This window comes from Neoarius graeffei, chromosome 2 (assembly GCF_027579695.1).
Source record: "Neoarius graeffei isolate fNeoGra1 chromosome 2, fNeoGra1.pri, whole genome shotgun sequence".
Classification (NCBI taxonomy): Eukaryota; Metazoa; Chordata; class Actinopteri; order Siluriformes; family Ariidae; genus Neoarius; species Neoarius graeffei.
In genome coordinates, this window is record NC_083570.1 from 116127714 (window position 1) to 116199802 (window position 72089).

The 72089-nt window shown below is 43.3% G+C and overlaps 2 protein-coding genes and 1 long non-coding RNA gene across 4 annotated transcripts; all 3 read left to right on the plus strand.

Moving 5' to 3' along the window:
• The first annotated feature begins 1409 nt into the window (after positions 1 to 1409).
• LOC132875055 (uncharacterized) lies at positions 1410 to 51657 on the plus strand. Of its 2 annotated transcripts, XM_060911646.1 has the most exons (6): positions 1410 to 1482; positions 1573 to 1663; positions 48635 to 48913; positions 49356 to 49634; positions 50034 to 50078; positions 51407 to 51657. In XM_060911646.1, exons 1-6 carry the CDS (start codon positions 1480 to 1482, stop codon positions 51478 to 51480), a joined length of 771 nt encoding a protein of 256 aa, XP_060767629.1. In that variant the 5' UTR covers positions 1410 to 1479; the 3' UTR covers positions 51481 to 51657. The 2 variants fall into 2 exon arrangements, with proteins under 2 accessions (XP_060767629.1, XP_060767638.1); XM_060911655.1 differs by having other exon boundaries at positions 1416 to 1663.
• Positions 9497 to 18275, plus strand: LOC132875050 (uncharacterized). Its single transcript, XR_009651753.1, has 2 exons — positions 9497 to 9585; positions 13951 to 18275. It is a non-coding gene; the product is annotated as an uncharacterized LOC132875050 (long non-coding RNA).
• Positions 12698 to 13727, plus strand: LOC132875041 (uncharacterized; the record flags this gene model as incomplete). Its single annotated transcript, XM_060911631.1, has 1 exon — positions 12698 to 13727. A coding segment is annotated over one exon (897 nt), but the record flags the coding sequence as incomplete, so codon positions are not given.
• Positions 51658 to 72089: the final 20432 nt, after the last annotated feature.

Consider the following 72089-nt stretch of genomic DNA (forward strand, 5'->3'; position numbering starts at 1 on the left):
CTGTGTACAGTTTACCTTCTATGGTTTGTGCACTCACTATTTGCCATTACTTTCTCCAACCGTTGTGACAGATTACAGGGAACGGCCTGGATTTAAGAGACAAATACATGTTCCTCTTGTTTTGAACACTTATTTGTAGGCAGTGCTTAATTTGTAAAGTGGGAGGTCCCGGAGCGCAGAGGATGAGCGGCTCCGGTGCAGAAAAAAAGAGGGGGGGAGGGGGGCGCGGCGCTGCGCTTCTGGGCATGTTTTGTAATAACACTGCAAATTATGTTCATCTGCAGATATTTTGTGGATGTCGTTTCATGAGAGAAATCACCAACAAGACAGATATCAAAATCAGACATTAACACTAAATAAACTTGCATTTTTTTATTTAATTATTTGGTTTTTTTTTTTGTTACATAGTCAAAAGAGGTGTCGGATCACCGGATCCAGTGTAAATAGCTGCCGGAGCCAACGCCCGAGGTTCCGGAGCGTGCTCCGGCTTGCTCCCCCTCAAATTAAGCGCTGTTTGTAGGACACTGCCTCTGATCTGTCCTACAGTCTACCAACAGCAAAGGAACACAACGCTAGCTAATGTCGTTAGCTAATAGCTACTACAGAAGAACAAAGAGGTTACAATGGGTTATTTTAGCCTATTTGGTTACACACTCGCCGCCACAGAATGTTAACAGCAATGTAATGCCTTTTCTGGCTAATTTTATTCGTCTTACCTCCAACAAAGTGGTCACTACACAAGCGCTGGTATGCCGCTATCCATCTTCTCCGTCGGTCAGCATCCGATAAAATGATAAACCTTGCCTTGTTTGTTGATGGTTACTACATCCAGGTGCACAACAATATAGTGGCATGATGGAAGTCTTGTTGAAAATAAACACTTTCTTTGCTGCCGTTCCTCAATGCTGGCTGTGGTAAACTACTGGTAGTGCATGTCCAAAATGGCGGCCGCGTTTGTCGTGACGTCACGTGAAAAGGGTCCATAGGGCATTGTACCTTGATGCAGTGCCCTCCAATGGACACCGGAGGCCATGCACCTCCGGTGCTCGGGCCCTAAAAATGTTACATTATATGCAGTTTAAAAACTTTCTAAATTTCAGGAAGTGCGTTTAATTCACTCATCTGTCAAAACATCTACTGCAAAATGATGTTTCTTCAATTCAATTCAATTCAATTTTATTTGTATAGTGCTTTGAACAAAAAGTGAGATCGTAACTGATTTCTTTTCTGTAACTGAAGACAAAAAGTACAATTGTGCACTTGTTCTGATTTCCAACATCAGATGTGAAACATCTGTCTTTTACAGTTGCAAAAACTATTTCCTGTTTGGTTCACAGAGACTGTATCATGTGTACAGCAGTATCATTATGAAAAAAGGTGCGTCATAGAGAACACACACACACACACACACACACACACACACACACGCACATTTAAGACCATAGCAGCGTCAGTGTTTCCTCTTTTACATCCTTTTTCATGGTGACTTGCTTCTCCTATTTTCCAGTTTTCTTTGGTACGAAATAAATCAGCGTGAGCTTTATTACATTTCAACACATCTATTGTTATCAGTTTCTCCTCGGTGTGAGACAGAAGACGATGATGAAGCTCTGTATTCTTCTCTCTCTCCTGCTCGGGCAGTGTGCGCTTTCTGCTCAGTCTGGTAAGTGAACTGGATTAGAAACGCTGGTGTCTTGTATCGATATAAATGAGGAATTAATCATTAGCTTTCATACAGAAAAGTCAGACAAACTTCACATGTGAAAGCTGCATGTGCATTTTTTTCAACGTGTTTTTTCACACATTTTTACATGTGGACTTGGGTTGGGTATTTAGGTACACCATTTAGGTGTGTGTGTGTGTGTGTGTGTGTGTGTGTGTGTGTGTGTGTGTGAGAGAGAGAGTACTCTGGTTTAGTGTCTTTGTGAGAACACACTCATTTTAAACTTGCTTTAATTTCACATCTATGACCTTTTGACCATTTTAGAAAATATGAAAAAAAAAAACCCCGACCCAACTATTAGCTACCAAATGTTGAAATAAGTTTTTATGCTTGGCTGAGATGGAAAAAATTGGCTAAGAGGATGAATATTAAGTCATATTATTCAGCGCTGTTGAGTTCTGGATCCTAACTGTGGAAGTCATAAAGGTGTTGATTCATTTTCTTTAGTATAAATACGCAGGTGATTACAGGAAATTGTGCACGCTGATTGGTTGAGAGATTCAGACTATTTCTCGATTATCACCTTGAGCAACTCAGCAAAATGGCGGCCAATTGCTTCATCACCGTGAGCGAGGAAGAATTGCAAATGATGAAAGAAAATGTTTTTCCTAAATAAAAGCACTAAAGATGATAGGAAGTTTGGTCTAAACCTATTCAAAGGGAAGGTGGAATTGTGATTTATTTTATCGATTTCAAGATTTTATGTGACTCGGTGTAGATAAGTGACACAAGTCTATGCCGCAAAGTTATTACACTTACATGCTGCTTTTGAAGATTGAAATAAATTATTTTTTGAATATGATTTTTTCAAAAAATCACCTGTGTATTTATACTAAAACAGTTATCCAGCTCAGGCTCAGTGAATATCGGTGAATAATAACCTCGTCTTCGTCTCAGTTATTATTCACCAATATTCACTTCACCTTCAGCGAATAATTATTAAAGCAGATATGCAGAACCTTTATTTTTAAATAAATTTCTGAGTGGATAGTATCTCCATCCTTGACTCTTGTATGCTGCATAAATGGGAATAAAAAATATATTTTTGAGAGTTAAAATCGACCACAAAGTTGGCATTGGAGCTGCCCCGCTGAGCCAGCCAGCTCTGAGCGTGTGATGTCACAGCGGTAACCAGTTTTAAGGCCGAGGCCTTTGACAGCTATAGACCAAAGTCATATAAATAAAAATGTATGGTGAAAGTAAGAAATACCGTTACCGACTTGCTCAACTAAGACTGATTTGACTTCATTGATTGTGGGTTGACTCTCATTAAAAAAGGATAGGTGTTATAACTTATGCAACATACATGTACATGCAGGGGCGCCGCCAGAAAATTTGGGCCCCATGAAAGATTAGAATTTTGGGCCCCCCAACTTTGCCCACCCTCGTCACAATTGCACTATTGTCATTATTTGACTTTTGATAGCCCATGGACCTTGAGTTTGTGACTTTGTTATTACATTTTATGTATTAACCTACCAGGGACTAGATGAAAACTGGTCAGTGACTAATTCTGGTGCATTTACAATCACAAATGAAAATTCAAGATTTTGCCACATGCCTTCTTGTGCCAGGACAATTGGTAGTGAAATGTGTGATGTGACTGCTAATAAATCATAGAAAAAGTTTTCTCCAGCTCCTCAATTTGAAACCAATGGTTTAGAACGTGTGAACATTCCACACACGTAACCATGTCAAACACTTGACTGGTGTCCGTTATTAGCAACACTTTAATCTAGCAAACTGTATATGGCGCTCGCTCATTAAAAACTTCAATCCTAAAGCATTTATGGGTTGTATTGCTGCTTACCTCCTTCTCCAAAGGGGGGTTCAGTGGTTTGGTAGGGCGGAGGTCCCCCTGAGGCTGAATCTGTGCATATTTAGGGCACCCCATTAGTTATGAAACTGGTTATTAGCACTAGTTATTAGCACCAGCATAACGTAATATTTCATCTTGTTTATTATCACACAAGTCAGCTCAGTTATTAAAATGGAAAAAATGTCACTGTACAAACTGTAAAAGTGTTCTCTTGATAGGCTAATCCAACCACGTTCATACTGTTCATTTACCATTCGTTAATATTTTGAACACACATGTGAGCGATAGCTACCTTTCTTTGGGAAAAACTGAGTGACCAGTTGCCTGCCTCTCCGGTCCCTCTCAGCTTTCAGCTGCCTTTCTTTATGTTTTTGACAGCCACTCTTCATATTTAGCGATCATAGACTGTACGCACTCCACTGCTGGCTGGCTGGCTGCTGCACCGCGACACAGCAGCAAGTAGCGTTGCACTGATCAGCACACAGATTTAACGCATCGCGCTTCTACCAGAACTGGACCGTACCATTTCGCAAAAGGGGGAGGGTTAAATGACAATATGTTGAAGAACTCAAGAAATAGACAACCTTGTTCAATTAGCTCATTTTACCAGATGAAATATTGCATTGTTGTTATTTCAAAAGACTTATTAAAATCATTAAAAGCATATTATCAGCCCCTTAAAGGGCCCCATGGCAGTGCTGGGCCCCTAGAATTGTTCTAACCTTTCCCCCCCTGGCGGTGCCCATGTGTACATGCATGCATTTTCACTGATAAAACATAAAAGGCTCATTAAATAATCAGATGAACTGAGACGATCACATTCTGAAGCAAATTAAATAATCTTATACCGGTAACTTCTCATCTCATTATCTCTAGCCGCTTTATCCTTCTACAGGGTCGCAGGCAAGCTGGAGCCTATCCCAGCTGACTACGGGCGAAAGGCGGGGTACACCCTGGACAAGTCGCCAGGTCATCACAGGGCTGACACATAGACAACCATTCACACTCACACCTACGGTCAATTTAGAGTCACCAGTTAACCTAACCTGCATGTCTTTGGACTGTGGGGGAAACCGGAGCACCCGGAGGAAACCCATGCGGACACAGGGAGAACATGCAAACTCCGCACAGAAAGGCCCTCGCCGGCCACGGGGCTCGAACCCAGGACCTTCTTGCTGTGAGGCGACAGCGCTAACCACTACACCACCGTGCTGCCCCTACCGGTAACTTAAACACACAATACAAGTTACATGTATTCATATAAATGCAGGTAAACAATGTGTTTTTGTTGTTTTGTATCCAAATGAGAGTCAGAGCTTACCTGTGTTCTTGCTTCTTGAAGGCCGATCTTGTGGCCGATTGTTTTGAAACAATCTGACTTTCAGTTGTTCGTTCAGTTCTCCGTTCATTCACTTCTTCCACGTAAGGGCGAGATGGCAGCGATGTCTAATTTAGAAATCAGACGGCTGCTCCACTCATTCACTGTTTTCTTCAAACTGTGTATTCTGCCATTACTGCTCGGCTCAGGCAATTACTAAAACCCGGGATGGAATGGGACGTCATCGGTTTTAGCAACAACCGCGGGAAGGTCACTGCCTGAGCGATATGTCATGTCCTGTTCCATCCCAGGTTTTAGCAACAACCCTCGGCTCACACTCCTGGAGAACTGGTGCAACTGAACTTTCCTTTTTTAAATAAATAAATAAATAAATAAATAAAATTCTTTCCTTTTCTTGTTTTCTTTTACTTTAATTGTTGATACTGCACCCTCTTTCACTACGGGCTTATAGTCAACGCTCCTCAACAGATCAGAGGTCTCGTACGAGTCTTCAGTAAAATGTGCAGAGCAGAGGAGAGACCACTTCATCGGGGCCTAATGTGCCCGTAAACTTCTCGCAAAACGGGTCCAAATCTTTGCAGTTTGAACATTCTTGGGCCATGAATGCAACATAAATCCACCTTCTGTCGTGTTGCTGAACCTGCCAGCAACACATCTACGTGGCATGGCGATAAATTAGCTCAAAATGGAGGATCGGAGTTGCAGTCAGCTCTGTTTTAGTATAGCGGAAATGGCGATGAGACTAATGTACTTCCTGCTGTGACGTTACGAACATCAAGGTCATTCACTCGGCCCACTACCTATATGAATCACTTTAATCGTAAAAATTACGATATTAGATTTATTGTTAATGCTTAAAACTATTCCTGTGCCATTCTTGAGGCCTCAAGGCATTTATAAACGAAAGTGAGGCCATGGCTCTGCGTATCTGCTTTAAGTAACAGCAGCTCTGACAGTTGTGCATCTCAAAGTCACAGGTTTTAATCATTATGATATGTATTCATTTCTATAGTAACACTTCATTCATGGGGCATGTACAGTTAGTTACCTTCTCAAGCCCTGGGAAGGACAAAGGGCCACAAGTTCTCTCCATCTTTCTCTGTCAGCTGCAACAGACTCTATTGAACTCCACTGAATATTACGCCTGTTGAGATCTTCTTTAAATGTGGCTCTCCATGTAATTTTTGGATGTCCTCTTGGGCGTTTTCCACCTCTTGGAGTCCAGATGAGTGCAGTGTTCGATGGCCTGCTGTCTGGAAGTCATAAAACATAGCTAGCAAAGCATAGTCTCCGTTTTTTAACAATGTCATACAAATCCCTCGTGTTTGCACACCTAGCAACTGCTTCATCGGTGATGTGGTCTATCCCATGTGTACCTAGAATTTTTCGAAGGCACCTACTTTGAAGCACATTTAACATCTGAACCATTTTCGCTGTCGTTTTCCGAGTTTCACCACCATAGATTTCTGAAGGTACGACTATTAGCATGTACAGTGGACGCTCCATATAAACGGATTAAAAAAAAACTAAACAAAACATGTAATCGTTGATACGGTGAAGACTTCCATAAAGAGACATGTATTCAAGTTCAAACATGTATGAGTACATGTATTGGTAAACAATTTCTACTTGAGTATTTGCTGAGGCAGCATGGTGGTGTAGTGGTTAGCGTTGTCGCCTCACAGCAAGAAGGTCCAGGTTCGAGCCCCGTGGCCGGCGAGGGCCTTTCTGTGCGGAGTTTACATGTTCTCCCCATGTCCGCGTGGGTTTCCTCCAGGTGCTCCGGTTTCCCTCACAGTCCAAAGACATGCAGGCTAGGTTAACTGGTGACTCTAAATTGACCGTGAGTGTGAATGGTTGTCTGTGTCTATGTGTCAGCCCCGTGATGATCTGGCGACTTGTCCAGGGTGTACCCCGCCTTTTGCCCGTAGTCAGCTGGGATAGGCTCCAGCTTGCCTGCGACCCTGTAGAACAGGATAAAGCGGCTACCAATAATGAGATGAGATGAGTATTTTCTGAGATGATGAAAAGTTTTGTGGGTGGTGGAGGTTTCATAGTGGTTGTCAGGTCAGTTCTGCCCTTCTTAGATGTTTGGATGCACAGAAAGCCACACAAACCTAACGCAACCAGAACCATACAGGCCGTCCCAGCAGCATTGTAGTCAAGTCACTAAACCTCAAGTCCGAGTCCAGTCTCGAGTCCCCAGTGTTTAAGTTCGAGTCAAGTCCAAGTCATTAAAGAAGATTTTGAGTCAAGTCCGAGTCGAGTCCACTATTGATCTGAGTCGAGTCCAAGAACAAGACTCCACCTGCACCATTTGACGGTGGCTGTTGCTGTGTTAAGCATTTGATAAATAGTGGCAAAGTCATGTTAAATAGCTTACGCAGTGATGTCATGCTGAACATGAGTGCCTGCGTGCACCGGGATGTATATATTGAGCATGCGCAGAATAAAAGGCCAGTGAGTGAGTGAGTGTCGGAGGCCAAAGAGACAGTGGTGAGTCAGTTATTTTCTCCCATGAATATTAGCCATTAGCTGCTGCTAGTTAGCCACTGTGGTGACTGTACACACGATAGACTGCTGCGGAAATGTCTAACACGACAGGTTATGGGCCCAGTCAGGCAGGCCACAGGTGGCTGAGACTTTTATCCGACGGTGACGAGAAAAGTTACGAACTCTGGGAAACAAGGTTCCTCGCGAACATGGAGTTGCGTGGTCTCAGAGATGTTATCCTGGAGGATCCGGAGATAGATTCAGATGACGAAGGAGCTCTTGCAGAAGAGAACGGAGAGGCTTATGCAGAGCTAGTGCAATGTCTGAACAACAAGAGTTTGTCGTTGGTAATGAGAGATGCGAAACGTGATGGAAGAAAAGCACTGGGGATTCTTCGCGAGCACTAAGCAGGAAAGGACAAACCCTGCATTGTGAGTTTGTACTGTGAACTTTCTTCGCTCTATAAAGCTAGCAGTGAAACAGTTACTGACTATATAATTCGAGCAGAGACTATATTCACGTCATTAAGAAGAGCAGATGAACAAATAAGTGATGAACTTCAGATAACAATGGTAGTAAAAGGGCTACCTGAGTCATACAAGCCGTTCATAGTGCACATCACACAGACAAATGATGTTGTAACGTTCGTCGAGTTTAAAACGAAACTGCGAAGTTATGTGAGTACAGAGAAATATGGGAGAAGTGATGTGAATGTGGAAGACAAGGTAATGAAGACTAGCAGGGCAACGAAAGCACGTGGTAGAGGACGTGGAAAGAAAATGGGGTTGGCTGATGTTGAGTATTATACGTGCGGTAAAAAGGGACACATGGCTAGGGCATGTCCGGACAACACCCAACAGAGAAGAGAAGATCGAAAGTGGGACACACCACGGCGAGGCAGAGGGCATGGTCGAGGACGAGGCTGTGACTACGTGAAGAAAGCTGATGGAGAGGCCAAAGAAGATTCTACAACTTTCTGTTTCTTCCAGATAAGTGACTGTCCAATACAGCAAGGAAACAAGAAGGGTCTCATGGTCAACTGTGGCGCCACTTCACACATGATCAATGATGCCACAAAGTTCAAAACAGTGGACAAGAGCTTCAGACCCGAGGACCACAAGCTCGAGCTTGCCGATGGGACCAAGGTGAGCGGGGTGGCGAAAATGAGAGGAGACGCCAAGATCTACTTGCTGGACAGCGAGGGACGATGAGTGAGAACAAGGCTCAAGCAAGCACTCTACATCCCATCATTTCCACAGAACATTTTTTCAGTCAAAGCGGCGACAGCCAACGGAGCCGAGATTCGCTTCAAGGACGGTGATGACTGGCTGGTCAACAAGGACGGTACAAAGTTCAAAATGGAGGTGTATGGTAGGCTGTATTACCTTAGCACAGTAGAGGATGAAAATGTTGATGAAGTGTATGGTTGTCATGACATTCAAACCTGGCATAGGATATTTGGTCATTGTAATTTTGATGATATTGCAAAATTGGAAAAGGTGGTTGAAGGAATGTCGATAAAAGGGAAAAATGACAAGTCTACTCAAAATTGTGAAATATGCATACAGGGCAAGTTTACACAAAGCAGAAACAGGCAGGCAGATGCCAAAGCTACTGGAGTACTAGAGCTACAGACTTGTGCAGCCCTATAGAACCAGCAGATAAGGATGGATACAGATATGCAATAGCATTTACTGATGATTACAGTGGGATGATTTTTCCATACTTTATCAAAGCAAAAAGTGACACGACAAAAGCTACGGAGAAATTCATAGCAGATGTAGCTCCATATGGAAAGATAAAGTGCATAAGTCAGATAACGGTACAGAGTTTACCAGGCAGGAGTTCCAGTCTTTACTTAGGAGACACTTCATTTTACACTTCCTCTTCCTGTTTACGCACTTCCTGTTTCCTGAGTTGTTCGCGCCGAGTCCTTTTTCCCGCGAGTGCCGGCGTTAATTACTAATCCTTTTTTAACTTTTTTTCTATAAATAAATTTCCAGTATCGTCTTCATTTTTATTATACTGTCGCTTTCATTTTTGTACTTTTCACTTTCGCTTTCCTTTTTCCGGTTTTTTTTTTCCAGTTTTTTCTCTTTCTTTTTTCGGAAGAACGCCGAGACCGGAAGCTTTCTTTTTCTCTCCTCCTGTGTAAAGTCCACAAGCGGAGGCCATCTGATCTGCTTTAATATCAACAGATCTTCATTTAAGGTACGTGAATCTTTTCATCATGGCACACCTTCAGCCTGTTCAGTGTGCTGAGTGCAGGATGTTTAGTCATTCTTCCTCCGTCACTAGCGATAGCTCTATTAGCTTTACTTGTGATAAGTGCAGATTAGTTAGCTCTCTGACGGAGAAGATTTCAGTGCTAGAAGCGCGTGTCCAGGCTTTAGAGCAGGTTAGTGAGTGTGAGAACAGTGTAGTTTCTGTTAGGGAAAGTCTGGACGCCCTAGGTGGAGTTAGCAATCCCCCAACTCCGGCATTAGAGCCCTTACAGCGGGGCGAATGGGTGACGGCTCGGCGGCATAAGCGTAGAGCCAAAGCTACCGCTGAGGCTCGCCCATGGGAGCACCACTCCTCTCCGCGTCACGTGTCGAACAGGTTTGCTCTCCTTAGTGATGCACCCACTGAGAAACCTGAAAGAGCTCTGGTTATAGGGGACTCTATCATACGGCACGTGAAATTAGCTCAGCCTTTAGGGGCACCAGCAGCTTTAGTCAGGTGTATACCGGGAGCCAGGGCGCCGGACATAGCAGGTAATCTTAGGGTCCTAGGCAAGCACAGGTTCTCAAAGATAGTTATCCATGCAGGAGCTAATGATATATGCCTTCGTCAGTCTGAGGTTACTAAGAGTAACTTTGTAGAGGTGTTTAAATTAGCGAAGGCGATGTCCGATGCTGTAGTATGCTCTGGCCCCATCCCAATGCGGCGTGGCGATGTAGCTTACAGCAGGTTATGGTCGCTGAACTGCTGGCTGTCCAGGTGGTGCTCTGAAAACAGTGTGGGCTTTATAGATAATTGGGCTAATTTTGAGGGCACTGCTGGCCTGTTAGGGCGGGACGGTATCCATCCCACTCGGGAAGGTGCTGCTCTCATTTCCTGCAGCATAGGTCATAGTCTCAGAACAGGCCTAGTTAATTTCTGACAATCCAGAGCCAAGGCCAGGGAGCAGACGAACAGGCTAAACCGACTGTCTGCTAGCTGCACAGAGTCATCACTCAGGGCCCACTACATCGAGACTGTGTCTGTTCCCCGAGCTCAACAAAAAGGTAGAAATTTTCAGAGAGTTTGTTCCAGTAACCTAATCAATATAAAATTAGATCAGACTGACTGTACTGCTGCTGCCAGCACCTTTGATCTAAAGGTGGGGCTATTAAATATTAGATCTCTTACATCTAAAGCGCTAATGGTTAATGAACTCATTACTGATCAGGAGTTTAATGTACTGTGTTTAACAGAAACATGGATGAAGCCAAATGAATATATAGCATTAAATGAAGCGAGTCCTCCTGGATACAGTTATATACACCAGCCTCGTCTAACTGGCAGAGGAGGAGGCGTCGCGGTTATTTATAACGATTATCTAGGTGTAACACACAAACCTGGTTATAAATTTAATACATTTGAAGTTCTTCATACTCATATAATGTATGTAGCCTCGAAAAATAAGTCTACCCAGTTAATTCCATTGCTTATTATTTACAGGCCCCCGGGGCCATATTCTGAGTTTCTTTCTGAATTTGCAGATTTTATCTCAGATTTGGTTATTTCCTTAGACAAAGCTTTAGTTGTCGGAGATTTTAATATTCACTTTGATAACCCAGAAGACCCTTTAAAAACAGCGTTTGTGTCCATCTTAGATTCAGTCGGGATTAAGCAGAATGTCATAGGACCGACCCATAATGGTGGTCACACCCTTGATCTAATACTAACATTCAGATTAAACGTAGACAATATAGTCATACTTCCACAGTCTGAAGTTATCTCAGATCATTGTCTCATCTCATTCAAAATATGTCTGAGTAATAATATATGCACCTCACCACGCTACTGTATTAAACGTACTTTCACGTCAACTACTGCACAGAGCTTTATAAATGATCTCCCAGAGCTGTCAACTTTGATTGGGTCACTGTCAGCCCCTGCAGAACTTGATCAGGCAACTGAATGCTTAGAGTCAACATTCCGCCATACTTTAGATAATGTAGCTCCTCTAAAAAGGAAAATGGTCAGAGACAAAAAATTAGCACCCTGGTATAATGATGACACTCACACATTAAAACAGACCACTCGAAAATTGGAACGTAAATGGCGTCAAACAAAATTGGTAGTGTTCAAATTGGCGTGGAAGGAGAGCTTCCTGAAGTATAGAAAAGCTCTTAGTGCTGCGAGATCAACATATTTCTCCTCCCTAATAGAAGATAACAAAAATAATCCTAGATTCCTATTTAATACTGTAGCAAAATTAACCAGGAATAAGTCCACTATCAACACATGCACACCTGCAGTATGTAGTAGCAACGACTTCATGAATTTTTTTAATGACAAAATTGAGAATATCCGACAAAAAATTCAAACTACTAATTTAAGGTTAGACAATGAAAGTGACCTTGTAGTTAACAATATAACTGTATCAGATCATCAGTTAGAATGTTTTACTCCCCTAAAAGAAACTGAATTACTTTCATTAATCTCTACATCAAAAGCCTCAACTTGCGTACTAGATCCCTTACCGACACATCTATTCAAACAGATAATGCCTGGAGTAATTGAACCGCTTCTAAAAATAATAAATTCTTCTCTTATGATTGGCTATGTACCCAAATCCTTTAAACTAGCAGTTATCAAACCCCTGATTAAAAAACCTGACCTTGATCCCTGTCAGCTGTCCAATTATCGGCCAATATCAAACCTCCCCTTTATCTCCAAGATCCTTGAAAAAGCTGTGGCACAGCAGTTATGCTCATATTTACATAGGAATAACATCCATGAAATGTATCAGTCAGGATTTAGACCTCATCATAGCACAGAGACAGCACTGGTTAAAGTAGTAAACGACCTACTGTTGGCGTCTGATCAGGGCTGTGTCTCGCTACTTGTGTTGCTTGACCTTAGTGCAGCATTTGATACCATTGATCATTCCATTCTTCTGGATAGACTAGAAAATGTTGTGGGAGTTAAGGGAATGGCCCTCTCCTGGCTCAGGTCTTATCTAACTGATCGTTATCAGTCTGTTGATATAAATGGTGATATTTCTAGACGTACCGAGGTAAAGTTTGGTGTTCCACAAGGTTCTGTCTTGGGTCCACTGTTTTTTTCTCTATATATGTTACCTCTGGGCGATATTATTCGTAAACATTGTATTAGTTTCCACTGTTATGTTGATGACACACAGTTGTATGTCTCTGCAAAACCTGATGAGACACACCAGCTTAATAAAATTGAGGAATGTGTTAAGGACATTAGACACTGGATGCTTATAAATTTCCTTCTGCTTAACTCTGACAAGACTGAAGTACTTGTGCTAGGACCACATACAGCTAGAAGTAAGTTTTCTGATTACACAGTAACTCTGGATGGCCTTTCTGTTTCTTCACGTGCAGCAGTAAAAGACCTCGGAGTGATTATTGACCCCAGTCTTTCATTCGAAACTCACATTGATAACATCACCCGGATAGCTTTCTTTCATCTCAGAAATATTGCAAAGATAAGAAATTTAATGTCATTGCATGATGCAGAAAAACTAGTCCATGCTTTCGTTACCTCCAGGTTGGATTATTGTAATGCCTTACTGTCTGGATGTTCCAATAAGTGCATAAACAAGCTCCAGTTAGTTCAAAATGCCGCAGCAAGAGTCCTTACTAGAACTAGAAAATATGACCACATCACGCCTGTCTTATCCACACTGCATTGGCTCCCAATCAAATTTCGTATTGATTATAAAATACTACTATTGACCTTTAAAGCACTAAATGGTCTCGCACCACAGTACCTGAGTGAACTTCTGCTCCTCTATGACCCGCCACGCCTACTTAGATCAAAAGGTGCAGGCTATCTGCTGGTACCTCGTATAGTGAAGGCTACATCAGGGGGCAGAGCCTTTTCTTACAAAGCCCCACTGTTATGGAACAGCCTTCCAAGTAATGTTCGGGAATCAGACACAGTCTCAGCATTTAAGTCTAGGCTGAAAACATATCTGTTTAGTCAAGCCTTTTGTTAATGGTGTTTATGAGGTAAAGGAGTAGGTCTGGAGGGTCCTCAGACATAGAGTGTTTTGGTAAACTGGGATGTATGGATGCTGTCAGTCCCCACTCGCTTGCTCACTCGAGTTTGTTGACGGTGCAGTGGCTGGCTGCTTTATGTCCCGGGGCTCCCTCATGCCTGTGTTACCTTCTGGCTCTCTCCTTTTAGTTATGCTGTCATAGTTAGTTGCCGGAGTCCCTGCTTGTACTTGGTGCAATATGTATACTGTTCCTACTTATTCAGGTGACATTGGGCATACCTAACCACCTGTGTTTTCTTTCTCCCCCCCCCCACACTCCAAATCTGTCCCTCTGAGTTACATGGAGTCAACAGGAAATCTTTTGGTGGAGACGGTGGGGACCTCGACTGGCTATCGTAGCCTGCAGGGAATCGGCCGTCAGACATTCTGTCGCATGTCCCAGACCCGGTGAAATGTAACTGAATTGTCTTGGCCAGGCCTAAGGGTCCCATCTGCATCTCATCATTGCTGAGGAGTGTGCTCCCATCACCCAATCTAGCATCCAGCCAGAGCAGGTCATGATATATTCTTTTACCATATTAACATGCCATTGTGTGTCATGCCTGATGTAAAGACTCTCGTCTCTGCGAGCCTACCACACAGATTTAATACTTGTCATTTTTAGGGCATACCTAACAACATGTTTTCTTTCTCTCTCTCTCTTCCCCCCCCCCCCAATCTGTCCCTCTGAGTTACATGTTGATCCTGGGATTGAGATGCTGGCCTCTTCTGCCCCTCGGACCTGCTTGATCCATCCTGGTGCCCTGTGTCTGGTCGGAGTTTTATCGCCCCACTCCTGTGAAGGACGGCCCCATGAGGACAGTTGAGGGTTATACCTGTTAAAACTGTTAATATTATAGTCAGGCTGTCTGTTGTTGCCCAAATGAGGATGGGTTCCCTTTTGAGTCTGGTTCCTCTCGAGGTTTCTTCCTCATGTCGTCTGAGGGAGTTTTTCCTTGCCACCGTCGCCACAGGCTTGCTCATTGGGGATAGATTAGGGATAAAATTAGCTCATGTTTTAAGTCGTTCAAATTCTGTAAAGCTGCTTTGCGACAATGTTTATTGTTAAAAGCGCTGTACAAATAAACTTGATTGATTGATTGATTGATTGAGTAAAGGGATAAGGCACGAGACAAGTGCACCCTACTCACGTCATCAAAATGGAACTGCCGAAAGAGGATGGAGGACCCTATTTAAGATGTCACGATGCATGCTGTTGGAGAGTAACCTCCCAAAGCAATTATGGACCTACAGAGAGCAGCCCAAATTCGTAACAGGTGTTACAGTAAACGCCTAGAGCAGACACCTTACCGTGTTTTCACAGGAAAAAACATCTAACCTATCTCACATGAAGGTATTTGGCTCTGAATGTTACGTATATAAGCAGGAAAAGAAGAAGTTGGATTCTAAATGTGACAAAAGGATCTTTGTCAGCTATGATAAGTATAGCCCAGCATACAATGTGTATTATCCTGAGACAGGGAAAGTCCTAAAACATAGGCTAGTGAAATTTATCACCAAAGGTAGCGCAGATAGCCAAACTCAGACAGATTGTGACATGGGGGACAACATTGAGAGTTATGGAAATACTCCACCAAAGATAGTCAACCAGGGTCAGGGACAGCTTGAAGAGAGTAGAGAGCCTAGTGTGGAGGAGACTACTGAGGCAGATCCAACCCAGGCAGATAGCACTCAGAGAGAACAGGGAGAAAGGAGATATCCTACAAGAGAGAGAAAAGCTCCAGAGTACTTAAAGGAGTATGTAAAGCTGAGTGTGATAATGATGAATGTGAAAACGTGGATTATTTCTACAGGGTGGCCTATGATGTACCTAAAACATTTAGAGAGGCTATGGACTCTGAGAAATCAAAAATATGGACTGATGCAATCAGAGAAGAGATGAACTCTTTAACAGAGAATGAGACTTTCACTCTGACTCCACTGCCGAAGGGCAAACAAGCAGTGGGAGGTCGCTGGGTATATGCAGTGAAAGAGAGCCCAGATGGATCTGAGACTTGTAAAGCCAGATATGTGGTAAAGGGGTATGGTCAAGTGGAAGGGATTGACTATAAAGAGACATTCTCACCCACGGCCAACATGACCTCTGTCCGAGCATTAATGCAGGTTGCTGTACAGGAGGATCTTACACTACACCAAATGGATGTAAAGTCTGCTTACCTCCATGCTCCAATGGACTGCGAGGTATATATGGAGCAGCCGGAAGGTTTTGAGATTAAGTCTGAAACAGGAGAACACTTAGTGTGCAAAATCAATAAGTCATTGTATGGGTTAAAACAGTCCGGTCGTAACTGGAACCTGTTACTGACTGCATGATCACCTTACGGGGAATGGTTTTGTGCAAAATGATGCTGATCATTGTGTCTACAGCAGAGAATCTGACAATGAGAAAGTGATTCTGTTAGTGTGGGTAGATGACTTAATCATAGCAGTGAGTAACAACACATTACTCAGTGATGTAAAGGAGATGCTGAAGAGAAGGTTTAAGATGAAGGATATGGGTCCACTTAGGCTACATCCACACGACAACAGCAATGAGATTTTTTTTTTAAATATCGCGTCCACATGGGCAACGGATCAGTAAAATTTCAGGTACATATGGCAATGCAGCGCTTGCTGAAAATGATGCAATACACATGCCACACCACTACGTGCGCTGTAAGACGGTCCCATCAGAGACACCAGAACAATAGAAGAAGTAGATGCATGCGCATAAACCCCTTCTTCTGTAGCATTAGCCACATAAAGTTTTGATGATTAATCAGTAGCGTAAAATGAAAGACGTGGAAAGAGGAATGAATGGGGATAGATGGAAGCCGGTACGCCAACATTCTGATATCCTCCAGAATTCTTTAATGGTCCGGAATAAATTGAATGCTACACGTTGATGGATTACTTTGTTCTTCTATGCCCTTTTTGAGGAATGTATTGTCGGACTTAAACCAACATCTGAAGAGGTGAGATCGCTCCTTTTTTTTTTCTATTTTTGCTGGCGGGATTGTTTTTGTTTATTTGGTACTGCTTCCACAGTGTTTGGACTAAAGACTCTGCCCTAAGGGCTATTCTCTCTCTCTCTCACTTTGCACCATTACACAATAAATATTCACAGTGAAAATATTTTGTAAGCGCGTTTCATGAACCAAGTTATAGGATTTGTTGACAACTCGCATCGAGTTCGTTACACTTCTACCCGGCGTGAAGCACTGACAGTCATGGTTGTGACGTCATCATAAACAAATCCGTTCTACTCATCCAGACGACTTCGCAATGGGGCCGTTGCCAGATTTTTCCACTCTGGAACCCGTTCTCAAAAGATTTTGTTTTGGGGCACCCAAAACGCCGGTGCCGTGTGGACGCCAGGCCGAAATGATAAACAATTTTATCAGATTCACCTGAATCCGTTGCCGTGTGGACAGGGCCTTAAGCACTTTCTGGGTATTGACTTTAGTCACAGTGAAGGAGAGATCAAAATGACTCAAAAGAGACACATTGTGAAAATGTTAGCAAAATTTGGAATGTCTGAATGTAAACCGAGATCCACCCCATCTGAGCAAAAGTTGAATTTTGACAATGAGGGTGAGGCTATTGCCTCAACAGGATATAGAGAAATAGTAGGTAGCTTGATTTACATTATGACATGTACCAGACCTGACTTGAGCTGGATTGTTAGTAAGCTTTCACAACACTTAGCTGAACCAAAGCAACAGCATTGGGTTGCAGCAAAACACCTACTGAGATACCTAAAGGGTACAATAGATCAAGAATTACACTATCGAAAATGTGAGGAAAGCCTACAACTTGAGGGATATAGTGATGCTGATTGGGCAACTGACAAAAATGATAGGAGGAGCACAACTGGGTACTGTTTCAGCTTAACTGAGAGTGGTCCAGTTATATCATGGAAGAGTAGAAAGCAGCCAACAGTGGCACTATCTACCTGCGAGGCGGAGTATATAGCGCTAGCAGCCACTACTCAAGAGAGTATGTACCTAGTACAACTACTTAAAGGAATGGATGGTAGTAACCAGCATGTACCAGTCAAGATATATGAGGACAATCGGGGGCAGTAGCGTTGTCTAAGAACCCAGTATGCAGACAGAGAAGCAAACATGTGGATATTAAGTATCACTTTGTACGTTCTGCACACACAGAAGGGAAGATATTAATAGAATACTGCCCTACTGCAAACATGGTAGCTGATGTTCTTACGAAGCCATCTCAATTTAGCAAAGGCTAAATTTGAGAAGTTCAAGGGATATTTGTTTGGAGAGGAATGAGAGCTGACAGATGTAAATGTTTCTGGAGAGAAATGCGAACTGTTAAGTTTTGTAATGATAAGTTTTATTTGAAGTTTTCAGAACACTGCCAGTACTGTATGCCAAAGCTTTTATTTTGAGTTTTGGAGTTATGTATTTTTGGTTTTGTTTACCACTAGAGGGAGCTATAAACATGTCTTTGAGTGGGAGTGTTAAGCATTTGATAAATAGTAGCAAAGTCATGTTAAATAGCTTACGCAGTGATGTCATACTGAACGTGAGTGCCTGCGTGCACCGGGATGTATATATTGAGCATGCGCAGAATAAAAGGCCAGTGAGTGAGTGAGTGTCGGAGGCCAAAGAGACAGTGGTGTGTCAGTTATTTTCTCCCATGAATATTAGCCATTAGCTGCTGCTAGTTAGCCACTGTGGTGACTGTACACACGATAGACTGCTGCGGAAATGTCTAACGCTACATGCTGACTTTATGTGAAAGTGTCTCTGCTACTGTGTTTGACTAACGTTACTGCTCGACTGCCCCATTTTAGTTAATAGACTACAGACAAAAAGCTTGTTCATCACTCAGCAAGTCCCACCCACTATCAACAGGGCAAATAACATGAGAGAGGGTTAACACTAGCTAGTTCATGACGTATGAACAGGTGAATGTGCATTCTCTTGCACATAAATGTCTTTTGCCAAATTATTATGGCACGTTACAGAAAAATAAAGAAAAAATCAGAGTCCTTGTCTCCAGTTTACAAGTCTGAACAGGGCCGCTGACAGCTTTGGCTGGGCCCGGGACAAAATGCTCTGAATGGGCCCCCCCCCCGGGCCAACACACACACACACACACACACACACACACCTCTCCAGTGTTGGGCACGTTACTTTCAAAAAGTAATTAGTTATAGTTACTAGGTACTTTTCCCAAAAAGTAACTGAGTTACTTTGTCATAAAAGTAACTAATTACCAGGGAAAGTAATTATTCCGTTACATTTTGTTCCCCCTCAAAAAAATCAAATTCAATTAGTGTAATCATAATAAAAGTGAATGTTAAATGTGTTTAATGACTGAAATGGACACTTAACAGAACCAATTAGTAACGTTATCTACACTATCTTAATATTTTTGTGGGACAATGTGAGATAAGACATCTATCAAATTTAAGATATTTTTGTAGTTATTAAAATTATGTTACTAATTACTGGCCACTGACGAGGACAAACGCTTTGTTCCTCGACATAATGTGCATTGCACGTAGACATTTTTGCCTTTTATTTCAAGTAATGAAAAGCAATGGCTGTATTTCCAATGTGAAAGCGCAGTGCTGGGCTGACCGCTCGCCATCGCTGTGTCTTCTGATTGAAAGAGCGCGCAGTAGTGCAGTAGGCGTGGCCTACCTACAGTACGTATGTTGTCCAAATCTACTCTGATTGGCTTACTGTGCCGTTGTCTCGTGTCTCCCCGCCCCACACGAAAGCAGAGTAAAGAAAGGCTGAACGAGCAGCGTGCCAGATGAGAACAGCTTTAGTAAAGTAACGCATAGTATTTTATTGTAAGTAACGGGAACGGCGTTATAACGATGTAAAAAGTAATTAGTTAGATTACTCGTTACTAAAAAAAGTAACACCGTTAGTAACGCCGTTTATTTCTAATGCCGTTATTCCTATCACTGCTTATCCCAGTCTCTACTCACTCCAACCCTTAAATGACAGGTATTCAAAAACCATTCAACCGGTCAACAACCATTTCATTTTAGCATTTCTACATTTTTACAGTTTTAACATTTTAACATTTCCTTAGTCTGCAACTATTCAGGTGCGAAATGCAATGCGCCGGACTTTTGTTGTGCGGGCGTGCGTACTGTCCAGTGTGAAAAGCAGAGAAGAACACACCGCTTGAGAAACGGCGGGATATGATTGCGGGCTAATGTGAATATTCTTAGCTTCAATCAGATATATGAAACACAATGTTATTAAGCCATTGTGGTTATGAAATGATTCAATGCCCTGTGCGTTTGATATGGTGTTCAGTGTGACTTGCTCTCCCCTCGTTTGTAACATGAATTGCGTGCCGCGCGTGCCTTGGTTGGGGTTACTTTACGGGGCTGGAAAAAGTTGGCTGTCTTACCTGGCTCAGCTGCCCCACTGCCTTTGCTAGTACCTGCTGCATCATCCCAATCTTTTTTAAAATATTTATGCAGTGAGCCCCTGAGTCTCTTGGTTTCTTCCTCTCTTTTTTCTTTTCTGTGCTCCTGACTTGTGCATGTTGGCAAGTGGCACGCACGCTGATTGCTGAAGCGCTATGATCGAACGATGTCGTTTTTTTCCCCTTAATCAAAGAGTCAGACCAAACCATTTTTGCAGTAGGGGTGGTAGGGGGTTCTTGACGCCTTTTTCAAAGACAATAAAGGCAAAAGATCTAGAAATCATTTATTGAATGCAAATATAGCACATTTCTCCCCCAAATCAACACATTTTGAAATGAAATAAAATAATCGCAACTTCATGAGAGCCCAGTTCTGCCCCCCCCCCCCCCCCCCCCCCCCCCCCCATTCCTGGGCCCAGGACAACATACCCATTTGTCCTCCCCTGTCGGCGGGCCTGAGTCTGAATGCAGTTAATGTTTAAGTCTGAGTCCAAGTCAAGTCACGAGTCCTGAAATGAGTCGGACTTGAGTACTAAAAGCCTGCTTCCCAGTGATTAAAGCTGCAGCGAGCCCCACTTTTATTACCACAAGCACACTTTTCAAGCTAAATATTTCTCCCAAAATGTTGTTATTTTTAAAAATATAAACATAATAGAGATACTGTTCAAGGCCTGACAGAAACGTATTTGGAGGCTCAATAGAAGCTTCATTAAAAGGTCACAGTAACAACGTTTACCTTGCCTGCGATGGAGTCAATGGGGCAAGACATTGTAATCAGTGTGGTTTGTTTGTTTGTATGTTTGTTTGTTTGTTTGTGTGTCTGTCTGTTAACAATCTAGCATCTAGATGGTTGCACTTATTGACTTCAAATTTTCAGGGTAGGTGGGCAATGGTCCGTAGATTACCTGATTAAATTTTGGGGGTAATCGGGTTAAGGTCAAAATTCATCATTCGTCACTGGAAAGGTCAAGATTGTTTAGTTGCAATAACTTTCTTCAAATTCATCTTTTTGACTTCAAACCAAACCCAAAATGTGCATCTTTCAATTCTGCTTCCAACCATATGTTGCATGATGGGGTAGCTTGGACAGTCTCCGTAGTGTTTGGGGGTTAAAGGTCAGAGGGTTCGCATTATCGTTCAAAATAAAATATTTTCCATTATAACTCAAAAACAATTGCCGATAGACAGATGTTTACGATTATGAGCATATAGGAACTCCCATATGGCCTTTCATTTGGCACCATCATCTTTGACCTTGAGTGACCTTGAAAGGTCAAACTCAAGGTCAAGGATTTTCAGAGGGCTGTAACTTGAAAATGGTTGATAGTAGACAGATATTTACCATTATCAACTTATAGGAATTCCCATATGGCCTTTCATTTGGCACCATGATCTTTGACCTTGAATGATCTTGAAAGGTCAAACTCAAGGTAATTGGGTTTTCAAATGGCTCTAACTTTAAAATGGTTCATGATAGCCAGATGTTTACCATTATCAACATATAAGAAGTCTCATATGTCATGTCAGCTTCCACCATGACCTTTGACCTTGAATGACTTTGAAATGTCAAACTCAAGGTCATGGATTTTCATAGGACTATAACCTGACAGCTGATAATTGAGAAATATTACCATTATCAACATATAGATATAAAATAAGTGCTGCTGCGTGAGGTTTGTTTTGCCTGGCAACACTTGTTGAGTCTTTAGTTTGCCAGACTTTGTTTTGCAGAATTTCTTGACAAAGTCTGAGAATCAGCAGGTTTTTGTAACAGCTGAGATGGAAGTTTCTGCAAAGTTCCAACCAACAAAACTTTCAGTTCCTCAACACTAGAGCATCACTAATCAACAAGTTCTTCTCCATAGAGCTTCTCTATTGGGATTAGGTAAGGGCTCTGAGAAGTCTTCTTTCAAAAGCCAGCTGGTGTTTTGGATCACTGTCGTGCTGAAAAAATCCACTTCTGTTGCTTGAATAATTTCTTCACTGATTTCTGTGAGTTTGCATCCAAAATGTTCTGGTACACTTCCGAGTTCATGATAGCATCAGTGAACACAAGCTCACCAACAACACTGGAGGAGAAACAGCCCCAGCCTCCTCTGTGCTTTATAGTGTAGCACCCTTAATACAGTTTGGTTGGAATTCTTATCCTGATTTTCTCCACACAAACCCTTTACTATCAAATCCGTCAGATCCATCCACCTTACATTTGCATTCATCTGAAAATGAGTTCTCCAGAAACTGCTTCTTGTCCTCTTGTGGATGTTCTTTTGTTAATATCATTCTTCTTATTCTTGAATCTGATAAACAGTTTCTGCTGCATTACTCTCCCTGTGTATCCAGACCCGTTGCAACAAGGTAGGCAGACTTGGGAATTGCCTAGGGCCCCAGCCCTCGAAGGGCCCCCGCTGCCGAACGACTGGTTATGTATTCAATAGCAATGATAACTTTTTGAGCGCAGCAGCGCAGTGCCTAATGACACTTGTTGAAATACCCTAGTTCCAAGGGGGGCCCCCTAATGCACAACAGCGCCTCCCTACATGCTTTGGCCGAAAAGTGCAATGACAGTCTTTTGTCAACCCCTCAATGCCCATCTCCATCCAGTCAAGTGGTTGCAGAGCTCCGCAGCAAAAAAAACAAAACAAAATCAAATATGAAGCGAAATTACCCCTCAGGGAGCCAGAAGAGAAAGAAGAAAAGGGAAGAGGAAGACAGAAAAAAAACAAGACACTTGTAAGTGAGAATGTACACACTCATTAATACCAAGCGGCCAGCAATTTAAGCATTGCACTACGTTTACTTCTTACACTTCCTGTGTCAGTTGCCTCAAGTGAGAGGAGCTTTTCAGCTCTGAAGCTTATTAAGAACTATATGAGGTCCGCCATGGGCCAAGAGAGGCTCTACGGACTGGCACTGATGTCAATTGAATGTGATGTCTGCAGGTCTTTGGACATGGAGGGTATTGTGGCTGCCTTCGCTGAAGCCAAAGCCTGCAAGCAGCAGTTTTAGACATTTTGCCCATGATTCTAGTTGTGTATTCTTAAATTTTTATGTGTTTTTCTATACCTTTTGCACTTTTCTGTGTGTGCTGGTTCTTATTAAGATTCTTATTCATGTTTGTAATCATTTAATCACCATTTGAAGTTATTTCTACTTGTGTATATACTGTAAATATTTAGTGTTGTGTTATTTGCACATTTTATATTACTTTGTCGTATTTTCATATTTGATTTATATATATATATATATATATATATATATATATATGGCGGCACGGTGGTGTAGTGGTTAGTGCTGTCGCCTCACAGCAAGAAGGTCCTGGGTTCGAGCCCCGTGGCCGGCGAGGGCCTTTCTGTGTGGAGTTTGCATGTTCTCCCCGTGTCCGCGTGGGTTTCCTCCGGGTGCTCCGGTTTCCCCCACAGTCCAAAGACATGCAGGTTAGGTTAACTGGTGACTCTAAATTGAGCGTAGGTGTGAATGTGAGTGTGAATGGTTGTCTGTGTCTATGTGTCAGCCCTGTGATGACCTGGTGACTTGTCCAGGGTGCACCCCGCCTTTCGCCCGTAGTCAGCTGGGATAGGCTCCAGCTTGCCTGCGACCCTGTAGAAGGATAAAGCGGCTAGAGATAATGAGATGAGATATATATATATATATATATATATATATATATATGTGTGTGTGTGTGTGTGTGTGTGTGTGTATTTTGTCTATTTTTGTGTTTAATTGTGTTTGATAATTATTTATAATAATGTAAAGAGTTCATTTATTAAGTAAAAATCGTAAGAATGATTACAATATGTGTGATGTTTATTTATTAAGTCTTCAGTGGGTAGGCGGCCATAAGGCCTTTCGTTGAGGGGGGGATAATTATGGGCCCCAGATCCCCCTTTGCCTAGGGCCCCCAAATAGCTTGAAATGGGCCTGTGTGTATCCATGCTTCTTGATCCTGTTTTGAATAGTTTGTGCTCTAGTTGTATCTGGTAATCCTCATCAATGTCTGAAACAATACTTGCTCCTTTTTTCCTCACCTGTTTTTATTATTATTATTATTATTATTATTATTATTTATTTATTTAATTTATTATTTTTTTTTACTCGGTTATCCCACCCAGACTGCAGGTGGACTTTCTGGCTTTGTCTGTATGTTGTCTTTTTTCATTCACAAGTCCTTCATCATTGAACCTTTTCACAAGTTTTGGTGAATCAAGTGGCTTATTTTCTGCAAAGAGATGGTGTGCCAACTTTACTCAAAACTTACACTCACCAGCCACTTTAACAGGAACTTTTTGTTGATTCTAAGATCCCTGTTCTTGGCTGCAGGAGTGGAACCCAATGTGTTCTGCTGTTGCATGCTCAGATGCCTTTCTGCTCACCACAGTTATTAAGAGTAATTATATGAGTTACTGTATCCTTCCTGGCAGCTCAAACCAATCTGGTAATTTTCTTCTGACCCTCTCTTATCAACAAGGCATTTGTTTCCACCCACAGAACTGTCACTCACTCACCCACTCAATGGTTTTTTTTGTTTGTTTGTTTTTCGCACCATTCTGTGTAAACTCTGGAGACTGTCATGTGTGAAAACCCCAGGAGATCAGCAGTTTCTGAAATACTCAAACCAGTCCATATGGCTCAAACTGACACCCATGCCACAGTGAAAGTCACACTTTGAGATCACAATTTTCCCATTGTATTATTTGTTATTTTATTGTTAATTCTGGTACATCTCAAAGTCTTCTGACCCTGATGAGCAAGCCAGTTACAATAGACCAATGTTGCTGGCAATGATGATAGAAAGGAAAAACTGCCATTTTTTTTAACTTTATTCTTTATAAAGGAAAGAAACCTTGTAAGGACCCCAGCTCATTAGAGGACCCATTCCTTATCTGGGTAATGCCAGACATACAATTACTGTGCTTAGATGCCATATCTACTTATTTGCAATACAACCCCAATTCCAAAAAAGTTGGGACACTGTGTAAACTGTAAATAAAAACAGATTGCAATAATTTGCAAATTATGGAAACCCTATATTTCATTGAAAATAGTACAAAGACAACATATCAAATGTTGAAACTGAGAAATGTTATTATTTTTTGAAACATAGATGCTTGTTTTGAATTTGATGTCAGCAATACGTTTCAAAAAAGTTGGGACAGGGGTGTCTTTACCACTGTGTTGCATCACCTCTCCTTTTAACAACTCTCTGTAAATGTTTGGGAACTGAGGAGATCAGCTGCTGTAGTTTTGAAAGAGAAATGTCCCATTCTTGCCTGATATACAATTTTAGATGCTCAACAGTTTGGGGTCTCCTTTGTTGTATTTTGTGCTTCATAAAGTGCCAAGTGTTTTAAATGGGAGACAGGTCTGGACTGCAGCAGGCCACTTTAGCACCTGGACTCTTTCACTACAGAGCCATGCAGGTTTAATATGTGCAGAAAGCGTTTTGGCATTGTCTCGCTGAAAGAAGGAAGGCCTTCCCTGAAAAAGATTGTGTCTGGATGACAGCATATTGCTCTGAAATGTGTATATATCATTCAGCATTAATGATGCCTTCCCAGATGTACAAGCTTCCCATGTTATGTGCACTAATGCCCCCTCATACCATCATAGATGCTGGCTTTTGAACTGTGCACTGATAACAAGCCGGGTGGTCCGTCTCCTCTTTAGCCTGGAGGACGTGGTGTCCATGATTTCTAAAAAGAATTTCTGCTTTTGATCTGTCAGACCTCGGGACAATGTTCCACTTCGCCTCAGTCCATTGTAAAAGAGCTCGGGCCCAGAGAAGGTGGCAGTGTTTCTGGATATTGTTTATATCTGGTTTTAACTTGCATTTCTGGATGCAGTAATGAAGTGTTTTCACAGACAATGGTTTTCTGAAGTGTTCTTGAGCTCATACAATGATTTCTACTACAGACATGTGTCTGCTTTTAACGCAGTGTTTCCTGAGGTCTTGAAGATCACAGGCATCCAATGTCAGTTTTCAGCCTTGTATCTTGCATACAGAGATTTCTCCAGATTCTCTGAATCTTTTAATGATATCATGGACCACAGATGATGTGATCCCCAAATTATTTGCAGTTTTACATTGAAGAACATTATTCTTAAAGGAGGTACGCAGAACCTTTATTTTTAAATAAATTTCTGAGTGGATAGTATCTCCATCCTTGACTCTTGCATGCTGCATAAATGGGAACATAAATATATATATTTTTGAGAGTTAAAATCGACCGCAAAGTTGGTATTTGAGCTGCCCCACTGAGCCAGCCAGCCCTGAGTACATGACATCACTGTGGCAACTAGTTTTAATGCCGAGGCCTTTTACAGCTATAGACCAAAGTCATATAAATAAAACTTTATGGTGAAAGTAAGAAATACCGTTACTGACTTGCTCAACGAAGACCGATTTGACTTCATCGTTTGTGGGTTGTATCTCATTAAAATAGGATAGGTGTTATAACTTATGCAACACACATGTACATGCATGCATTTTCACTGATAAAACATAAAAGGAGCTTATCCAAATGAGAATCAGAGCTTACCCATCTGCGTTCTCGCTTCTTGAAGGCCGATCTTGTGGCCGATTGTTTTTGAAACAATCTGACTTTCAGTTGTTTGTTCAGTTCTCCGTTCATTCACTTCTTCCATGTAAGGGTGAGATGGCAGCAATATCCAGTTTAGACATAAGACAGCTGCTCCACTCATTCACTTTTCTTCATACTGTGTATTCCGCCATTACTGCTGGGCTCAGGCAATTACTAAAACCTGGGATGGAACAGGATGTCACCGGTTTTAGCAACAACTGCAGGGAGGTGACTGCCCGAGCAATATGTCCCGTCCCGTCCCATCCTGGATTTTAGCAACAACCCTAGGCTCACTCCGCGGAGGACTGGTGCAACTGAACTCACTTTCCTTTTAAAAAATAAATAAATACTTTCTTTTCTTGTAGTTTTCTTTTTCTTTAATTGTTGGTACTGCACCCTCTTTCAATACGGGCTTATATCACAGGTTTTGGAATTTTGAAAAAAAATATTTTATGGTTGCAGAGTGTAATGGAAACTTCTAATAAACACTTCAAAATGCTTAGCAGTCGTCTTTTCAGTTATTTATTATAGTAGATCATATAACAGATAAATAGGAAAGGAAATAGAAGAATAGAAGAAGACACCACTTCTGATGATGCCGAGAGTATGTGCATGCTGAGTTGTGTTTTAGTGGCTGTTATCTATTATACTCTAAAGGCATTCGCTTACTGCTCGCATCTTCACGTGATTGGCTCAAGATTTTCTATGAAGCTTTATTAAAGCGTGCACCTGGCATGCTCTGGTATGTGCAGGCAGATGCGTAGTTATGGAGAACTCGGGCACCCTGCTTATCACCAGCCAAGGCCACAGAAAGGCGATTACAACATGGGAAAAACATCTTTCTCAGTACACTAAGCTACTTTAACTCAACATACAGAAACACAGAGAATAGGAATGTTCATTCACTAAATTTCCCTCACAAGAGATACGGTGATTTTACAACCCTGATTCCAAAAAAGTTGGGACAAAGTACAAATTGTAAATAAAAACGGAATGCAATGACGTGGAAGTTTCAAAATTCCATCTTTTATTCAGAATAGAACATAGATGACATATCAAATGTTTAAACTGAGAAAATGTATCATTTAAAGAGAAAAATTAGGTGATTTTAAATTTCATGACAACAACACATCTCAAAAAAGTTGGGACAAGGCCATGTTTACCACTGTGAGACATCCCCTTTTCTCTTTACAACAGTCTGTAAACGTCTGGGGACTGAGGAGACAAGTTGCTCAAGTTTAGGGATAGGAATGTTAACCCATTCTTGTCTAATGTAGGATTCTAGTTGCTTAACTGTCTTAGGTCTTTTTTGTCGTATCTTCTGTTTTATGATGCGCCAAATGTTTTCTATGGGTGAAAGATCTGGACTGCAGGCTGGCCAGTTCAGTACCCGGACCCTTCTTCTACGCAGCCATGATGCTGTAATTGATGCAGTATGTGGTTTGGCATTGTCATGTTGGAAAATGCAAGGTCTTCCCTGAAAGAGACGTCGTCTGGATGGGAGCATATGTTGCTCTAGAACCTGGATATACCTTTCAGCATTGATGGTGTCTTTCCAGATGTGTAAGCTGCCCATGCTACATGCACTAATGCAACCCCATACCATCAGAGATGCAGGCTTCTGAACTGAGTGCTGATAACAACTTGGGTCGTCCTTCTCCTCTTTAGTCCGAATGACACAGCATCCCTGATTTCCATAAAGAACTTCAAATTTTGATTTGTCTGACCACAGAACAGTTTTCCACTTTGCCACAGTCCATTTTAAATGAGCCTTGGCCCAGAGAAGACGTCTGTGCTTCTGGATCATGTTTAGATACGGTTTCTTCTTTGAACTATAGAGTTTTAGCTGGCAACGGCGGATGGCACGGTGAATTGTGTTCACAGATAATGTTCTCTGGAAATATTCCTGAGCCCATTTTGTGATTTCCAATACAGAAACATGCCTGAATGTGATGCAGTGCCGTCTAAGGGCCCGAAGATCACAGGCACCCAGTATGGTTTTCCGGCCTTGACCCTTACGCACAGAGATTCTTCCAGATTCTCTGAATATTTTGATGATATTATGCACTGTAGGTGATGATATGTTCAAACTCTTTGCAATTTTACACTGTCGAACTCCTTTCTGATATTGCTCCACTATTTGTCAGTGCAGAATTAGGGGGATTGGTGATCCTCTTCCCATCTTTACTTCTGAGAGCCAGTCATACTTTTTATACCCAGTCATGTTAATGACCTATTGCCAGTTGACCTAATGAGTTGCAATTTGGTCCTCCAGCTGTTTCTTTTTTGTATCTTTAACTTTTCCAGCCTCTTATTGCCCGTCCCAACTTTTTTGAGATGTGTTGCTGTCATGAAATTTGGCATGAAATTTCAAAATGCCTCACTTTTGACATTTGATATGTTCTACTGTGAATACAATAACAGTTTTTGAGATTTGTAAATTATTGCATTCCATTTTTATTTACAATTTGTACTTTGTCCCAACTTTTTTTGGAATCGGGGTTGTAGTAAAAATACGTAAATAATGGTAATTGTGCACTGACCCCCCCCCCACACACACACACACACACAAACAACTCTACTTAACATTGTAGCACAAAATAGAAAACTGTTACTGTTAGAACCAGAAAAGGCTGTAGTTTTATGAGAAACTTAGTTTTGGAGGTGAACCCTAACAAATTCCTTGCTGGTGCACACTTGCTGTGCACAATGCATATGGCACAACGCGCCACCCGCTCCTGCCAGCTCCAGCACTGAAAGTGAAAGTATCTAATTACTGCCATTATTTAGCCTTGTATCTATCAAGTGAGGTTACAAAGATAACAGTGACAAAGAGACACTGCTTTATCATAACTGTGAAAGTTGAACAAATCAGTAAAAAAAAAAAAATGAATAAGCAAACTATGATTTGTACCATGTATTAACTTTCTGGGTTCCAGAAAACCACTTGAGCAGTTGTTGCTCTTCTTCTTCACGAGTGACTTGGCTTGTGTATTCGTCCACCTCTTTCTCCGTGGCTATAGGTTCTAAATCGTCCTCAGACAACCAACCAAAGATTGAGGACAAATTTGAAGAGCTTCAGTATCTTTTTCAAAAGAATCAGTATCAAGAACGCATGCCAGTGCAGAGAATAGTATAGAGTCTGTGTGGACACAAAAGAAGGCAGTGGCGCATATGCACATGCAGCGCCGCTGACCTGTAAATCTCATCTCATCTCATTATCTCTGGCCGCTTTATCCTGTTCTACAGGGTCGCAGGCAAGCTGGAGCCTATCCCAGCTGACTATGGGCGAAAGCCGGGGTACACCCTGGACAAGTCGCCAGGTCATCACAGGGCTGACACATAGACACAGACAACCATTCACACTCACGTTCACACCTACGGTCAATTTAGAGTCACCAGTTAACCTAACCTGCATGTCTTTGGACTGTGGGAGAAACCGGAGCACCCGGAGGAAACCCACGCGGACACGGGGAGAACATGCAAACTCCACACAGAAAGGCCCTCGCCGGCCACGGGGCTCGAACCCGGACCTACTTGCTGTGAGGCGACAGTGCTAACCACTACACCACCGTGCCGACCTGTAAATCGCTTCAATGTAATAATGATGGACAAGCTTTTAATGACTTTTGGAACAGAATTCAGATGCAAAAAATAAATTTTTCGAACCCATTTTTTATTTATCGGTGAACTTTACAACCTTTTTGAGCATATCACACACAGCAAACCTGGGATTTTATGATTTTTTTTTGTTAGACTTCTACTTTAAAGGGCTGATGACACGAACATGACTCTATGCAATTTCTTAAATAAACTATACAACATGGCAAACATGTTAGATTTCTGTTATAATTACGTGAAAAGAAGCTGTTGTTATGCGAATATCCAACTTTTAATTGCACAGCGCAAGAAAACTGGGTCCATGGCTCGCGGCCATGTTGTGACGTCAGCGGAAGAACACGCTGCGGTTCACTGGCTGTCTTCTCTGGTTCTACTCAATGGAAATGGCGCATGAAAACGCCGGTGAACTCTCTAGTGCTAGCTCTTCCTCTTCTGGGAGTCTAGAATTGTGTTGATCTCTTCCGAATAGAATCTATGATAGCCTACCCTCTTTACCCTTTGCCTCTCGTTGCTAGGCGGCAGTTACATGAAAGCCGCAAGCTTTCACAAGCAAATACATGACTGATATCACGCCGACTTTATGATTACATTTATGATTATCATGTAGAATCTATAGCTCTACATACCTTTATCTTATGTCGTTTCACAACACATGTTCTGACAGGAGGACTGTCTTTGGATCCGGCATAGCTACTAGTAGATCCCCTCCGGAATACTGGCAGTGTTGCCAGATTGGGAGGTTTCTCGCCCAGTTGGGTGGTTTCAAGTGCATTTTGGTGGGTTTTGAACATATTTTGGGCTGGAAAACGTCAGCAGTATCTGGCAACAGATACTGCTGACGTTTTCCAGCCCAAAATATGTTCAAAACCCACCAAAATGCACTTGAAACCACCCAACTGGGCGGGAAACCTCCCAATCTGGCAATACTGTGTAGGCACTGCTGATGGTAGTAACACACGTTTGTGCTGAACTGAACACCCAAGAGATTCTTTTAAGCTGGGAAGGGTGTCAAAACAATCCAAATCGAAGTGTTCAGAGCACAGGACGGATGTTGGTGAGGGCTCCCACTTGTCACGAGTGCGCCTGACTTGCTTCACCCATTTCGCATGCAGCTCGGGATCTCTGGGAAACTTGAATAAACTTACCCCATCCTTGTGGGTTTTGGAGCAAAAGCCGGCAACACAACGCGAAGGCATAATAACTAATATATATATATATAATAATAATGTATAATAATAATACTAATAATGACAAACTGAACACCTGTCGCATCAACAACAAACTGGTAAGTTAGGAGGAAGGTTCTTTCGCTGACGTCATATAGCTCCTCCTCCTCTTTCATCTCCTGGGTGCTGCAGCCCCGTCAAATTTGCCCAAATAGCCGCGTTTTTTATCATAACTTGTAAAATAGGCGCCTTTGTGAATTAATATATGGATCATCGGGAATTACTTTTTATGTTATAAAACATCGCCAAAGATGTCAAAAACGTGTCATCAGCACTTTAAAATCCCAACCACAGTCATTAACAACATCCACACAATCAGTACAGCCTTCCAATATCCATCAATGTTTTCAGCAACATGATCTAGATAGCATCCGAATGGACAGTAATGGTTCACTATCATTCTATCATTCTATCATAACAAGCAATGCACAATTTTTTTCCTTCCTGTCAAGACAAGTTTGATCGTCCATTAGTTCATTAATGTATTCTTCTTTATTCCTTCCATCAGCCACATCTTTATCCTCGTTAGTCCAATTTCCTGTCTGAGATTTTTCACCTTATTCAGTCTCTGTCCTTCTTTGTAGTCCTCCTTGGCCAGTTGAGATCCATCCTGTAACCCTTTTTGTTCCATTTTCACTGCAGTTGAGGTAGCAAGGATGACTTTGAATGGTCCAGCTCATTCCAACCTAACAACTGGGAGGGCTCTTGATTTGTATCTGCATGATTTTATGCCTTGTGCTGTTGTCAAGGGATAAGTCGATTAGAGAACTGCATCAAACAGCAGGTGGAACTATGGGTGTTCCTAATAAAGTGGCGAGTGAATGACAACCAGGATAATCTTAAGTGTCCAAATACTTTGTGGTGCCGCTGTATATTTCACATGTGACTGTAAGGTTTGTACATGTGATAATGTGAGTAATATGTGATTACCTGTGGAACAACATGTGAAAATTCATCAAGTATGTGAATTGTACCCTGAATTTTGGCACCGAATTATGCCAACCTTTTTATGGGTAAATTTGAGCATGATTTCATCTACTCTAATAATCCTTTTAAGCAACATCTAAAGGAGCGGTATAGGTACATTGATGATGTATTTTTTATATGGCTAGGTTCAAAGGAAGAACTGGTTGCTTTCAGTTAATATGTGAATACCCGATTGCTTTCTATTAAATTCACATTGAATTGTAATGACAAGGTTATGCCATACTTGGATGTTCTAGTGAAAAAGTTGGATAACTCATTGCACACAGAGATCTATGGGGGAAAAAAACGACTGTAACGCTTATTTAGATTATCAAAGTTTCCATCCACCTTCACTTACCGTAAATGCAGCTTGCCTTATAGCTAACTTTTAAGGGTACATTGTATCTGTGATAGTAAAGAAGCATTTGAGAGGCAAGCAGGAGAGTTATGCCAAAGATTTCTTGACAGGAGGTATGCCCCAACCTTATTGCAGGGTTGCCTAGAGCAGTGTTTCCCAACCTTTCTTGAGCCATGGCACATATTTTACATTCGAAAAATCCCACGGCACACCACCAAACAAAAATGTCACAAAAAGTATGTATCATGAAATACAATGATCATCTAGTCTCAACTTACTCACAATTTACTTACTCAGTGTGAAACCTGGGCCTGTTTAGTTGAACACAAAGCTGATATACTCGCAGGAATTGAAGAAAGACACACACGAAGATCTTCCTCAACAGCTCTGAGTCACTCTCCTTTTTTAGTTTTTATAGCAGTCATGCTTGAAAAGCACAGCTCGCATAGATAGGTTGTGGAAAATCACCTTTTTTGCATTCTTCTGACCTCTACTCATACTAGGGCCTTCATCTGGGTCAGAATTTTCTCCAGGACCCAGTTTGGATTGTGTACTTTTTCTTTTCAAATATTTATCCCTTGCTATCATCGCTATCACACCTGAAGCATTACTAAATCTATTGTTTGAATGGCAATAGGCAGATACACAGATTAATTAGCTACCTGCTGCCATGTAGTGTAAGAGTATATAATTGTTCTGCCTGTCACGATACGTCGCTAGCATAGACGAACGAAGACAAATTATTTGCAGTAAATAAATAATTTTTGGAACAATTAAGTGAAATTAGATAATTTCCCATGGTACACCTGATGATCTCTCATGGCACACTAATGTGCCATGGCACAGTGGTTGGGAATCACTGGCCTAGAGCGGGTGTGCGCTATTCAACACTCTGATTTAATGACTGATTGCACACATTTACTCCACTACATTTCTATCAAGGTCCTCGTTACTCGTTACTATGAAGCAGCTTTGAAAGTGGATGTTTTTTCTTTTCTTTTCTAAAACGTGATTGGTTTTATCGCAGGTGACACTGAGACAGTCTATCAGGAAACACGAGGGTCACGTCACATCTGTAGACTGGATAAAATCAAGTTCAATGATTTCTCAACAGTATTATTTGAACACGATCAGTTGATGACAGAATGGAAGGAGGCGGTTCTTCTGGAGAATGTATGCACCCATGACCGATGAACCCATGTTTCAGTTTTCTGAAAGGATTAAAGATTCATTTCATTTTAAATGTTTGCTTTGTTTGCCAAAAACGAACCACATCACGGTCTATAAAAACTCGCCATCCAACCTGCAGAAGCATATTGAGGTCTGGAAACATTTTATTCCAAGAGAAAGTTTGCAACAAAGTTGTCTGTGCTTTTAGAGCTAGCAATAACATTGCAATAGCTATGCAGTCTGGTTAGTCACATGACTTTCTATGGATTTGCCCGCCAAGTTGCCATCGCCTTGTCCATGGCTAATATTTACACATAGCTAGTTAACTTGGACACTGTTAGTTAGCATATAAAAATGGAGTTACGCTAACATGAATAATGTTAACTTCACTGAAGTCCTTTCAGAAATATGTTTTAGCATAATCTTGCCAAATAAACAGCATGTAGGAATCTTTCTTTTCTAGTAGCATTAGCTATCTAATATGATTTTGAGTTTGAAAAGCGTTTGCTAGCATGCCAGGTGGAGTTTCACTGTGTTGACATATGTGAATATTATATGCCCTCAATTGTTTAAATTGCACAGGATACTTTTATTTTGTATTATGAGGGGAGCCAATAATGTGCATTGCTAAGGTCACGTGATATGAAGGTATAAAACTGTGTGTGCGCAGCAATAAATTATCTTTGCCTGGACTCCCACAGCAGTGAGTTATGCATGTTTACTTCGTATAGTTTAATTCCGTTATCCCTGAGTTTGCACGAGTCTCCATGCGATAGGCTACTCTGGTAACAGGTTATGGGCCCAGAAGTGCTCAGTGAGATAATGAAGAACTTTGTCGGAAAGTTTTGCATGCAAGTTGCCAGCTATTAGCCACCTAAGCGAGCCAAGATGGCGAACAGAAACGAGAGGAGGATCATGGACAGATTGAGTAGCAGCCGCTGGTCTCGACTAGTTTTTGATGGAGATGAAAAGAATTAAGAGTTGTGGGAAACGAAATTCTTAGGGCATCTCAGACTTCAAGGGCTAAGAGATACGATTCTCAAGGAACCTGATGAAGAAGCGGATGAGGCAGAAGAAGAGGCGAAAAACGCAGATGCATATGCTGAGTTAATACAGTTTCTGGACGACAAGAGCCTATCGCTGGTTATGCGAGATGCAGCTGACGATGGTCGGGCAGCATTACAGATTTTAAGGGACTATTATGCTGGCACAGCACAGCCGCGAATAGTTAGCCTTTACACAGAGCTGACTTCATTACAGAAGTTGAGCAGCGAAAGCATCACCGAATACATTATTCGCGCAGAGACTGTGATGACTGCTTTGAGGAATGCTGGTGAAGAGTTAAGTGATGGGCTAATTGTGGCGATGGTCTTGAAAGGATTGCCTGAATCGTTCAAACCATTTACCATTCACGTAACCCAGCGAGATGACACCATGCCTTTTGCCGAGTTTAAAACAAAGTTGAGAAGCTACGAGGATACCAAGAAAATGCACACTACAGCCACCGAGGACAACGTGATGAAGGCGCGAGTACAGCCAGGCGGGAGATCCAGAGCATATGCAAGTAATCGGGGAGCTGAAGTGAATGCGGATATAGTGTGCTTCAAGTGTGGACAGAAAGGACATAGGGCAAAGGGCTGTTCACGCAAGCAGTGGTGCAATCACTGTAGAAGCAACACACACCGAGATGGCAACTGCAGAAAGAAACAGCTTGGAGATGTAACGCGACAAGCTTCAGATGGACCAGAGAACAAGGCGTATGCGTTCCTGATGAGCGACAGAGAAGTTGAACCAGCGACAGCCTACCAGTCCGGTCGTGGTGTGAAAGAGAAAGGCCTGATGGTGGACACGGGGGCGACCTCACATATCATTACGGATATAGCCAAATTCAAGAAGTTCGACCCGAGTTTCCAGCCTACAATGCATTGTGTGGAGTTGGCTGATGGCACTCGGAGCAACGGAATCGCGAAGAGTAGAGGAGATGCGGAGGTGTGCTTGATCGACAGCGGAGGCCGCTGCCACAACGCGACGCTGAGACAGGCACTCTTCATCCCTTCATATCCGCAGGACATTTTTTCCGTTAAGGCAGCTACAGCGAGTGGAGCAACAGTCATCTTCAAAGAGAAGAACAGCCTGTTACAGGACAGAGACGGTACCAAATTCCACATTCACGAACTGAACAAATTCTACTACTTACAGACTGTGAATGGTGAGTGTGATGATGATCAGTGTAACGGGTGTTATGACATGCAAATGTGGCACGAAATTCTAGGCCATTGTAACTACAATGATGTACAGAAATTGCAGAATGTAGTTGATGGTATGACAATCAGGGGGAAAGTAGACAAGTCTACATTACGATGTGATGTGTGTACCCAGGGGAAATTTACCCAAAGTAGGAGCAGAAAGCCTGATGCTAGGGCTACAGCAGTTCTGCAATTAGTGCACACAGATTTAGCTGGTCCAATTGACCCGGAGTCCCGTGATGGATATAGGTGGGCAGTTTCATTCACTGATGATTATTCCAGTGCTGTGTTTGTGTATTTTCTGCGAAATAAGAGTGACACTGTACAAGCAACTGAGAAATTCCTAGCTGACATGTCCCCATATGGGAAAGTTAAATGTATCAGATCTGACAATGGTACAGAGTTCATGGGGAAGGATTATCAGGCATTGCTTAGCAAGAATGGAATTAGGCATGAGACATCAGCACCCTATTCGCCCCACCAGAATGGAACAGCAGAGCGAACCTGGAGGACATTGTTTGATATGGCCAGGTGTATGCTTATCGAGAGCGAGTTACCTAAGAACTTGTGGACCTATGCAGTACAGACTGCAGCTGTAGTGAGGAACAGGTGCTTCAGCAACCGCACAAAGCAGACACCGTACTTCATGCTCACAGGGAGACAGCCTAATATCTCAAGAATGCAGAAATTTGGGGCTGAGTGTTATGTTTACAAACAAGACAAGAAAAAGCTTGATGCCAGGTCTGAGAAGGGAGTTTTTGTTGGATACGACAAAAATAGTCCAGCCTACATGGTTTATTACCCAGAAAGTAGGAAAGTGCAGAAGCATAGGTTGGTGAAGTTTGTTCCCAAGAAGAGAGTAGAGCAGCAGACACAGACTGACATGACACCAGATGACGATGACTTGGAGGTGTTGATTAGACTTAACAGAACCAGACAGAATGCCGATGAGAGAGTCGGACAGACTGAGACCCAAAATCCAGTAACAGAACCTGAGGCCAGTAGCCAAGTGCAGCCAGTTCAGACTGAGGAGAGGCGTAACCCTCCCAGAGAGAGGAAGAAGCCAGGTTATCTAAGTGATTATGTTACTGATGACAAGCTACTGATGAACATAGACTACTGTTACAGATTGGTGTGTAATGTGCCCCTGACATTCAGGGAAGCAGTAGCCTCCAATGAATCTAAAGAGTGGATTGACGCGATGCAGGATGAGATGCAGTCATTAAGAGAAAATGACACGTTTACCCTAACCAGCTTACCTGAGGGAAAGGAGGCAGTGGGGGGTAGATGGGTCTACGCCATTAAGAATGATGTTGATGGGTCAAATAAATACAAGGCACGTTATGTAGCCAAAGGATACAGTCAGAAGATGGGGGTGGATTATGAGGAGACATTTTCTCCTACTGCAAACCTGACTAGCATCCGGGTGTTAATGCAGTAGGCGGCCCAAGAAAACTTGATTTTGCATCAGATGGATGTCAAAACAGCATATCTGCATGCACCTATAGACTGCGAGATATACATGGAACAGCCTGAAGGGTTCGAGGTCGAAACCAGAAAGAACCTAGTGTACAAGTTGAACAAGTCCCTATATGGATTAAAACAGTCAGGCAGAAATTGGAATAGGATGTTTGATGAGCATATGTGTGAGAATGGGTTCAAGCAGAATGCAGCTGATCACTGTGTTTATGTAAGAGAGGGCACAAACGAGAAGGTGATCATAATTATATGGGTGGATGATGTCATCATTGCTGCCAATGATGAAAATGCACTGAAGGTGGTAAAAGAAATGCTCATGGAAAAGTTCAAGATGAAAGACTTAGGCCAATTGAAACACTTCCTAGGCATTGATTTTAACCAGTGTGATGGATGCGTAACAATGACACAGAAAGGGTATGTTGGCAAACTGTTGGAAAGATTCAATATGCAGGATTGTAAACCTAGAGCCACACCTTGCGAGCAGAAGCTCAATTACAGTCATGATGCTGAGAAAATGACAGATGCAAGAAAATACAGAGAAGTGGTGGGTAGTTTACTTTATCTGACTACATGCACCAGACCAGATCTTAGTTACACAGTCAGTAAACTGTCACAGTACTTTAGTGAGCCTACTGAAGAGCAATGGGCAACGGTGAAACACGTGCTGAGGTACCTCAAGGGTTCGAGTGACAAAGAGTTGTGTTACAGAAAATCTGATGACATGGAACTGCGGATACAAGTGTACAGTGATGCAGACTGGGCAGCTGATCAGACAGACAGACGGAGCACTACAGGTTATTGTGTAAGTCTTAGTGAGAGTGGACCTCTAATTTCATGGAGAACCAAAAAGCAGCCCACTGTTGCACTGTCGACTTGCGAAGCAGAGTATATGGCATTGGCTGCAACTGTACAAGAATGTATGTATCTGGTACAATTGTTGGAAGGGATTGATGGATATCAATGCACGCCACCAAAGGTGTATGAGGATAATCAAGGCGCAATTGCTTTAGCGAGAAATCCTGTAAGCAGACAAAGATGCAAACATGTTGACATAAAATATCATTTCGTGAGGTCAGCAGTAAATGATGGGAAAGTGAGCCTGGAATATTGCTCAACTGACGAGATGGTGGCAGATGTGATGACAAAGCCAGCAACCAAATTTAAGTTGTTGAAATTTGGAAAGTTTATGTTTGGAGAGTAACTGCATGAGTAATGTGCCACACAGTGGTAAATTGTTTTGATTTATTACAGTAACAATGTGAGTGCAAGTGGGGGTGTTGACATATGTGAATATTATATGCCCTCAATTGTTTAAATTGCACAGGATACTTTTATTTTGTATTATGAGGGGAGCCAATAATGTGCATTGTTAAGGTCACGTGATATGAAGGTATAAAACTGTGTGTGCGCAGCAATAAATTATCTTTGCCTGGACTCCCACAGCAGCGAGTTATGCATGTTTACTTCGTATAGTTTAATTCCGTTATCCCTGAGTTTGCACGAGTCTCCGTGCGATAGGCTACTCTGGTAACACACTGACTAGCTAGCTTAACATTAAACCACTATGATGGCACAGCATGTGTTCATTTTGTGAATTCACATTTCTGTCTTTGGTAACAGCATTAGGTTTTGTAAGCATTGTGGTAATAATACAACTATGCGTTGACAGAAAATGTACTTTTAATACTTAAGTATTTTTAAAAGCAAGTACTTCAATACTTTAACTTAAGTAAAATTTGACTGTGCAACTTTCACTTGTATTGGAATAACATTTGACCAGTGGGATCTGTACTTTGACTTAAGTAATGAAGTCGGGTACTTTGTCCACCTCTGTAATTGTGTAATATGTAACAACATGCTCAGAGAAAAATCCTTTACACATCCGAAAACAGATAGAACATATAAAGTAAAGGGCAGAATTACTTGCTTGTTGTGTATTTATTGATATGCCCTTGTGGGCTATTTTATGTGGGCAAAACAAAATGGCAATTAAAAACTAGAATTTGTGAACATAAATGTGTATTTAGAAAAAAATTATGAAAGGTCGTCAGTTGCAAGACACTTTAATGTTGCGGGCCATGACGCCAATGTGCTCAGGTTCATGGGCTTGGAAATGATCAATCAGTCTCCAAGAGGTGGAGACCGTGAGAATCGCCTCCTACAAAGGGAGGTTTGGTTTATTTTTCACTTGAATATTGCATTCTTCATGGAATGAATGAAGATTTGCCTTTGACCTGTTTCTTGTAAACATGTGAATTGATGATACTTGTGCTGACATATTTCCATAATTTCATTTGGATTTTTTTTTACAAGAGGTTTTAAGACTAATTGACTGTTTTAATTACTGTATTGATATTGCCAATTATTGTATTTAATTTTATTGTATTATCATTGGTTGATGATGGGGGTGTGTACATGGGTGTGGGTATTTAAGATTTGTAATAACACTGATGTACTTGAGCACACTGAGGAAGGCACACACCGAAACATGTCTGTGTGGATAAATAAATATCTGTATGCATAGTGCGGCCTCTTTCCTTTTCTTTTGAACCATGTAGAGAAATCACATGTGATAATGTCTGTTTCAGTGGATAGTTTAGTCAAGGCAAGGCAAGTTTATTTATATAGCACATTTCATACACAGTGGCAGTTCAATGTGCTTTACAGAGGTAAGAGCAAAACAGTAAACAATAGAAAATAAAATTACATAAAATAAATGGGGAAGAAGAGAGAAAAAAAAGAATTAAACAATAGTAGAAATAAAATAATAAAATGAAGTAAAAGTTCAGTAAAAAACAGCAGAATAAAATAGAATAAAAGTTAAGTAAAGTTTAAAACATGCAGAGACTGTAAAAGTTAAGTAAAGTTTAAAACATGTAAAGATGATATTTATCAGTTAGCAGAAAGCATCTGAAAACAGCTTGGTCTTTAGTCTAGATTTGAAGCTGCCAACAGCAGGAGCATTTTTGATGTCCTCTGGGAGTTGGTTCCATAGCTGTACTGCATAGTAGCTAAAAGCTGCTTCACCACACTTTGTTTTAACAACAGGTTTTACCAGTAAATTTTGCTGCTGCGATCTGGTAGATCTGATTGGGTTAGGCCGCTGTAACATATCAGAGAGGTAATTGGGCCCTGTACCATTTAGAGATTTGTACACCAGCAGCAATGCTTTAAAGTCAATTCTGTAGCTTACTGGAAGCCAGTGAAGGGACCTTAGAATTGGAGTAATGTGCTTTGTTCTTTTTGTTCGTGTGAGAACCCTAGCCGCTGCATTTTGAATCACCTGAAGTCGTTTGATGGTCTTTTTTGGCAGGCCTGTGAAAAGGCCATTGCAGTAATCAACCCTACTAGAGATGAAGGCATGTATAAGTTTTTCCAGATCATTGTTTGACATAAGTCCTCTTAGTTTGGAAATGTTTTTTAGGTGATAAAATGCCGATTTAGTGATTGCTTTCATGTGACTGTCAAAGTTTAGCTTGCTGTCAATGAAAACACCAAGATTTTTAACCATATCTTTTGTTTTAATCCCCTTTGTGTCAAGAATAGTGGTAATCCTGAGTCTTTCATCTTTTTTCCCAAATATAATTACTTCTGTTTTATCTGTGTTCAGCTGAAGAAAATTTTATGACATCCAGTTGTTGATTTGGTCGATACACTGGTAGAGACATTCAAGGGGGGCATAATCATTAGGTGATAGAGCAAAATAAATTTGGGTGTCATCTGCATAGCAGTGATACAAAATTGAGTTGTTCTTGATAATTTGTCCAAGTGGGAGCATATAAAGGTTGAATAGTAATGGTCCAAGGATCGACCCCTGGGGGACACCACAGGTCAAGGACATTGATGTTGAGGTACAATTTCCCATGGTTACAAAGAAGCTTCTATCTTTTAAGTGTGATTTTAACCAATTGATAACTTTACCTATAAAAATGGGTGTCCGGTGATGGACAGGGTAAAGGACTGTATAAGAGGGACACTGGATCAGGTATACAGCGAGCTACCCAGGCTGTCCGGTTAGAACAGGAATTAATGGATGTCCACTCACGAGAAACCGTGTAAACCGTGGTTTTACTAGAAAACAGAATAAAATACAAATACAACAAGACATGAGCAATAATATACACACAAGCAATAATGTAAATAATAACAATGATATAAATACAAATACACATCGCATTAAATATATATTAACGCAAATGAATAATAATTATATACAATGTAATACAAATGTAAAACACACAAATGAATACTATATAAGTAAAACAATGTAAAGCCCAATGAATGCTACTTACACCCCATAATAAATAACACAACACACTAGATACTGACTATATACACGATATGTACACAATATGTACAATGTGTACAACGTACACGGAGGATGAGGATAGCTGCCTACAGCAGCTATCATTACCAAGGTGCGTGGTGCAACTGCTTACAGCGAGTCACACCCGCATGAAGACACAGAGTGTGTCGGCTGAATGAAGGGGAGCATGGCTCCTTTAAGCGCTGCCCCGCGCTGTATTGCGCATAGAAGGTTAGAATATGTGGCGCGGTTATGAACTGTACATACCACCACTACACTCCCAACACGGCAATAGCTAATAATGAAATGTGCTCCCGTAACAAACCGTGGTCGAGAAAACAAGCGCTATCATTACATGGCTACTGAACAGAACAGAACAAACACGTAAGAAAATAGACAGACACAGGATGAGAGAATAAGAGAAGAAATACTCGCTAGCCTTACCGCCACATGTAACAGTTACAGATAACGAGTACACACATAACACAGTAGCTATGCAACAATAAACAACTTACATTCAAGGACGCACGGAATGCTCACACGGCACAAATGATGGACGTTGGATCCTGACACGTCCGCGATAGAAAGACAGAAAGCAAGAAAGAAATGAAACCGAGAAAGAAAGAGAGAAACGGATCCAAATATTCACTGATGAGAAGCAGGTGTTGCATGGAGTCCCCGTCTGATGTGTGCTGTGTTTTCTTCGATGTTTGTGCGCATCTTATATAGTCCACGCAGCACAGTGTGATGGACAGTGGCGCCAGGGTGTCTGAAGTTGGCGTGTGATGGACAGTGGCGCCAGGGTGTCTGAAGTTGGCATGTTGTAACATGCCCTGACAACTAACGAGTTGGGAGCCACTATGTCTGACAAGGGTGCCTGTTTACTACTTTTAAAAAATAATTAAGACCTGGCACCGCAATTCTGAACAGCCGCCCCCAACTTTGTGGAACAAAGTTGTGTCCATGATGTCAGGCAGAGGTGTCCTGAGGGAGTGAAGGGAGTCTCACCAGGCGTGAGACTGGGCGTGTGTAGGTCCGGTCCTTGACCTGCACCTGTGCAGTACGTACCCTGCCATCTGCTCCAGGGATGACAGCAGTGACCTTGCCCACAGGCCACAGGGCACGTGGGAGTTGAGGGTCGACAATCATCACGATGCTGTCAACGATGAGGTCCTCCCGGTCTCGTTGCCACTTGGAGCGGGTTTGAAGAGAGGGCAGGTAGTTCCTGATGAACTTAGCCCAGAATTGGTCCGCAAGGGCCTGGCACTGTCTCCACCTGCGCCTGCTCAGGATGTCGGAGTCGGTGTAGACCACTTGTGGTATGGAGGGGTCGTGCCGCCCCATCAGCAGCATGTTTGGAGTGATGGGATCTGGATCTGCGATGTCTGACGAGGTGTAACCCAAGGGCTTGGAGTTGATGATGCTTTCCACCTCAATCAGCACTGTCCTCAACACCTCCTCAGTGACTGTCTGTGCATCGAGTGTAGTGTGTAGGGCAGCTTTGATGGAACGGATCTCCCGTTCCCAGGAACCACCGAAGTGCGGAGCATGTGGAGGATTGAACTTGAAGTCAATCTGTTGACTGGCTAAGTGGGACTGTAGCTCTGGGCTGAGGGCTTTGAACGTCTCCTGCAGTTCAGACTGACCCCCTCTGAAATTGGTGCCTTGGTCGGAGAGCAGCTCATGTGGCTTCCCTCGGCGTGCGATGAAGCGCCGCAGGGCCATCAAGAAAGCATCAGTGTCCATGCTGGTGAGGAGGTCTAGATGCACTGCATGGGTTGTCAGGCACTTGAAAACGATGCCCCACCATTTCTCAGTGCGTCGGCCGATCTTGATGAGGTACGGCCCGAAACAATCCATTCCAGTGGAATAGAAGGCTGGCTTGTGCAAGCGCAGACTTGATGGTGGCAAGTCAGCCATTCTGGGGATCACTGGTGTGCCTTGCCACTTCTGACACTCTGGACAGCTGTGCTGATGTTTCTTGACAGCCGCTCTCCCACGCATGATCCAGTACCGCCGGCGCAGCTCAGCAAACACTCGCTCTGGTCCTGGGTGCGCCAGGTGGCTGTCGAAGTCTCGGATGATGAGCTGTGTGATGGGGTGCTGAGGGTCAAGCAGGATGGGGTGCAGAGTCTCCTCCTCAACTGTGTCACACCTGCGCAGACGACCTCCGACCCGGATCAGCTGTGTCTCAGCGTCGTACTCCGGGGACAATGTGAGGATCCTGCTGTCAGTGGAGACTGGCTTCCCCGCTGAGAGCAGGGTGAGGTCTTCGGGGAAGGAGTCACTCTGTGCCTTCCTGAGGAGTGCCAGTTCCGCTTGCCTGTAGTCCTCAGCTGTGATGGCGGATGTGGCCGCCCCGTGACGCGCTCTGACTGTGGCCTCCAGCAGCTCTGGATATTGACTGAAGGTCCCTGCATCAGGCAGCGCAGGGTCAGAGGTCACGGTGATGTGGCCGCAGAACTGGGACTTCCGCAGCTCAGTGGCGTCCTGCAGCAGCTCCACTGATGGTGACGGTGCACTGATGAACAGGCACGCTGGGGTGGAAGACCGCTGCTTGACAGCCTTGGCGGGGCCTTGAAGTGTCCACCCAAGGCGTGTCTTCAGGGCAATGGGTCCACCTAGTGGGCCTATGTGCACAGGCTCGATGGGGATGAGGAGGTCTGGGTAGTCAGACCCAATGAGGAGCAGCGGACGGGCCTGAGTAACGGAGTGAAGAGGCAGCCCTCTGAGGTGGCGGTAGGTCTTTTGGAGAGCCTCAACTGGGTGTGAATGAGGGGACAGTCCCAGTTCGGGTGATGTGAAGGCCCGCTGTATCTTGTACCGCTGCTGCGGTTGACTGAGGGATGACACAGAGAAGGACACTGACCTCCCCGGCACCGTTCTGATGTCATGACGGATGGTGCGGAGGGCCAGATTCTCACTCTGTCCTTTGAGGCCAAGCTGCTGCGCTGCTTGGGGGAGGAGCATGGTGCGCTCTGACCTGTCATCGAGGATGGCGTAGGTCTCCATCTTCTTGCCCCCGTGATGAAGGAGCACCTTCACCATCTTCAGCAGCACACAACTACCTCTCCGTGCTGGGTCGAGGTAGTAGGTGGATGGCTGGCTGGGTGAAGACAGTGTCGCAGTCTCCGGCCTGCTTTGTGCATTCACCTCATGCAGTACCTCGAGGTGCAGGCGATTGCACTTCGGGCACCGTGCCTTGAGGTAGCACTGAGCTGCTTGATGGTCGCGTCCACACCTCCAGCACTTCTTCCCGGTCTTGATCCACTGGAGCCTTGGTTCCAGTGACATACTCTTGAACGCAGTGCACTGGTTGAAGTAGTGCTCCGTGCTGTTGCAGAAGGGGCAGTACTTCTTTGGAGGCTCCACCTTGGCGGGTGTACGTGGAGCTGACTTTGATGGCTGCTGAGCTGACTTGGCTGGGGGGTCTACCAGCAGGACCGTGGTGGAGCGTGTGGCTGCCGGCTGCTTGCCTCTGGTGCTCCGCTGCCGCTCTGCTTGGCTCGCTGTTGCCTTTGGCGGGTCGTTGGTCTCGTCCAGCTGCACACCAACCTCGTGCTGTAACCATGCGGCGAAGTCCAAGAGTGTGGGGACAGGCACACGGTCTGGGTCGATGTACCGCCTGAAGGCAGTACGCAGCTCGTGAGGCAGCTTGGGCAGCAACCGAGACACATGCGAACCACACCGTAGCTCAAGCTGTTCCTGGGTCCCCATCTTATCCAGCATCCCCACCAAGGACTGCACCTTCAGGGCGAAGTTCCTGAAGCCTCTCTGGTCACCGCTCCTGACAGGGGGCTCAGCCAGGACCTGGTTGATCTGCCTGAGTGCCAGTTTGCGGGGCTGCCCAAAGAGCTTTGTGAGGGCTGCCATCGTATCACTGTAGGGATAGCTGCTGTGGCAGTAAGCATCCGCTACCAGGACAGCATCCTCTAGCTTCAGGTGGTCCAGCAGGATCTGATATTTGAAGCGCTCTGTCGCGTCGGGTGGTAGGACGTTGTCGAGCGCCAGCTGCATCCTGTTGAACTGCCGTGGGTCGTCCTCGGTGAACGCTGGGATTCGCATCTTGGGCCCGCGGTAGGTCAGCTCCTGAGGGGGAAGAGATGTCAGTCGCTGTGGGACAGGTGACAGCCTGTGATGATCTGGTGCCACTGCCCTCTGACCGGCCGACACCGGTGATGACGTCCGCTGTCTCTGAGCAGACGAAGGGCGCCGTGGGCTGAATGGCGCTGAGTACTGTGGGGTGGCAGGAAAGGGTGAGGATGACGTGAATGAGTGACCCCGTGGCAGATTCATGCTCCTCAGGTGCTCTGTCAGCTCTGCCGTCAGTAGTGTTGGCAGATGGGGAGCTCCTCCGTGTGGCGGTGTGGACGTCGCTGCCTCAGCTCCTGCGATGTGTGGCCGAGGTAGAGGTGACGACTGCTCTGCCACCGGGGCGCGGCGATGTCCACTGGTTGAGTCAGCAGGGCTGTATGTTCTGTCATGCTGCAGTGGTGATGATGAGACTGCTGGGGGGGTTCCAGGCGTGACGGCTGGAACCTGGATGTCCCTCGCTGGAGTGCGTGGAGGTGATGCATAGTGTTGTTGCAACAGATACTGCACATCCCGCTGCAGCTGCCGATTGTCCTCCCGTATCTGCTGAAGGGCGAGGAGGATAGCTGCTGACGTGTCCAGGGGAGTCTGCCCAGCAGGGGGAGTGTGTGATGGCTCCCGGGGCCTGCTGTCTCCCACGTGGGAAGAATCATCCTGGGTGTGTGCACCGTCCTGTGGCAGCCGTCGCTGAGCCTGGGTCACCACGTAGTCATCCAGGTGCCTGGGGTGGTGGTGCTCACGACAAGGACGGGCACTGCCATCATGAGTGGACATCCTGACTGTGTAGAACGCTGTATCCGGCTCGAAGGACCATATAAAAATGGGTGTCCGGTGATGGACAGGGTAAAGGACTGTATAAGAGGGACACTGGATCAGGTATACAGCGAGCTACCCAGGCTGTCCGGTTAGAACAGGAATTAATGGATGTCCACTCACGAGAAACCGTGTAAACCGTGGTTTTACTAGAAAACAGAATAAAATACAAATACAACAAGACATGAGCAATAATATACACACAAGCAATAATGTAAATAATAACAATGATATAAATACAAATACACATCGCATTAAATATATATTAACGCAAATGAATAATAATTATATACAATGTAATACAAATGTAAAACACACAAATGAATACTATATAAGTAAAACAATGTAAAGCCCAATGAATGCTACTTACACCCCATAATAAATAACACAACACACTAGATACTGACTATATACACGATATGTACACAATATGTACAATGTGTACAACGTACACGGAGGATGAGGATAGCTGCCTACAGCAGCTATCATTACCAAGGTGCGTGGTGCAACTGCTTACAGCGAGTCACACCCGCATGAAGACACAGAGTGTGTCGGCTGAATGAAGGGGAGCATGGCTCCTTTAAGCGCTGCCCCGCGCTGTATTGCGCATAGAAGGTTAGAATATGTGGCGCGGTTATGAACTGTACATACCACCACTACACTCCCAACACGGCAATAGCTAATAATGAAATGTGCTCCCGTAACAAACCGTGGTCGAGAAAACAAGCGCTATCATTACATGGCTACTGAACAGAACAGAACAAACACGTAAGAAAATAGACAGACACAGGATGAGAGAATAAGAGAAGAAATACTCGCTAGCCTTACCGCCACATGTAACAGTTACAGATAACGAGTACACACATAACACAGTAGCTACGCAACAATAAACAACTTACATTCAAGGACGCACGGAATGCTCACACGGCACAAATGATGGACGTTGGATCCTGACACGTCCGCGATAGAAAGACAGAAAGCAAGAAAGAAATGAAACCGAGAAAGAAAGAGAGAAACGGATCCAAATATTCACTGATGAGAAGCAGGTGTTGCATGGAGTCCCCGTCTGATGTGTGCTGTGTTTTCTTCGATGTTTGTGCGCATCTTATATAGTCCACGCAGCACAGTGTGATGGACAGTGGCGCCAGGGTGTCTGAAGTTGGCGTGTGATGGACAGTGGCGCCAGGGTGTCTGAAGTTGGCATGTTGTAACATGCCCTGACAACTAACGAGTTGGGAGCCACTATGTCTGACAAGGGTGCCTGTTTACTACTTTTAAAAAATAATTAAGACCTGGCACCGCAATTCTGAACATTACCAGTCAACCCAACCCAGTGTTCAAGTCGATATAGCAGTATGTTGTGATCAACAGTATCAAAAGCTGCACTGAGGTCCAGTAACACCAGGACCGATGTTTTGCCTGCATCAGTATTAAGACGTATGTCATTTATAACTTTAATCAGCGCTGTTTCAGTGCTATGATTGGCACGAAATCCTGACTGAAAGTTATCAAAACAGCTGTTTGATATCAAGAAGGCAGTTAATTGATTGAAGACAATTTTTTCAAGGATTTTCCCGATGAATGGTAGATTTGATATTGGCCTGTAGTTGTTTAATACTGAAGCATCCAGATTATTCTTTTTAAGTAGGGTTCAGTAGTTTTGCTGTTTTTTTTGTTATATTATACAACAGGGGAATGTTTCATTTGTGTCTTACAGCCATATTTGGTGAGAGAATCGAAGAAGGCAGTAATATCATCATTTCCTGTGAAAACGAGGGGAGAGTGACATGGAGTAAACACGCTTATGGAAAGAGAAAGATCATCTTCACGGCTGAACAGGGAAAAAACCCTGCCCAATCCGAACCTGATCCAGATCCCAGATACAGTGTACTAGCTAATTTATCCCTCGTAATAAATGAAACATTAGTGTCAGACTCAGGGATTTACTTCTGTAACGCTACTCCTGTGGTGGAACTGACTGTCATTCCATTAAAAGGTGGGTGTCTCAAATGATAAACAGATTTAAAAATGTCTGCAATCACTAATCATTAATGTAGGGAAGGAGTCTCCTGTGTCAGGGTTTTGTACGAGTCAGAGGTAACGCTGTAACTTTACATAACTTTAACATGACAAGCTGTGATTTTTTTTTGTCTTATTAACTTCAAGAGAGAGAGAAAAAAAAGAAAACCTGCTCAGGAAATGACTTTAATGTTCCCCAACATTAATGTAACTATAAACAGATAAAAAGTATGACATCAGAAATTTGTGTACTTGTAATAAATAAGGTATAATTTGTATACCTTTTTATTGTTTATTGTTCAGTATTGTTTAATACTGAAGCATCCAGATTATTCTTTTTAAGTAGGGTTCAGTAGTTTTGCTGTTTTTTTTTTTTGTTATATTATACAACAGGGAAATGTTTCATTTGTGTCTTACAGCCATATTTGGTGAGAGAATTGAAGAAGGCAGTAATATCATCATTTCCTGTGAAAACGAGGGGAGAGTGTCATGGAGTAAACATGCTTATGGAAAGAGAAAGATCATCTTCACGGCTGAACAGGGAAAAAACCCTGCCCAATCCGAACCTGATCCAGATCCCAGATACAGTGTACTAGCTAATTTATCCCTCGTAATAAATGAAACATTAGTGTCAGACTCAGGGATTTACTTCTGTAACGCTACTCCTGTGGTGGAACTGACTGTCATTCCATTAAAAGGTGGGTGTCTCAAATGATAAACAGATTTAAAAATGTCTGCAATCACTAATCATTAATGTAGGGAAGGAGTCTCCTGTGTCAGGGTTTTGTACGAGTCAGAGGTAACGCTGTAACTTTACATAACTTTAACATGACAAGCTGTGATTTTTTTTTTGTCTTATTAACTTCAAGAGAGAGAGAAAAAAAAGAAAACCTGCTGAGGAAATGACTTTAATGTTCCCCAACATTAATGTAACTATAAACAGATAAAAAGTATGACATCAGAAATTTGTGTACTTGTAATAAATAAGGTATAAAAATATATTTTTTTAATATCCAGAAATTAATAAGGTAATTGTGGTGTTGATATTGGTTACAATCACAGCATTAAACATGATGTCTATATTGTATTTTCCTTAGAGATCTTTACTGGTGATAAGAGTGAATCTGCTATGACCAACACAGGTAAGAGATGAACTGATGAAAATAGAGAGAGGATTTTATTCTTCATGAGGAAGGAAACACAAACCCTGGGCTCACATTACATGACATTACATGGCATTGAGCAGACGCTCTTATCCAGGGCGACAAACAACAAGCTTTATTCTATCCAGATTCACTGTATATGAGTAATTGCATGCTCTGATTGGTTACTCTACTACTCGGCTATCAGCTCATATACTGTGAGTAGAGAAAAACAAAATGGTGGAGCGCATCAAGTCAGATATATCACTTTGTTATCAAATATTTAAAAGAAACAGAAGTAGCTAAAAGAATCTCGTTTCCCCCCAATATCTCCTGTTCCACACTCCAGCCCAGTTGGTGGTGGTAATACACCTTTAAGTTGGTTTGCCAACCACCAAAAAAACCCTAAAGAAGAAGAAGAAAATGACAGAGCATGTTACTGAACCAACCAAGGATGAAATCAAAACTCTACTCGAAAACAAAACCCCAAAAAATACAAATCAAGTGTCATGCTTTAAAGGGTTAAATATACTGTATTATTCTATCCATATTCACTAGATATGAGCAATCATGCACTCTGATTGGCTACTCTACTATTAGGATATCAGCTCATACGTATACGTACCATGAGCAGAGAAAAACAAAATGGTGGAGCGTGTTGCTGAACCAACCGAGGATGGAATAAAAACTCTACTTGAAAACAAAACCCAAAAAAATACAAAAAAGCAACACAAATATGGAATGAAAGTATTTGATGGTAAGAACATATCTTTTTTGTTTTTCAAGAATTATTATTATTGCATTTTTCGCAAAATGCTACTGTCATTTTGCCGGTTTGTTTTGTACAAAGTTTTTATTTATTGAATTTGCAAAAAAATAAAAATGCAACGTTTCTCAAAATCTAGTGAATGTGGATAGAATAAAACAGTTATTCCACTCAATCTCATCGTACATGGATTATAGACAACTTGGTGCTACGCGCCTCGTCGGCTATCAGCCCATGTATGACTTGATTTTGTGGCATAACCGTTAATTATGCAGAGGAGGAAACCCATCAGTTATAAGAGATAAACTGGTTAAAGAAAATTTTGGTTCACATTAAAAATGTATTATTATTTATGTAATGTGGAAAAATTATTTAAAAAATCACTGTCAGAGATGATGTGGGCAAAAGATACTGATTTGGGCAAAAAAACAGTTTGTTTCTTCTTCTCATCATTCTAATATTTCATCTTAGCTAGTGATCTTTTAGGTTTAAATATTTATTAATTATTTCTCTCTCTCTCTCTCTCTCTCTCTCTCTCTCTCTCTCTCTCTCTCTCTCTCAGGAGTGTGTGCTGTTGAGCGAGTGCCATATATCAGTCTGGCTGCCCTGTTTTTTTCCCTCCTCACTACAATATAGCAATCTACCATTAACCTCAGCATGGATTAGAGCAAATCAGACAATCTGTTACCAACCAATACTGACTAATCATACTCATAAAAATAGTTTCATAATACAGTATATGTTCTGTTGTGCAGGATGAATATGAAGCACTACTTTAACCCTGATCAAATAAATATTCATTTTTATTCTTCATTCTATTCCTGTTATTTCATTAATATATGAACAAATTGTTGATGTTAAGCATGGTTCAGTGGTTATCGCTGTCACCTCACAGCAGAAGATTCTGGGTTCGAACCTTGCAGCCGACTGTGGAGTTTACATGTTCTCCTTGTGCCTGCGTGGGTTTCCTCTGGGTACTCCAGTTTCTTCCCACAGACCAAAGACTGGTGCCGTTAACTCTGGAATTAAATCACCACACTATACACTGTTGTCAACAACTAGTGAAATTAGTGGGTGGCATGGTGGTGTAGTGGTTAGCGCTGTCACTTCACAACAAGAAAGTTCTGGGTTCGCGGCCAGTGGGAGCCTTTCTACGTGGAGTTTGCATGTTCTCCCTGTGTCTGTATGGGTTTCCTCCAGGTGCTCCGGTTTCTCCCACAGTTCAAAGACATGCAGTTACGTTAACATGGGGTGGCCTTGGGCTGAAGTGCCCTTGAGCAAGGTACCTAACCCCTAACTGCTCCCCGGGTGCTGTAGTATGGCTTCCCACTGCTCTGGGTGTGTGTGTGCATGTGTTCACTATTTCAGATGGGTTAAATGCAGAGGATGAATTTCACTGTGCTTGAAGTGTGCATGTGACAAATAAAGGTTTCTTCTTCTAGTTGAGCTATCAAAGAACCACAGATGTGCTCCAACATGGTCAAGCACTGAGACATTAGGTGGGGCAGGTGAATCAAAATTGAATTAGTTATGCTAAGGTCTCACAGAGCTGGAATCACTTCACGGTAGATGCTGATAGACGATTTTGAGGCTTCCATGGATCAACCAGCATGCATTCCAGGCCCTTCCATGGGAATACACGAGAGCTGGGGAGCTATCTTAACAACTGGGAGGATGTGGCTTGCATCCCTGGAAAGTTTTGTTGTGCTGAAAATTGCCGTGGGTCAAGCCCCGGATAAATTCATCCAGCACAACTGTGAAGGCATCCGTGAGCATCCTTGAGGCATACGTGAGGCTTACGTGGGCTACCAGGAGTTACTGTTACATTCCGTCACAACCATCAAGCTCAAAATGTTCAAGGAACAACATTCTGCAGAAAGTGAAAAGGGGGGCATGGCTTATTTCATCTTGCCATGGCTATGCCTTACTGCAGCCATGAAAACTGTACGCAATACTGTCATTGCCATAAGACCATATGTTACTATACGTCTCTGCTGCCACTGGTTTTACTGGTGCCTTACGTGGCTATCATCACGGATACCATGGCTTCATTTGCATATTTACCGTACTCCACCCAAATTTATACAACAGATCACCTCCAAAATCTACTCAAATGGCTACTGTAGCCCCAGCCACGATTCTCACGGATCAACCAGCTATGTGTGACCTTAAGTTGGCAGAAGCATTTGTTTCATCAACTACTTCTATATAAGAATGTTTTGCTGGGTAAACTCCATCCATTATCTGTAACCACTTATCCTGTGCAGAGCAAGCTGGAGCCTATCCCAGCTGACTATGGGTCCACCCTGGACAAGTCACCAGATCATTGCAGGGCTGACACATAGAGACAAACAGCCATTCACATTCACACCTATGGTCAATTTAGAGCCACCAATAAGCCTAACCTGCATGTCTTTGGACTGTGGGGGAAACCGGCACACCCGGAGGAAACCCACACAGACATGGGGAGAACATGCAAACTCCACACAAAAAGGCTCCCGTTGGCCACTGGGCTTGAACCCAGAACCTTCTTGCTGTGAGGCGACAATGCTAACCACTACATCACTGTGCCGCTCATGCTAGATAAACTGTAAAGCATAATTAATTCAATGCACTAACTATCAATAAATAGATCAATATATCAGATCAATATATCAAATCCTTATTATCATCCTTATGCTATCATGTGCCTCACATCAGTCTCTGTGATCACATTTTGCATACTCAGAAGCTATACTCCACAAAACAGAGGCCATGCTACCAGCAACCTCAGATAACCACCACTGTTGATTCAATCTCAAACAATGGTGGTAGGTGGGTTCTGGAACTGCCAGTCTGCTGTACAGAAAGCTAATTTCATTTAGGTTTAGGTTCCCTTCACTTTCTGGCATTGACTGAGACCTTGATCACTCTTTATGTTTTGGCTACACTGACTGCTCTGCTCTCTGTCTATGTTTTCTCTTATATTCCATGAGAAATGGGCAGGGGCAGTGGTACAACTTTGCTATTGTCTCTGAAATGGCGCATTGCATCTCCTGCACTGTCTCATGTCAACACCCAATGCTTTGAATTCAATGCTGTTAGCTCTCTGGTCAAGTTTTTTTTTGTGTGTCGTGTTCACCCTCCTGGTCCCCAAGGAAACTTTCTTGAAGAACTGGACATTCTCCATAGTCCTTTCTCTACTGACAGAACCCCTCTTATTCTTCTCACAGACTTCAACTGTTAGGGGTTGTGGAGGCATGGTGAGATAAGGATCCACAAGCAGAACACAGACAGTAATCAGATAAATAGAGAGGTTTAATCCAGGGAAAAGGGCGTAGCACAAGGGTAAACAAACAGGACAAAAACAAATGGCAAAAATAATCCAGATAACAAGAGACAGAAAACTAGACAAAAACACGAAACAGGCAAGGACAAAAATGCTAGGGCAAAAAAACAAGAAAAAACCCCTAGTGCAAAAAAACATGAACTAGAAATAAACCCTTAGTGCAAAAACCATGAGCTAGAAATAAACCCTTAGTCCAAAAAACATGAAATAGAAAAATGAGCTTGCACAAACAACCATGAAACATAACAGAGGCACAGAAATGACTAGAAGCAAAGCGAGACGTTCTGGCAAAGTTCCTGTCTGAGAATGGCGTTTTTATAACAACAGAGAAAATTAGGAAGCAAATGCAGGCATGAAGGAATTCCCATTCCGGATTTAGATCTGCGCTGGCATGAGAGATTCGTAATCTCTGGAGTGGATGTCCAGAGCGGAGTAGGACATCAACATCATCTCCAACAAGCTCCAGTCTTCTTGTCTTCTCTCTTTTCTACATCAACATTCTCTGTGACATTCAAATGAGGCACTCCAACCCAGAGTTCTTTTTCTCCCTATCTTTTGAATTAAGTCAAGTCAGCTCAATTTATTTGTATGGCATTTTTAACAACAGCCATTGTCACAAGCTTGAGGTGATCTCAGCAAGGAAAAACTCCCTGAGATGACACGAGGAAGAAATCTTGAGAGGAACCAGACTCAAAAGGGAACCCATCCTCATCTGGGTGATAACATATAGTGTGATTATCAATACTCGAGACTCTCTAGTGTGTCCTATATGGTCAAAAAGTATAATTGTGTAATTGGGAAATTCATTATAGTGTTAGCTTGAAATCTATTTTGTTGATGTTATCAACTGTTCATTGATGGAGACTTGAGTACAAAAAAAGTGTTCATGGCAACTGCAGTCCTAAAGTCATCATGGCAATTGTAGTCCTCAGCCATCATAGCAAAAGTGTAAGTGTCCACAGCCATCTTCTAAGTGTATCTTTTGACTGTCCATATGAGGCCATCCTCCACAGGAGTGATGTGATGAGACTCTAGCCAGAAGTAGGGTATCAGGGTGGATCAAGTGGGTCTGAAGAGCAAAAGAGGTCAGCATCACTGGTGGCTCAGGATTGATGTGTAACTAGAGAGAGAGAGAGAGAGAGAGAGAGAGAGAGAGCACAGGTTATTAGGTATGCCTAGTGTCACATAATGGTTAAGAACAGTATACATTGTGTGCTGAGTGCAAGCAGGGACTCTGGCAAGACTAACTATGACAGCATAACTAGAAGGGACAGCCAGAAGGTAACACAGTCATGAGGGAGCCCTGGGACATAAAGCAGCAGCCACTCCACCATCAACAACAAACCCAAGTGAATGAGTGAGAGTGTGTGTGTGTGTGTGGGGGGGACAACATCCATACATCTCAGTTTACCAAAACACTCTATGCCTGAGGACCCTCCAGATCTACTCCTTTACCTCATAAAAAGCTTTTAATAAAAGGCCTATCAAAAAATAGCTAGCAAAAGCTATTGACAACAGGTCATCAGTATATGCAATTGAGCTTGGGGTTATAATGCTAGGTTTCCAATGAAGAAAACAACAACAAAAAATGCAATAATGGTATCAGATCAAGAAAGTGATGCAGACAAAATATTTGATTCTATCCACATTCACTGGTTATGAGCAATCACATGATCTGATCGATCAGTTCATATACTGTGAGTAGAGAAAAACAAAATGGCGGAGCATGTTGCTGAACCAACCAAGGATGAAATAAAAATTCTACTTGAAAACAAAACCCTAAACATTGTTTTCAGGTATTTAAAAGAAACAGAAATAGCTGAATGAATATAGATTCACCCCCAAAATCTCCTGTTCCACACTCAAGTCCAGTCAGTTGCAGTAATGCACCTTTATGTTGGTTTGCCAACCACCAAAAAACCCAAAAGAAGAAGAAGAAGAAGAAGAAAACCCGCAAAATACAAAAAAAGCAACAAAACATGGAATGAAAGTATTTGATGGTAAGAAAGTAGTCTTTTTTTATTTTTCAAGAATTATTATTATAGCATTTTTCACAAATTTCTACTGACATTTCACTGATTTGTTTGCATTCTAAATGGAAATGATTTTGTCTGATGTTTTGTAGAAAGTTTTTATTTATCAAGTTTGCACTAATCTCATCTCATTATCTCTGGCCGCTTTATCCTGTTCTACAGGGTCGCAGGCAAGCTGGAGCCTATCCCAGCTGACTACGGGCGAAAGGCGGGGTACACTCTGGACAAGTCGCTAGGTCATCACAGGGCTGACACATAGACACAGACAACCATTCACACTCACATTCACACCTATGGTCAATTTAGAGTCACCAGTTAACCTAACCTGCATGTCTTTGGACTGTGGGGGAAACCGAAGCACCCAGAGGAAACCCACGCGGACACGGGGAGAACATGCAAACTCCACACAGAAAGGCCCTCACTGGCCACGGGACTCGAACCCGGACCTTCTTGCTGTGAGGCGACAGCTCTAACCACTACACCACCGTGCCGCCCATAATAATAATAATAATAATAATAATAAGCTAAATTTATATAGGCCCTGTGATGACCTGGCGATTTGTCCAGGGTGTACCCCGCCTTTCGCCCGTAGTCAGCTGGGATAGGCTCCAGCTTGCCTGCGACCCTGTAGAAGGATAAAGCGGCTAGAGATAATGAGATGAGATGAGATGAAATTTATATAGCGCCTTTCTTAATACCCAAGGTCGCTTTACAATTACAAGGAAAAATGTTCTGTTTCTCAAAATCCAGTGAATATGGATAGAAAAAAAACAGTTATTCCACTCAATCTCGTTGTACATGGCTTATAGACAACTCGGTGCTACGCACCTCGTCGGCTATCAGCTCATATACGACTTGAGTTTGTGGAATAACTGTTAAAAATAAGAAATATACCACACACTATACAGGCTGCATAATAAAGGTTTGACAGTCTGTTTCATTCTGGCTTCTTTTATACCTTAACGAGCAAGCTTGCAAGTAGTGACCGCAGAGTGAGGTGAGATAATTATGAGATTATGAGATACAGCTACCGCACATCGTGTTCTCAAGTAAACTGTCCTCAAGTAATATTTTATTACTCAAGTAACATGCCATTAGGCGGCACGGTGGTGTAGTGGTTAGCACTGTCGCCTCACAGCAAGAAGGTCCTGGGTTCGAGCCCCGGGGCCGGCGAGGGCCTTTCTGTGCGGAGTTTGCATGTTCTCCCCGTGTCCGCGTGGGTTTCCTCCGGGTGCTCCGGTTTCCCCCACAGTCCAAAGACATGCAGGTTAGGTTAACTGGTGACTCTAAATTGACCGTAGGTGTGAATGTGAGTGTGAATGGTTGTCTGTGTCTATGTGTCGGCCCTGTGATGACCTGGCGACTTGTCCAGGGTGTACCCCGCCTTTCGCCCGTAGTCAGCTGGGATAGGCTCCAGCTTGCCTGCGACCCTGTAGAAGGATAAAGCGGCTAGAGATAATGTGATGTGTGATGTGATGTGAAGTAACATGCCATTAGGCGGCACGGTGGTGTAGTGGTTAGCACTGTCGCCTCACAGCAAGAGGGTCCGGGTTCGAGCCCCGTGGCCGGCGAGGGCCTTTCTGTGCGGAGTTTGCATGTTCTCCCCGTGTCCGCGTGGGTTTCCTCCGGGTGCTCCGGCTTCCCCCACAGTCCAAAGACATGCAGGTTAGGTTAACGGGTGACTCTAAATTGACCGTAGGTGTGAATGTGAGTGTGAATGGTTGTCTGTGTCTATGTGTCAGCCTTGTGATGACCTGGCGACTTGTCCAGGGTGTACCCTGCCTTTCGCCCGTAGTCAGCTGGGATAGGCTCCAGCTTGCCTGCGACCCTGTAGAACAGGATAAAGCGGCTAGAGATAATGAGATGAGATGAGATGAACATGCCATTAAAAGCAGTATACGTTTTTAGCTTTTATATATTGAGGGGGAGGCAGTAGGGTTTGTCTCGTTACACTTAAAACCTGAATGCATTATTCCCCCCTTCTCTCTCTTTTTTAAATTTGTCACTATTTCCATCGATAGACTGTTAGTGTGTTTTGTTCCCACTCTGGGTTTCTCTGAAGAGGCTGCTGCTGTTGAGCTTAACCGCAGTTCACGTTGCTCTCTGTTTCTTTCAACACAGTACAGTTTCCTGTCTCTGTTCATGTGACAGTGAGGCCACAGCAAGAGATTCAGATGGTCAAACTCTTTCTTTATCAGAGTAAGATGTGAAACAGTGGTTGTAGCTCCTGCTGTTAGATCACATCCTGCTGTTAGATCACATCCTGTTGTGTTTGTGAATGCTGGTTGTTTGTGAATGCTGAGATCAGTAAATTACTGGATGGTGCAGACTGTGAGCTGCCAGAGATTTCGTTAGGCTGTCTTTTTGCACCTACCCATTTAACATTGTACATACTATGTTAGAATGCCACACTGTATATCTGTATAGCCAATATTTATCCTTTCTAATTAATTCGCTTGATATTTCAACCACTGAGAGTCTTCCTCAGGTGTAAATGAAAAGGAGAACACAATTAATACTCTTAAAGTAAAGGATCTACATAGATTCATGTTAAATGTGTAATTGGCCGTATTTTATGGGAACAAATCTACTGTAATGGTGTCTGACAAGTTTGACTCTTCTCTCAGAGGCTACTGGGTTATTTAAATGCAGATCCAGGATGAGTGTCACAGAATCACAATGGTGCACCTGGAATCAAAGTTCATGTCCAAGCTGGATGAACACGCTCTTGCGGAGACATTTTACCCAAATATTAGGTGTGCTGTATGTATATTTTTGACCATGTGTTGATTTCAGAAAACCCAAAGAAAATTAAAACTTGTGCACCAAATTCTAGTGTTTTTTTTTTAATTAAAGCTGAATGCTGTACAATCATTCTACCACAGATAAAGAACAGTTCAAAGAAATCACTGAAAGCCCAAATATTGCCATGACATTCATATCCAAGATGACATACATGTCACTGTATGTAAACTTCTGACCACAACTGTATGTATTTGTCATGTGCTGCCAAACATTTATGTACCTGCTTAAGGATATGTTTTAGCAAAGAAAGTGCTTCATTCCATGTTGGAAACAAACCCACGCTTTGTTACAACCAAACCCAAGCCATGTTTTTAAAAAACTGATAGAATTGTACAACTACATGCAAGTTCTTTACTTGAAAACATGCATACTTAATTGACGTAATGACAGAGGTGGACAGTAACGAAGTACATTTACTTGAGTACTGTACTTAAGTACACTTTTTGAGTATCTGTACTTTACTTGAGTATTATATTTTTTGGAAACTTACGACTTTAACTTCACTACATTTGAAAGACAAATATCGTACTTTTTACTCCACTACATTTCTATCAAGGTCCTCGTTACTCGTTACTATGAAGCAGCTTTGAAAGTGGATGTTTTTTTCTTTTCTTTATTAAAATGTGATTGTTTTTTCACAGGTGACACTGAGACAGTCTATCAGTAATCACTAGGGTCATGTCACATCTGTAGACTGGATAAAATCAAGTTCAATGATTTCTCAGCAGCATTATTTGAACACGATCAGTCGATGGCAGAATGGAAGGAGATGGATCTTCTGGGGAATGCACCCACTCATGGTTTTACCTGGAACCCATGTTTCAGTTTTTTGAAAGGATTAAAAATTCATTTCATTTTAAATGTTTGTTTTGTTTGCCTAAAATGAACTACATCATGGCCTACAAAAACTCGCCGTCCAACCTGCGGAAGCATATTGAGGTCTGTAAATGTTTTATTCCAAGAGAAAGCTTGCAACAAAGTTGTCTGTGCTTTTAGAGCTAGCGATAATGTTTCAATAGCTATGCAGTCTGGTTAGTCAAATGACTTTCTATGGATTTGCCCACCAAGTTGACGTAGCCTTGTCCACAGCTAATGTTAACACACAGCTAGTTAACTTGGACACTGTTAGTTAGCATGTAAAAACAGAGTTACACTAACATGAATAACGTTAACTCATCTGAAATCCTTTCAGAAATATGTTTTAGCATAATCTTGCCAAATAAACAGCATGTAGGAATCTTTCTTTTCTAGTAACATTAGCTACCCAATATGATTTTGAGTTTGCAAAGAGTTTGCTAGCATGTCAGGTGGAGCGTCACTGACTAGCTAGCTTAACGTTAAACCACCATGATGGCACAGCATGTGTTCAATTTGTGAATTCACATTTCTGTCTTTGTGTAGCGGTTCAGTACTGGTGGGTGGAGCACAAAGGACGGCAGGACAGAGATCAGGTTCAAAATAGCGTTTATTGCTACACTTTTCAGTTTAACAATTATAACTCAAACAGACACACACACGACTGGCGTCTTGTTCAGGGATGAGCTCTCCTCTGCTCTCAGCTCTCCCTCCTTAAATAGGGCACGGTCACTGGGAAGACACACACAAACAGGTTAATTGCAGTCAGGTGTAATGATTCTGCCACTTACCTTCCCTGACTCTGCCCTCCTGTCACAGACCGGCGCTTGGCCATGCCCCCACTGCCACATACCCCCAGCACCCGACTCAGGCCGGGCGGCCGTCTAGCCTGCAGCCGACTACCCCCCCCCCCCCCCCCCCGACGGGAGAGGAAGTCCGCCACGACCATCTGCGCCCCCGGCCTGTGGACCACCTTAAAATTGAAGGGTTGGAGTGCCAGATACCAATGGGTGATCTGCGCATTGGCATCTTTCATGCGGTGGAGCCACTGGAGGGGCACGTGGTCCGAACAGAGGGTGATAGGGTGCCCCAGCAGGTAGTAACGGAAGGCGAGGACCACCCACTTGATCGCCAGACACTCTTTTTCTATTGTGCTGTAGAGCCCCTCACGCACCGACAGTTGGGTCGGGGAGAGGTGGTCTCCACAGGGGACCAGAGAGGTACGTGATGCCAATGCCCCTTTTTGAACCTCTGGCCCCAGCTCCGCCTTCTCTGGAACCACCGACACCAATGCCACAGAGACCTCCTCATTCCAGAGTTTAAGCAGATTGAGGTGGTAAATTTGTAGCGCCCCACCCCTGTCCGTTCGCCTCACCTCGTAGTTGACGTCCCAGACTCGCCATGTGACCTCAAAGGGTCCTTGCCACTTGGCGATCAATTTGGAGCTTGATGTAGGCAACAGTACGAGTACCTTATCTCCCGGTGTGAACTCCCTAAGGCGTGTACCCTTGTTGTACAGGCGGGCTTGCCGTTCTTGGGCCTGCCGCAAATTCTCCTGGGTTAGGTGGGTGAGCATGTGGAGTTTTACGCGCAGGTCCATAACGTATTGAATTTCGTTCTTACTTTGTGTAGGTCCCTCCTCCCAATTTTCCCGCAGCACATCTAGAATGCCGCGCGGCTTACGCCCATATAATAATTCGAACGGGGAGAACCCCGTGGAGGCTCGGGTGACCTCTCACACTGAAAACAACAAGGGCTTGAGCCACTTATCCCAATTACGTGCGTCCTCACTTACGAATTTTTTTAAGATATTCTTGAGGGTGCGATTGAATCGTGCCACTAAACCGTCCGTTTGTGGGTGATAAATGCTGGTGCGGATTGGCTTAATCCCCAATAACCCATACAGTTCGCGCAGTGTCCGTGACATAAATGTGGTGCCTTGATCAGTCAGAATCTCTTTCGGGATTCCAACTCAGGACATAATGCGGAAGAGTGCCTCTGCAATACTGCGTGGTGAGATATTGTGCAGAGGCACTGCTTCCGGGTATCGCGTTGCATAGTCCACTAGAACTAATATAAAGCAGTACCCTCATGCTGACCGATCTAATGGCCCAACGAGATCCATCCCAACTCTTTCAAACGGGGTCTCGATTAAAGGTAGAGGGCGCAAAGGCGCTTTTGGAATGGCCGCTGGATTTACTAATTGGCATTCGCGGCACGCCGTACACCACCTACGAACGTCACCGCGAATCCCCGGCCAATAGAATCAGGCCATTATTCGGGCTAGTGTCTTGTCCTGCCCTAGGTGTCCAGCCATGGGATTAAAGTTAGCCGCCTGGAATACCAATTCCCGGCGGCACTTTGGAATTAAAAGCTGCGTGATTTGCTCTTTCGTCTGAGTGTCCTGCGTCACTCGGTATAATCTATCCTTCATAATAGAGAAATAGGGGAAGGACGGGGTGGCGTTTGGCGGGAGCGTTTGACCATCGATTACTCTCTCTTGGTCAAATGCATGTGGCAGAGTCTCGTCTCGCGATTGTTCTAACGGGAAATACGCGAGGGATTCCCCGAGAGAGAGAGGAGGAGCCTGGGGCTCCTCACTCTGACGCGGAGATGATGTAGACGGCTCTGTGACAGCTGCTCCCACCAAAGCGACACCGGGATCTCCCCCTGCTAAATGGCAGGACCTACTCTCTACTAAGCGTGTCATCAAATCCCGAAATCCTGGCCAATCAGTCCCCAAAATTAATGAGTGGGTAAGGCGAGGATTAACCGCCGCCCCTCGGAAAAAAAATGTGGACTGACACCAAAGGGTAGCTGTGAACATCCCCGTGCACACACAACACCTTCACCCCCTGTGCTCCCCCCAATGCCTCATTTTGCACCAGGCTTTGGTGAATTGAGGTCTGATTACAACCAGAATCCACCAACGCCTGATGTGTATCCCCTTGAATACTCACCTGGGGGGGGGGGGGGGGGACAGACACAGAAGGGAGAAACGGGAGGGCACCGCGGGTGCGGCGGGCCGGCTGGGGTGGTGCCGGCCCCCGCCTCCGCGGTGGGGGAATGGGGCAAGGACGGGACACAGAAGGAGAGAGAGAAGAGGAGAGAAAAGAAGAGATGAGGCTGTCTGCTGTCCTGCTGCCGGAACAGCCGCCAAATGGTCCTCCGCCAGCTCGATGGCCTGATCCAGTGACGCCGGGCGGTGGCACTGGACCCACTCTGCGGTTCCTGCTGGCAAGCGCGGGACGAACTGCTCCAGCACCACCTGATTGATGATCTCCTCGGCGTCGCGGTTGTTGGCCCTCAGCCACCTCCAGCAGGCATCCCGGAGTTGCTGGCCAAACGCGAACGGCCGGTCGACTTCCTCCAAGTGCAAGGCGTGGAAGCGCTGGCGCTGCTGTTCTGGGGTGCGCCCCACGCGCTGGAGGACGGCCCGGCAGAGGTCTGCGTAGGCCAGCCGGCGGTTGGCGGGGAGCTGTAGCGCGGGCAGTTGCGCCTCTCCCGTTAGCAGAGGGAGGAGGCACGCCGCCCGCTGCTCCATCGGCCACCCCGAGGCCTCTGCGACTTGCTCGAAGAGCATGATAAAAGCCTCGGGGTCGTCCTGCAGACCCATCTTGGTTACGGTGAGGGGGGACGGGCCCGCGGTGGGAGTGCTAGTGGACCCCGCCGATGCGAGGTGGTGCCGGAACGCCTCCCGATCTTCTTGCTGGGCCAGCACCAGGGCCTTGAAGCGCCGTTCTTGTTCCTTGCGGAGGGTGACTAGCGCCTGGTGCTGGCTTTGCTGGGCCGTGGCGAGGGCGTGGACCAGGTCGGTGAACGGGGAGGACTCCATGGGGCTGATCGGCTGCTGTACTCCACAATATCCTGGGTTTCGGCACCACTGTAGTGGTTCAGTACTGGTGGGTGGAGCACAGAGGACGGCAGGACAGAGATCAGGTTCAAAATAGCGTTTATTGCTACACTTTTCAGTTTAACAATTATAACTCGAACAGACACACACACGACTGGCGTCTTGTTCAGGGATGAGCTCTCCTCTGCTCTCAGCTCTCCCTCCTTAAATAGGGCGCGGTCACTGGGAAGACACACACAAACACAGGTTAATTGCAGTCAGGTGTAGTGATTCTGCCACTTACCTTCCCTGACTCCGCCCTCCTGTCACAGACCGGCGCTTGGCCACGCCCACGCTGCCACACTTTGGTAATTACATTAGGTTTTATAAGTGTTGGGGCAATAATACAATGATGCATTGAGAGAAAATGTACTTTTCATACTTAAGTATTCTTAAAAGCAAGTACTTAAATACTTTAACTTAAGTAAAAAATTGACTGTACAACTTTCACTTGTATCAGAGTAACATTTGACCAGTGGGATCTGTACTTTGACTGAAGTAATGAAGTTGGGTACTTTGTCCACCTCTGCGTAATGAATTGAGATGCTCCAACCAACCTGATGCCATGTTACTACCAAAACCACACCACATTATAAAAAAAACTATATGTAAAAGTGTAATGTGAAAACAAATGAGACAATATAATCATCTAAAACCATATGTGTAAATTTCATTTTCAAAAAGTTGTTTCTTCTTGAAGGGACACCCAATATCTATAGCCTGTCGAGAGGTGTACATTTCTTTTCAGTGATGAATAACAGTAAAAACACTCTGTGAAGTAACCAATATACAGTGGTGCTTGAAAGTTTGTGAACCCTTTAGAATTTTCTATATTTCTGCACAAATATGACCTAAAACATCATCAGATTTTCACACAAGTCCTAAAAATCAAGTCAAGTTTATTTGTATAGCGCTTTTAACAATAAACATTGTCTCAAAGCAGCTTTACAGAATTTGAACGACTTAAAACATGAGCTAATTTTATCCCTAATCTATCCCCAATGAGCAAGCCTGTGGCGACGGTGGCAAGGAAAAACTCCCTCAGACGACATGAGGAAGAAACCTCGAGAGGAACCAGACTCAAAAGGGAACTCATCCTCATTTGGGCAACAACAGACCGCATGACTATAATATTAACAGTTTTAACATGAGGACAGTTTTGTTGATGCTATAATTCTTCATTGATGGAAACTTGAGTGCAAAACTGTTCATGATAACTGCAGTCCTAAAGTTAGCAAGTCAACTTTAGTCCTCAGCCATAAAAGCATTACTGTAAGAGTCCAGAGCATCCTCCAGGTATAACCCTCAGCTGTCCTCATGGGGCCGTCCTTCACAGGAGCGATGCGATAAAACTCCGACCAGACACAGGGCACCAGGATGGGTCAAGCAGGTCCGAGGGGCAGACGAGGCCAGCATCTCAATCCCAGGACCAACATGTAACTCAGAGGGAAAGATTGGGGGGGGGGAGAGAGAGGAAGAAAACACATGTTGTTAGGTATACCCTAAAAATGACAAGTATTAAATCTGTGTGGTAGGCTCGCAGAGACGAGAGTCTTGACATCAGGCATAACACACAACAATGGCATGTTAATATAGTTAAAAAATATCATGACCTGCTCTGGCTGGATGCTTGACTGGGTGATGGGAGCACACTCCTCAGCAATGATGAGATGCAGATGGGACCCTTAGGGCTGGCCAAGACAATTCAGTTACATTTCACCGGGTCTGGGACATGCGACAGAAAGTCTGACGGCCGATTCCCTGCAGCCTACGATAGCCAGTCGAGGTCTCCACCCTCTCCACCAGAAGATTTTCTGTTGACTCCATGTAACTCAGAGGGATAGATTTGGGGTGGGGGGGGAGGGAAAGAAAACGCAGGTTGTTAGGTATGCCCAGGGGTGTCCAAACTGATCCATAAAGGGCCGTGTGGCTGCAGGTTTTCATTCCAGCCATGCAGCAGCACAACTGACTTGGCTCATTCAATCAACTGAACTGTCTTCACACAGTCAAATACTTGCAGCCACACCCACCCTTGATTAAAGGGTGGGTGTGTCAGTTGATTGAATAAGCCAAATCAGGTGTGCTGCTGCATGGCTGGAATGAAAACCTGCAGCCACATGGCCCTTTATGGATCAGTTTGGACACCCCTGGGTATGCCCAATGTCACCTGAATAAGTAGAAGCAGTATACATTGCACCGAGTACAAGCAGGGACTCCGGCAACTAACTATGACAGCATAACTAAAAGGAGAGAGCCAGAAGGTAACACAGGCATGAGGGAGCCCCAAGACATAAAGCAGCCAGCCACTACACCATCAACAAACTCAAGTGAGCAAGCGAGTGGGGACTGACAGCATCCATACATCCCAGTTTACCAAAACACTATGTCTGAGGACCCTCTAGATCTACACCTTTACCTCATAAACACCATTAACAAAAGGCTTGACTAAACAGATATGTTTTCAGCCTAGACTTAAATGCTGAGACTGTGTCTGATTCCCGAACATTACTTGGAAGGCTGTTCCATAACTGTGGGGCTTTGTAAGAAAAGGCTCTGCCCCCTGATGTAGCCTTCACTATACGAGGTACCAGCAGATAGCCTGCACCTTTTGATCTAAATAGGCGTGGCGGGTCATAGAGGAGCAGAAGTTCACTCAGGTACTGTGGTGCGAGACCATTTAGTGCTTTAAAGGTCAATAGTAGTATTTTATAATCAATACGAAATTTGATCGGGAGCCAATGCAGTGTGGGTAAGACAGACGTGATGTGGTCATATTTTCTAGTTCTAGTAAGGACTCTTGCTGCTGCATTCTGAACTAACTGGAGCTTATTTATGCACTTATTGGAACATCCAGACAGTAAGGCATTACAATAATCCAACCTGGAGGTAACGAAAGCATGGACTAGTTTTTCTGCGTCATGCAATGACATTAAATTTCTTATCTTTGCAATATTTCTGAGATGAAAGAAAGCTATCCGGGTGATATCAATGTGAGTTTCGAATGAAAGACTGGGGTCAATAATCACTCCGAGGTCTTTTACTGCTGCATGTGAAGAAACAGAAAGGCCATCCAGAGTCACTGTGTTATCAGAAAACTTACTTCTAGCTGCATGTGGTCCTAGCACAAGTACTTCAGTCTTGTCAGAGTTAAGCAGAAGGAAATTAATAAGCATCCAGTGTCTAATGTCCTTAACACATTCCTCAATTCTATTAAGCTGGTGTCTCTCATCAGGTTTTGCAGAGACATACAACTGTGTGTCATCAGCATAACAGTGGAAACTAATACAATGTTTATGAATAATATCACCCAGAGGTAACATATATAGAGAAAAAAGCAGTGGACCCAAAACAGAACCTTGTGGAACACCAAACTTTACCTCGGTACGTCTAGAAATATCACCATTTATATCAACATACTGATAACGATCAGTTAGATAAGACCTGAGCCAGGAGAGGGCCATTCCCTTAACTCCCACAACATTTTCTAGTCTATCCAGAAGAATGGAATGATCAATGGTATCAAATGCTGCACTAAGGTCAAGCAACACAAGTAGCGAGACACAGCCCTGATCAGACGCCAACAGTAGGTTGTTTACTACTTTAACCAGTGCTGTCTCTGTGCTATGATGAGGTCTAAATCCTGACTGATACATTTCATGGATGTTATTCCTATGTAAATATGAGCATAACTGTTGTGACACAGCTTTTTCAAGGATCTTGGAAATAAAGGGGAGGTTTGATATTGGCCGATAATTGGACAGCTGACAGGGATCAAGGTCAGGTTTTTTAATCAGGGGTTTGATAACTGCTAGTTTAAAGGATTTGGGTACATAGCCAATTGTAAGAGAAGAATTTATTATTTTTAGAAGCGGTTCAATTACTCCAGGTATTATCTGTTTGAATAGATGTGTAGGTAAGGGATCTAGTACGCAAGTTGAGGCTTTTGATGTAGAGATTAATGAAAGTAATTCAGTTTCTTTAAGGGGAGTAAAACATTCTAACTGATGATCTGATACAGTTATATGTGGCAGATCACAGAATCCAGGGACACATGTCTGCCCGGGGGCATTTTGAGTTATTGACAGATTCAGAAAGTACAGTTTCTAAGCTTTCCAGTGATGCCTTCCATGTGGAGATCTGACAATATTTGAAGAATGTGTGGCCTTTTGAAAGTGTATACTTCTTAAAACAGAAAAGGGAGAAAATCGCCCTCAAAGTTTTCCATCTCAGCTACTCTGGGTGTAGGGCGGGCACATAATGGTGCTCATTTGCATGACATTAAGGAAAGCTCTACCCCCTATGAGCTAGCACAATGCTACTTTCATGTAAACAAAGATCACCACGTCAATTTTCCTTCCATGCAAAGTATGCCCAACACAATTATGAAGTACAAAAATAAGTCCTAAAGTATACTTTAACGTTTTGTGGTTGAAAAATTACTCACACCGTAAGAAAGAAAGATAGCACGATGATGACACAACTAACACAACACTAGTTTCATGTAAAGCCTCGGTCACAACCGGCCGTACAGTACGCGCTCCTACAGCCGGTCTACATGCAAAAAACACAAGAAACACACGGAGAGCGCGCATGAAACGCATGAGAACGCGAGTGTGAAAAGCACGAGGGCGCGCGTGTGATGTGCTGATTTTCGAGCCGCAGACCGGCCGCAGAGGCTCTTTGTCATGTCAAACAAACTCTATGGGCGCTTACGTTTTTTTCAGGTTGCAAGACAAACTTACGGCCAACGCGCGTCTTTCTCCATAAACAAAAAAAAAAACGCAGCGATTTGGGAAACGCCAAAAATCACACGGCCAAAAAATCGTACGTCCGGTTGTGACCTAGGCTTAACCAAACCACAACACTCTCCGTTACATGCAAAAATAACCACACAGCCTTAGATTAATAAACTTACCCCATCAGAAAGAGAAACGGCGCTTTGCACACACCAATGCCTCCGATGGAATGTAATCCTAGAACAGTGCGTGTATCATCCGATCATTCAAGTATTCCATTCAATCTGGAAAATGAGGTTGCGTTTTTTTTTTGCTAGAAATGGTGATCTCCGATGTAAATACCGAGTGTCTGTTTGCTTCATGGTGTTTCAGCTCCTCTGCACTCTGTTTAGTAACTCATTCCATAGTGAAATCACACGCCTGTATGCAGTTAAGTAGCCATGCGCTCAACTCAGATCATACAGCTGATTCGTGGGAAAAAAAATGACTTGAATCATCATGTGAATGGCCCATATGGTAATTTACCCACACCCCCCAGCAGGCTACAGTCCTGACAAAAACGAGACAATTTGCAACAAAAAATGTATGCTTTTCCAACAAAACAATCTATTATCTGAAATACTGATTGCATTCTTCAAGATCTCAACTTGCACATGATGGAAAAAAACAAAAATCACAAATTTCGAAAAAAAATGCTTCTTTTGCGATTATCTCGGATTCGTTTCGGCCGACATGTGTCCCTGGATTCGGTGAGGGGTCACATAGTTAACTACAAGGTCACTTTCATTGTCTGACCTTAAATTAGTAGTTTGAATTTTTTGTCAGATATTCTCAATTTTGTCATTAAAAAAATTCATGAAGTCGTTGCTACTACATACTGCAGGTGTGCATGTGTCTATAGTGGACTTATTCCTGGTTAATTTTGCTACAGTATTAAATAGGAATCTAGGATTATTTTTGTTATCTTCTATTAGGGAAGAGAAATATGTTGATCGCGCAGCACTAAGAGCTTTTCTATACTTCAGGAAGCTCTCCTTCCAAGCTAATTTGAACACTACCAATTTTGTTTGACGCCATTTACGTTCCAATTTTCGAGTGGTCTGTTTTAATGTGCGAGTGTCATCATTATACCAGGGTGCTAATTTTTTGTCTCTGACCATTTTCCTTTTTAGAGGAGCTACATTATCTAAAGTATGGCGGAATGTTGACTCTAAGCATTCAGTTGCCTGATCAAGTTCTGCAGGGTCTGACAGTGACCCAATCAAAGTTGACAACTCTGGGAGATCATTTATAAAGCTCTGTGCAGTAGTTGACGTGAAAGTACGTTTAATACAGTAGCGTGGTGAGGTGCATATATTATTACTCAGACATAGTTTGAATGAGATGAGATAATGATCTGAGATAACTTCAGACTGTGGAAGTATGACTATATTGTCTACGTTTAATCTGAATGTTAGTATTAGATCGAGGGTGTGACCACCATTATGGGTCGGTCCTACAACATTCTGCTTAATCCCGACTGAATCTAAAAACGCTGTTTTTAAAGGGTCTTCTGGGTTATCAAAGTGAATATTAAAATCTCCGACAACTAAAGCTTTGTCTAAGGAAATAACCAGATCTGAGATAAAATCTGCAAATTCAGAAAGAAACTCAGAATATGGCCCCGGGGGCCTGTAAATAATAAGCAATGGAATTAACTGGGTAGACTTATTTTTTGAGGCTACATACATTATATGAGTATGAAGAACTTCAAATGTATTAAATTTATACCCAGGTTTTTGTGTTACACCTAGATAATCGTTATAAATAACCGCGACGCCTCCTCCTCTGCCAGTTAGACGAGGCTGGTGTATATAACTGTATCCAGGAGGACTCGCTTCATTTAATGCTATATATTCATTTGGCTTCATCCATGTTTCTGTTAAACACAGTACATTAAACTCCTGATCAGTAATGAGTTCATTAACCATTAGCGCTTTAGATGTAAGAGATCTAATATTTAATAGCCCCACCTTTAGATCAAAGGTGCTGGCAGCAGCTGTACAGTCAGTATGATCTAATTTTATATTGATTAGGTTACTGGAACAAACTCTCTGAAAATTTCTACCTTTTTGTTGAGCTCGGGGAACAGACACAGTCTCGATGTAGTGGACCCTGAGTGACGACTCTGTGCAGCTAGCAGACAGTCGGTTTAGCCTGTTCGTCTGCTCCCTGGCCTTGGCTCTGGATTGTCAGAAATTAACTAGGCCTGTTCTGAGACTATGACCTATGCTGCAGGAAATGAGAGCAGCACCTTCCCGAGTGGGATGGATGCCGTCCCGCCCTAACAGGCCAGCAGTGCCCTCAAAATTAGCCCAATTATCTATAAAGCCCACACAGTTTTCAGAGCACCACCTGGACAGCCAGCAGTTCAGCAACCATAACCTGCTGTAAGCTACATCGCCACGCCGCATTGGGATGGGGCCAGAGCATACTACAGCGTCGGACATCGCCTTCGCTAATTTAAACACCTCTACAAAGTTATTCTTAGTAACCTCAGACTGATGAAGGCATATATCATTAGCTCCTGCATGGATAACTATCTTTGAGAACCTGTGCTTGCCTAGGACCCTAAGATTACCTGCTATGTCCGGCGCCCTTGCTCCCGGTATACACCTGACTAAAGCTGCTGGTGCCCCTAAAGGCCTAGCTAATTTCACATGCCGTATGATAGAGTTCCCTATAACCAGACCTCTTTCAGGTTTCTCAGTGGGTGCATCACTAAGGAGAGCAAACCTGTTCGACACGTGACGCGGAGAGGAGTGGTGCTCCCGTGGGCGAGCCTCAGCGGTAGCTTTGGCTCTACGCTTATGCCGCCGAGCCGTCACCCATTCGCCCCGCTGTAAGGGCTCTAATGCCGGAGTTGGGGGATTGCTAACTCCACCTAGGGCATCCAGACTTTCCCCTACAGAAGCTATACTGTTCTCACGCTCACTAACCTGCTCTAAAGCCTGGACACGCGCTTCTAGCACTGTAATCTTCTCCGTCAGAGAGCTAACTAATCTGCACTTATCACAAATAAAGCTAATAAAGCTATCGCTAGCGATGGAGGAAGAATGACTAAACATCCTGCACTCAGCACACTGAACAGGCTGAAGGTGTGCCATGATGAAAAGATTCACGTACCTTAATCGAAGATCTGTTTATATTAAAGCAGATCCGATGTGGATGGCCTCTGCTTGTGGTCTTTACACAGGAGGAGAGAAAAAGAAAGCTTCCAGTCTCGGCGTTCTTCTGAAAAAAGAAAGAGAGAAAGGAAAAAAACGGAAAAGGAAAGCGAAAGTGAAAAGTACAAAAAGGAACGCGACAGTACAATAAAAATGAAGAGGATACCGGAAATTTATTTGTAGAAAAAAGTTAAAAAAGGATTAGTAATTAACGCTGGCACTCGCGGGAAAAAAGGACTCAGTGCAAACAACTCAGGAACCAGGAAGTGCGTAAACCAGGAAGTGATAAAGTAGATAAAAGTATCTAAAACTATCTAAAAGTAGATAAAGAGAACCCAGTTAAACAAATGAGACAAAAATTTATACTTGGTCATTTATTTATTGAGGAAA

Coding starts and splice junctions, on each gene's coding strand:
- LOC132875055 (XM_060911646.1), top strand. Junction 1,664..48,634: donor TGCGCTTTCTGCTCAGTCTG/GTAAGTGAACTG, acceptor TGTGTCTTACAG/CCATATTTGGTGAGAGAATC. Junction 48,914..49,355: donor GACTGTCATTCCATTAAAAG/GTGGGTGTCTCA, acceptor TGTGTCTTACAG/CCATATTTGGTGAGAGAATT.